The following is a 72089-nucleotide window of genomic DNA, read 5'->3' as shown; positions in this document are numbered from 1 at the left end:
GCTATACATACTGGCACAAACGATCTGTCCCAAAAAGATGTACTTTCTGTGCAGAATGATTTCCAGAGTTTTGGGTACGAACTTAGTAGCATAAGTTGTAGGCTTATCTTTTCAGAGGTTTTACCATTTTCTAAGGAACAAAAAGAGAAAGAACAGCATGTAGTGGAGTTTAATGTGTGGCAAAAGGAGTGGTGTGAAAGGGAAGTCTTTGGTTTTATTAATGATGTCTGCAGCTGGTCCAGTGAAAAACTGTACAAAAAAGATGGTTTGTGTTGTGCTTGAGCCTGGGCCAGCCGTTGCTCCCACAGATGGGAGAGACGCAGCACAAAGTGAATGTAAAAGCCTGGCTGACAGCCAGGAAGATGTGGCAGACAGCCAGGAAGATGTGGCAGACAGCCAGGAAGATGTGGCAGACAGCCAGGAGGACAAGGCCACCGGGACACAGGATTCAGCAGACAGCCCAGTTCTTCTGCAGATCAATATATTGATCTATGTAGCCGAAGAGCTATGCAAAGAAGGGATCGCTTTAAGGAGTATTACAAATCATTATAGGAGCACCTGGGCTGGGTGTGGTTCCCTTAATGAGGGCTAAAGGGATAAAAGGGAACAAAGGCCAAGGCACACTGTGGCTGTTTATCTGTGTTGTATTGTGGTTCCTGCTTTGAAGTTTCTGTGCCGTTGGAGTTTTCAACCCAGCTTTTTCAGTCAAGTGGGAGGTGAAAACTCTGGGACTTGCTGTTTGCTTCAAAGATTCAAAAGGACTCCTGAAACGTCTTTGCTTATTCCAGGTTGTCTTTGTTTGTTTTTCCCTGTGTTTTTTATATGCGGCTGAAGTAAGCCTTGCATTGTTTTTGGACATTAAGAACTGTTTTTTTGAGTAAGCTATTTTTGTTTATCTAATACAAGTTTGCTGATTAGCAGAGCACATGTGTTTGATTTCTTTTCATTGGAATATTACGCATTGCTGAGCCAGTCAGGCAGAACAGTTTGTATCAGTGAAGGGGTGCTCATCTTCGACACTACCGGTGTGCTCTCTGAGGCCATTGTGTTTTCATGCACAGAAGCAAAAAAATCCAAAAAATCGCCAAAATCTCACTTGCGTGAGCATCCTCACACAAGATTTGCTTGCTGTGCATGCCAAATCTCATGTGGGGGCATGCATGTACAGGTGCACACACATACTGGAATTTTCTATGAGCACCTGACTGCACCGACTGCTGCCCATCACTGGTTTGCATCCATCAAAGAAGGGGACTGAGTTACTTGATATTAAATTCACAGATTTCCTGGATAAATATTTAAACTGAACAGTGGGGACAAAGAATTAATTGATACAGAACATTTATGTCTCCAGCAATCTAAAATTAATAGGGTTATCAGTGCACGCAGCATAGATATGTGTGCAGGTAAGATTATCAGCACTGCTGTCAAGCAAAACCAAGCATGTGGTTTTATGGCAATAATGAGTGCCAAAACACTAATCCAACAGGCAGCAGGAAAGTAGGGGCAATCAGCCACAACACAAGTTATGTAGACAGTAAACATAGGGACAATCAAGAGGAACTCAATCGTCCATATACCAATGCACAGAGTATGAGGAATAAACAGGGTGAATTAGAAATTCAAGTAAATGAGGGAAGATTTGATATTGTTGCCATTACAGAAACTTGGTGGGATGAAAGCGATACATGGAATATACAGCTAGAGGGATTTAAGTTACCCTATACAAGTTCAAATCACCAGGACTGCATGGATTACACTCCAAGGTTCTGAAGGAACTGGCAGATGAGATCTCAGAACCACTGAACTATATATTTCAAAGATCCTGGAGAACTGAGGAACTGCCAGAAGACTGGAAAAGAGCTGATGTAGTTCCCATCTTCAAAAAAGGAAAAACAAATAGATCCAGGAAACTACAGACCTATGAGCCTGACCTCAATACCAGGGAAGATTCTGGAAAGGGCAATCAAGCAACGAATCAGCAAACACCTAGAAGCAAAGTAATAACCAAAGTAATAATCAAAAGCCAACATGGGTTTGTCAAACACAGATTATGCCAGAGTAATCTTATTGCATTCTTTGACAAAGTAACAAAATTAGTAGACTAGAGGAACACTGTTGATATAATTTACTTGGACTTCAGTAAAATATTTGATAAAGTAGATCATAAACTACTACTAGATAAAGTAGAAAAATGTGGGTTAGACAGCACCGCCACCAGATGGATTCGTAACTGGCTGACCAACTGCAGTCAACTTGTAATCCTTAATGGAACTGCATATACATAGAGGGAAGTATGCAGTGGAGTACCCCAAGACTCTATTTTCGGCCCAGTACTCTTCAACATCTTCATCAATGACCTGGACCAGGGGATAGATGGGAAACTTATCAAATTTGCAGATGACACCAAACTGGCAGGAATAGCAAATACTCCAGAAGATAGGCTCAAGATAAAGAAAGATCTTGACAGACTTAAACATTGGGTGCTATGTAACAAAATGAAATTTAATGGTGAAAAAGTAAGGTTCTACATTTAGGCAAGAAAAACAAAATGCACAGGCACAGTATATAGAACATAATCAATAAAACCAAAATATAAAATATAATCAAATCCAATTGGTTCTCTTACATGGTGTATAGTTTATTCCATCTCAGTCTCAAATACCACCCATTCTATGCAGCTACCAACTATATCTTCAATTTTGAGCAGCATTTGTGCAATAGTTATCTTCTCCTCCTTTTGTTTGGTAGTGATCTCTCCAGAACCTACCCAACGTTCTACCCCCTTCCTTCATTTACAAGCTGTAAAACAAAACCCAATTGATCTCCCCTTCAGTGTAAATGAACAATATTGAAGGGTGGTTGCAAAGTGTGATGGTTGCTGTCTATCTGGCAAGAATTGGGAAATCAAAAGAGACAAGATAAAGCAAGTCCTTGTCTTTAAAACTATTGCATAGAAGAGAAATTATTTCCAACACATGAAGTATGTGTGCAAAATGAAGGCTCTTTTTGGGGGTGGGAAACAAATCACCCAGAACTTCTGGGGCTAGGATAAATACCCCTGTAGATATGTAGGCACGGGAGAAGAGGAAAAACAAGGACTGAGAGATCTTCTTTTGTAAGTACTGTATAGCCAGCAGTTGACATCTTAAAATACGGTACTCTCATGGAATACAGATAGATAGAAAACAGTGAGTCAGTCACTGGTAGAAGAGGGACACCTTGTGGTTACCAAGAAAAAAAATGAATTCAAGCAGATATATTCACTCCTAAAGTGAACAATATCTTTAGAGTAGAAGCAGCAGCCTCTTATTAACATGATGGTAATGCTAAATGTAGTTAACAGTATGGGTATGTTTTTTATTCATTTCTAAGAATCATTAATGATGCCTGGGATTAAGACAATTCTAAGAAGAGAGCCATAGAAACAGAACTAAGAAATGTTCGACAGGTTTCACTTTTGAGCTGGTTACATTTGAGAAATTTTAAAAAATGCCCTAGGTTGAAATAATTAAACAACTGCAATATCAATATAATGTATAACCTGAATATGTAATTTCATTTATATTAAAATGAGGGACAAATATATGAAAATTAAACATAACTTTCTGTATTCTAACTATCATTAACACTTTGCAATTCAGATCTTTTGGGCATAAATATAAATTATATTTACCGTATTTAGGGCAATCTAAATGAAGAGCTTGGGTGGCGCAGCAGGTAGAGTGCTGTACTGTAGGCCACTGAAGCTGAGTGTAGATCTGTAGGTCAGCAGTTCAAATCTCATCACCGGCTCAAGGTTGACTCAGCCTTCCATCCTTCCGAGGTGGGTAAAATGAGGACCCGGATTGTGGGGGCATGATGCTGGCTCTGTTTAAAAGTGCTATTGCTAACATGTTGTAAGCCGCCCTGAGTCTAAGGAGAAGGGCAGCATACAAATCAAATGAATAAATAAATAAATAAAATCTATACAGTATTGGGAAAAGAAAAACAGGAAAAATCACAGTGATAAAACAGTCTACCTTTTTTGTACTTCTTCCATAATAAAATCATCAAAATTCTTTCTTTTAATAGCATCAATATGGTATTAAATATGTAATATCCCATTGGGATTGGGTGGCATAGAAGTCAATTAAATTAAATTAAATTGTAATATAGTGGTATTATATGCATCATGTCATTACACAAATAACACAACTTTATGTGATTTATGACATCAATCATGGTACTGTGTCATGACACATGATACATGGTACAGAATCCACATCATTTGCATATCCATTACTGTATATCAATTACCCCACTTGTTCTCTGCAGATGTCACAATAGTTTTCTAGACTTTCCAAAGGAAAGGCTAGTTCTAATATTTCTACTTGGCATTTAATATAATTACACTCTGTGCTTCTTCAAACATGAGAGGCTTAGCATCTGTGAAAACAGTCACTGCTTTAGACCATAGTATAGCAAGCTGCCATATATGGTGGACTTTATAGTTAGAGGGATGGAAGTAACTGTTACACTTCTTCACTCAAAAAAGAAGTTAGTTTAACCTAAATACTCTTGAGTTCATTGTTATTTTCCTCTTAACAATCAGGCTATTATCCTGATAACATGAACAAACTAGTGTTCTCTTTTTAATACCTTGTAATCATCTGCAATTAATTTGTAAAATTATATACTTCTATTCTTTTCATTATATTCCATTATAGATGGAGTGCAAATTTTAATAGAGCAGCTCAGATCTGAACGAAAGAGATGTTTTGTATTGGCCCATTTTATGAATTGAGTTGCATAATGTAATTCATTTTCAGTCAGTGCTATTTCAGGGGTGTTTTTTTACCTCTTTCAGATGCATGAGTGAATACTACTCAGTGCCCTAGTTGCTTCTCTATCTCAGAAGTAAAAGCCAGGATCTGGTAGGGTAAGCCAGAAATATAAGTCACACAAATGTTGACCATGAAATCCTGGGCTGTCTCCAGTCCTAGAGAATGGAAGATCAACTCACCAGTACCAACAGTCTGGGCGAATTCATCCCTAATAAAAAGTTCAAGTAGGAAATCATAAACAGTCACAAATTTCCAAAAAATAGATTCACTCCTTCTCCGCTACCCAGATCACAATGTCATCTGGCAAATCTGCCCTCCAACTTGGTTGTTCAGTTTATTTCCAGGAAGAAAGAAATCAGCTATAGTGATTTCTTATTGTGTACATACCATTTCCTGGTTTGGGATCAAATTCGTTGGCGAATGAATATGTTCACTGGACCATTACAGTACTCCATGTGTGATGGATTATGATACAGCATTTTTATTGTTAATATAAATGCCTAGGGCAATGCTTTACTCACAATCCCTGATGCACTATGACTATTTAAGAATGTTGGCTGCTGAAATTTCTGTACACAATTATCTCTATTTTTCAGGATGAACTGCCAAAGATTTTAATGGGATATTGTTTTAAATGCACCAGTTACCATTCAATGTGGGATGTTAAGATTTAAACAGGCACTCTGACGAAACCATTACAGAAAGTACTAAATCAGTAATTCATCCTTCACAATTGGGTTTCATGAAAGTGTTTCAAGCCTCAGGCACCATTAAACTTTTAATGGAGATATTAGCTTTATATGCTGACACACATAACACAGCTGTTTTGGCATCATTAGATGCAGAAAAATCATTAGAAACAGATGGTACGAATCAAGTTTCTGGTGAAAATGATAAAGAACCTATAGAATTTTATTTCTTGGATTGAAATTTATTATTACAATCTCTCTGTTTGTATAATTTGGAAAGGGAGTATTTCTCCTGGAATTAAAATGCAGCATGGAACACATCAAGCATGTATTTGATTTTATTATTTTATTTCTTTTATTCTTTTATTTCTTTTATTATTTCATTTCATTATGGAACTCTGATAATATCCTAGGAATTCATGGTCATTGTTACTATGTATTGGTGATGTTAAAATAATTAAATCATTTAAATAATTCTCATTAAAGATTCTCTAAATTCATTGACACTACATAGCTTCAAAGAATATTTACCCGGTATAGCGTTTCCTGAAATAGGTTTAATATTATGTCCATTGGAAAAAACTTATCTAAGAATGCAGATAATTATCAGGATATTTAGTGTCCAAAAGACATGATTACAATTCCTAGAAAATATTCTGCTCATTAGGCTGTATTAATCAAAATTAAAGGAACATTAAAAGATGGATGAAAATAACCCTAAATTTATGGTGAAAAATTAACAGTCTGTGATGTAAATGAATATCATACCAAAATTAATACATATTTTCACCCCAAAATTAATGATGGTGCCATTTAATTTTTTTTAAATACATTGATAGGCTGTCTTTTTTAAAATGGAAATTATACATGATTTCTCTTTCAAACCTATGACTTTCAGAAAACAAAGTTAGGTTTAATCTTCTTGATTGTAAAGAATATCATATGTGTTAATTTCAGTAATGTATTAAAATGAAAAAGACATAATTTACCATTATAAATTCAACTGAAGAGTTATTACTTTGTATTCTTAAAAAGGGTTTTGCTCCAAATACAGTATGAATTTATCACTATAATTTACAATAGCAGCCTTTATTTTTCTGGCACTGACACATCTAAAGCACATTAAAAGGAAAATTAATATTTGAATTTAACACACTAACAATTGATACTAAGAAATAATCTTGATTTTTTTAAAAAAAGTTGGAAAATTTGGGGGGAGGAATGAAAATAGGACTAGTAATCTCGATCGTTTTAAAAAATGATACCTTTAAAATATTTGAACCATTATTAATAGTTATAACTCAATAAATGTAAATTTAAATTAGAATTTGTGTTAGTATTAATAGCACTTGTTACTGACCTCTGAGGTACTGACAGACTTGGGCATATTTGTAAAGGCTTTAATAAGACCAAATTGTCAGTTTGTTACTATCAAAGCATTTAAAACTCCTTTTCTAATTATTTGCTTTATTTTTCATTTTCCTCTTTAGTTTCTTAGGTTTGTCCTTATGTGCTTTGAATTGTAATATCTTTATAAAACTGAACAAAACCTAAAAAGACCAGAGAACAAGAATGAAGATTGTATTGCAAAACAAATACATAAAATAATAATGAAAGATCAAGCATGTTGTGAGTGGTCCACAACTGGGTCAGTTAGTGACAGATTCTGAGGAGGACGATTTGTGCCCGTCTTGGTACTCTAGCCAGGATTCTTGGCAGCTGAATCAGAGAGTGAGAGTGAGAGAGAGTTGGAACTGGAGGGACCTGAGAAACCTCCAGAGACTGTGGAAACACCAATGGTGGTACTGTCGGAGTCAGAGGAGGAGTGGGACATGGGAGACCAGGAGTCCCTATTAGATGCCTGAGTCAGAAGGTCAAGAAGCAGACAGGAATATCTTTATGGGGAAAAAGTTCCTAGAGTGAGTCTATGAAAGAAAGTCTAGTCAGTATAGCTCTAGGAAACAGTTGACCACACCCAGTCTGTATATCAGGGAGGGTTTCTGGGTAAAGAGGTGTGGAGTTTCAATGTTCATCATGGTGGACAACTCAGATCCGGAATTCCAGAACTGCCGTACTGAGAAACTGCTGTGTCTTCAAGACTCATGCAGAGATGCCAATGAATGAGAAAGAAAAGAAATCTTGAGATCTGTAAGGGTGTGTGGGATTTACAGACCTTATCTTAAGGAGGAATGTGCTAATTAGCTCTGCCTCATGGCTGCTGGCTGTTTGTTATTTCTTAGCCAATTTGAGAGGGGCCTCTGCCAACACGAACTGATAAATCTGCTCTTATCTGTACAAAGCATCTTTAACTATATAAAAGTGTTTGAACTGAATCCTTTGTTTGTGGGGCTTCTTTGTTCCAATCCGGTAGGCCCAAAGCAGAACAAAGCAGAAGACAAATACTGAGAAACTTATGGTTGGTTTGAGCTGAAGATACCCTAAAATGAGAAAAAGGAAAAGGTGAAAGTTTAAATAACAAAAGACCATGCGTGAAGTGTTTGTTAAAAACAAAGATAATTTGTGAGCATAGACAGCTACAGAGGTATTATGAATATTTTGTTATTAGCTAGATTTAGTCATGTTTCTTTTTTCTTTTTTATCTCTTGGCTTTAATTTTTATGGCTTAAAATTTATTTCTGTTTTTCCTGTCTTTGTATAATATTGCTTACGCCAAAATAGAATTGTATGATTTCTGAATACATGCAAAACACTCTTCATTCAAGACAAATTCAGTAATTGTCAGGTCTTTTACAAAGTTTTGAAAGTCCTCCCCCCCACCCCAGGCAAATGCATTTTCATCTCAACTTGTTATCAATTTATGCATTGTGATCTTAGTATGGATCAGATGAAATAATGTTAATTTGGAACAAGAGAAAAAAACAAAAGTGCATTTCAGTCTGAGCAATTTGAAGGAGTATTATTTTCATTCTTGTACTAAATTTGTTTTAAAATCATTAAAATAGCAAGTTAATTAAAATGTCAAAGAATTCTTTTCATTTCCTTTTTTTTTTCTTACTGCTCAGTTATAACCTGAAGGTGTTGTTCTTATTTAAAACTCTTTTCTACTTATCAAAATGAATTGCTGTTTCTGGTCTCTGAAATAAAGTAAATGTAAGTTATTGCCACTGCAGAATAACCAATTTTTCTTACATGAGGGTCACCCTATTTTTTACATTAAATAGAATGACTCAAATCTATGGAAAGTAGATTTACGGATACAGTAAGGTGGGGATAACTTTTACTTCCAACCAATGGGTTGAAACGGCCTGCATTTGTTGATTTCTGTTTCCTCCCACAGGGATGCTTCCAATAAAAATTATTGTTATCACCAGTCCAATTATATTTTTCATAGAATATGATTGAACTCCTTTTAGCAAGATATATTTACTCATTTGTTGCTTTCATACCCTAAAACTAACTTCAGATTCTGTCATTCTCTTGTCTTAAAAGCAATGTTTAATAAATAAATGTAGTCCCTTTCAAAACAATAATAATTCCTTTCTGCTTAAAATTATTCATATGCTATTTAACGATCATCTGGGGACATTAAGACCACATCCACTTCGAAATTTTGGAAATAAGATTAAATAACTTTGATGAAAATAAATTGGAGAATCTGATGGCACGATGGAATAAGGTGAAAAATTATATCTTAAGTAGAATTTATGACGACAATGTGAAAATTAAATTCCAGTCGCTTTTTGTATGTAAAGAAATGTAAACCGGAGCTAAGGAAGAAATTGAAACTTATTGCAAATAATTTAACCCCCTAAATGGTGGTGGGGTTTATTGGTGTTGCACACTTTTTCTTTAAGTAATTTTGTTTTGTTTGTTGTAATAAAAATTTAATAAAAATATATTTAAAAAAAAAAAAGATGATCGCTCAGAACAAGACAGGGACAAGATAAAGCAGAAGCAACAAGCACATTAGTCCCATTTTTGGATTTGATTAATTATTGTGACTTAAGCATTTGCCTACATAGTCTTTGTCTGTAGCAGGGGTGAAATGCTACTAGTTGGGACTGGTTTGAGCAAACTGGTAGCAGCGGCTGCTGGTGGTTTGCAGAAGTGGTAGTGATAGCTGGCTGTCCATGCCTCCAAACCGGTCCCACAGTCACCGCTCACTCAGTTGCTCATCCTGCGTCACCCAGTCTGTTCTGCAGCTTGCCTTCTTGAAGCACTGCATCCCAATCTGGCTGCCAGTTAAGCCTGTGAAGTCGCAGCCTAACTAGCTGATCCCCAACATCCCAGCTTGTTTTCCCTACTCCATTCCCCATAGCCCGCAGTCCTGACATGCTTGCCTGCCTTCAACGAGGACTTCCCAGTGTCCCCATAGCCAGTTTGCAAAGGCAGGCAGGCAGGCAGAAGACCATGTGGAAGACAGACAAGCCAGGCCAGGCACGGGGAAGACAGCTAACATGCTTCCTGGTGGGCTACCATGCCTGTTTGCTTTTCGAAGTTGGCATTGAGCCCAGCCTAGGCAGTGGGTGGGCGGGCAGCCTTTGGTGGAGATGCTGCTGCTGCTGCTCTGAATCTGAAAGGGGAGGCGGCCAGGCTAGCCAGTTGCCACGCTCATTGCCTTCTTTTCAGGACAAAAAGCTGCCAGACACTTTGGGGACAGAGATCGCTGCCAAGCATACGTTCTCCTGGTGCAACTTACTGAGTGTATTCTTCCCTACCCCTTTCTGTGACTACCAAGGGCCACCCGCTGCTGCTCTGGGGTGGGGGCTGCAGCATTGAGCGCTCTCTCCTGTGCAACTTGCCAAGCAGACTCTTCCCCACTTCTTTCCGATTTATCCATGCCCCAAGCTGAACTTTAGCTGTCCGGGGGCTCCACGGAGGAAGCCACTCAAAGCTCGAAAGCTGCAAATGTGATTTGAAAGTTCAGGTGTGAAAATGGGGACAGTGTGACTTCTAAGATGGGTGGGTGACTTCAGAAGTGAGTGGCCATTGGTGGAGACGGAAAGGGGTGGGGAAGAATCCACTTGGCAAGTTGTACCAGGAAACAGCACAATCAGCGATTCATCTCCCCAAAGTGTCTGACAGTTTTTGGCCTGAAAAGATGACAAAGAGCATGGTGACTGGCTAGCCCAGGTGGTACCAATGTTGGGCAGTCAGTGGCACTGCCACCACTATCCCAGAGCAACAGCAGGAGGTCCTTGATTTAAAGAGAGTGTGGCTGCCAGTTTTGGAAGCAGAAAGCCACCAGGTAGCCTGCGAGGTCCCCAAAGCACTGGACCCACGTGCACCCTGATAGCTCTGCACAGGAACAAGGAAGAGCAAGCGGGTGGTGGGTAGGCATGTGTGGAGGCCCATGTCCTGGCAGCCATGGGGTAAGGTGGGCTGTTCCAACCTTGTCTTGTCCTATCCTGTCACTAGCAAATGGTGAAAGCTCAAGGATTCCAAGCTCCAATCTGCCCTTGTGGGGAGGGGTCCTGTTTTTCAGAAGGCAATTTTTTACTAGTTAAAAATGCTTTAAAGTTTTTTTTAAGTTGACCACGCCTACATGATACCCACCAAGCCACACCCTCAAAACCGGTAGCAAAAAAGAAATAGATCTCACCACTGGTTTGTAGCCATGCTTTAAGACAATGCTTGCTTTGCTCAGGTATATAATCACATTGTCTGGTGAAAACGGGTTGATTCAATGGTATGAGACTAAACATAGCCTTACAAACAAGGGAAGAAGATATGATGTAGTCATCAGCATGAAAAGCTGCAGAGGGGCTTGGCTTCAAATATTTCTGCAAGCTGTCCCACTGGAACAATAAGCCTGCTTGGGTTATTTTTCCCAGCCGTGACTCTTAACAAGCAAATTTTTTTGCACATGGCATATTTTTTCGAGTGGAAATAGCAAAAGTATTGGAAGCTTTTGTGTATACTCAGACTGTGTGCAAAAAAACTCACCATCGCTGATGCTATCAGGCTGTCAGATGATGTAAAACAATTCAACATGTTCACATTCATGCATTCCCTCTTTGCTTAGTAGTCACATTGCTTCAGTGGTGCAAGATGTTTTTTTTTTAAGTAACTACTGCCAACTTCACAAAATGCTTGGTGATTAGTGCATCAAGCTGTGAAGATTTCTCTGAGCTTCATTAGACATGTGCTTTTTATAGCTTACCTTTTTCAGTGGAACAGTGAAAAAAATGTGGAATAATTTTTCCCAACAACATGAATTCTTTTGAGAAAAGTAGGAAAGCAGCATGAGAAATAAATGAAATCTCCCTTTAATGGCGATTTTCTACTGTTAATGTGTGCCAGATTTTTCTCTATCCTTTTATGCAGTAGCATATATTTCTGATACATTAAAATAGATATACCGTAAGTATGCAAACTCTTTCGTTAGTTTTAAAATTTATATTGCTGTTTGCTGGCTTACCTCATTTTTTATTATTTATTAAATTGGTTTGCCGCTCACCTCGCTGTATAGCAATTCATGCTTTGCTTTGAATGCCCTGTGACTGGAATCGGATCAGGGAAGGTCATTTTATTGAGTCAAACTACTGCTCAGTACAGGATTCCAAATTACCATATTTTTCGCTCCTGACCATAAGATGCATCTAGGTTTAGAGGAGGAAAAAAAGAAAAAAAAATCTGTGTCTGCCCCCCCATCCTTGTAGCAAACAGCAAAAAGCCCGTCTCCTTCTTGTCTGCTGCCTGAACACTGGAGCCTTCCCCTGGAGCAGCTGATCAGCAGTTGGATCTATCTCATGGAATACCACTGATCAGCTGTTCCAGGCAGTGGGGATCAATGCTACCATTTGCCGCTTGTCGCCAATTGCCCCTATTTGCTCCAGAAGTCCCACAGACATTTCCAATCATTTTTGGGAGGAGAAAAAATGGCATCTTATGGAGAAAAACACACAGTATCCCTTCCTCAGTAAAGGAATCCCTGATCAATGGCTAGTTAAATAAAGGGAACTTAGTAAAGATCTAGTGAAGAGGAATTTATCATTTCTAAGAATTAGTATCGCTATTGTTAGGAAATTTTTCCTATGAATTAAAATGGAGTCTAGTAACCTACATAGAAATATTTGAAAAATATTATCCAGAAGAAAATCAAGTTATGTGTTCCATGTTCTCTTCATGTTCTACACCCTTGGATAGAGAACATTGCATTTTCTTTCCCCAAACTGCATTACTCTGTATATAATGTGGCAGATGAAACATTAATAGATGCTTCTTGAAGAACTATTTTCCTTACAATAGTCTCTTAAAATTTGAATCTTAAAATTCAAAAAACTCATATTAGCATTCCACAAGTCACCACATTAACAAACTTGAACTATTTAGAATTTGTGTTTTAATCAATTGATACACTTAAATGTTAACACAGTCCTCCACAGAAAAGTGTGCTTTAAAACATGCACAAATTGTACTAGTGACCCTTCCCCAATCTAGGACATATAAAATGTGATAACTTTCATCATTTCCAGTATACCCAAAAGAAATAGGTAATCTGAGTTCTCTCTCTGGAACTATTTCTGCAGATCCAAGATGCTCCTTGGTGCAGAGAATTGCATCTAGCCCCCAAAGTACCAAGTTTTACCCAGCTCCTTTCTCATGCTTGAAGAAAAGTATAGTCTACTTTAATGAAAGGGATTTGACTCCAGGTTATCACAAAAATATTGGACTAAACTTTTCAGTAAGGAGTCAACACCTGTAGCTCTTTGCAGACTAAAAAATAAAGCCCACAAAGAATCCATCCAAACATTCAAAAGATCCTTACATTTGTTGATATTGTTTACTGTTTATACACATTTAGAACCCAAATACATAGTCATTTGTTGTGTTATATTGCATGCTTTAGCAAAATGGACATTGTTATCTGTGTCCAAAAGAGTATCGGAATTTTTAATGTACCACCCCATGCCCAGTTGGCATTATTCAATTGCAGATTGCTCCATTTATTAGTTGGATCTGCTGAAAATAAATTGCTCAGAGTTAGTTGAGATGGCATGAGGCTATCAAAACATATTCTGCTGAGGCTAAGTGTCTTGCAATATAAACCCCTGAATGCAAAGGACTTAGTTCAGAGAAGACAGTCATAGGGATACAGCCCACATGCACTGGAAGGTATATGACCTGTGGTAGATGCTCCAGAAATGCAGTGTGTTGTTTGGCACTTTCTTTACTGAAGAATAAATATGCAGTGACTAGTTGCCTTTCTGAAGTGTGAGATGCAGCAAAGCCAGATGCTAAAATCTTTCAGGAATATTTATGAGAACTTTTTTTTTTTTTCAGGAAACCTAAACCTATGCAGGCACTAATTTTAGCAGATACGTGTACCTTTGATGCAATACCATTCGTCCTTAACATTTGAAAAAAATTGCCACCAAGCATCAAGTCACATTATGGCAGGTTTTCTTACTTTCATTGTTTATACAACCAGATTGATCAATCTGATCCAGAGATTAGTTTCACTGCCATGTGTGAACTACTAACCCATCCTATTGTTTTAAGACACAGGTTTCACAGCTCTGAATTTAATTTTGTTCATTATCAAAAAGAAAAAACAGAGAGAACATCACAGGGGAATAAATCTTTTCACTCTCTATCTTGCCCACTGTTCCTCTTCTATTTGTCTTGATTATTATTCTTTTTAAAAATTCATGCCTTCCCCCCAAATCATTATCGTAAAGCCAAAGCAGTCCCGAACTTGTATTTCTTTTTAAAAAAGGAATTACATTCAAAAATAGAAATACACTATTAGTGTGTTTGAGAGATCGGCTCTGTTTCTCTAATGAGCCACTGAAGGGCTTCATGCCTTCCTTGTTGTTCAAGTACTGGCCCGATCACTTCTCTGCATTTTCTGTGGTAGTCATTCAACCAGTCACACTAAAAGGAGAGAAAAAGAAAGAAATAGTCTAAAAGAAAGGTTTAAAAAATGGTAAGCATGGTGAAGGGAAGGGACTTCTCTTTCATCAAAGTTTTGGGTGAAAAACTGGCTCTTCACATCCCTTCTAGAGGTGGGGGCCATACATATCTAGGAGACAACCTTGTTTCAGAGGATAGGCACAACTATATAGGGAATTGTGGAATAGGATATACAGTGTTCCCTCAATTTTCGCGGGGATGCGTTCCGAGACCACTCGCGAAAGTCGAATTTCCACGAAGTAGAGATGCAGAAGTAAATACAACATTTTTGGCTATGGACAGTATCACAAGCCTTCCCTTAACACTTTAAAACCCTAAATTACCATTTCCCATTCCCTTAACAACCATTTACTCACCATTATTACTGGTACTCACCATTGAATAAGACACTTAGTGATCCTAATATTTATAAACATAATTATTTATTAACAATAATTATTTTTTTTGTTATTTATTTGCAAAAATTATTAGTTTGCCGATGACATATAACGACATCGGGCGGGAAAAACCGTGGTATAGAAAAAAACCCGCAAAGTATTTTTTTAATTAATATTTTTTGAAAAACCGTGGTATAGGCTATTCGCGAAGTTTGAACCCGCGAAAATCGAGGGAACACTGTAATGTTAAATCTAACCGAAATGTGAGACTTCATTGCATGACACGATTTTGCAATCTATTTGTCCAGAAATGTATGCATGCATTTGGTAGAGTTATGATAGTAATCTATGATAATAATAAAGTTTTTATCTGCTCCTGTGATGTCTCTTGGACGACTCTTCTAACTCATCCCCAGGCGCTGGCTTGAGGGAGAATGAGCTCATTCCTGGCAGATAAGGAACTGGGTTAATTAATGACTCTGTACTGCCAGCTGGGGACAATTTGCAGGTCAGTAAAGAGGAAAAGGAGCTTTCTTCTGTTGTCAATATGAGAGCACACAGGGTAGAGAAAAGACCAGACCAAAGGAGATCTGCCAGATTACTTGGAAGAAGGTCCTTCTAATCTTGGAATGAGCCTCCCCCCAGAGATTCGCACTAACCCCACCCTCCCAGCCTTTCGAAAGGTTTTAAAAACACATCTCTGTCGGCAGGCCTGGGGCCATTGAGCATTGGCATCTTGCTCTGGCTGATAATATGAGAGTATGATTATGATAGATGAATGTGGCTGACTGGTTTTTAATGCCAATGGGTTTTAGAATTTGATTTTATCTTTGGGTTTCTTATATGCTGTATTTTTGTATTAGCTTTTACTTTGTAAGCTGCCCTGAGTCCACAGAAGAAGGGCGGCCTGGAAATCCAAATAAATAAATAAAATAAAATAATATCACCCTGTAGAGATGATAAAGAAAAGAGGAGTACCCTGCAGATTGCGGAGAGCCACAATTCTCCTGTTTGACCCAGGGCTTCTTCCCTCTCACCCTTGATGAAAAGAGGAAACCATCATGGCTGCCAGGAAGCTGGGACAGCCAAGGCAACAAAGAAATGTGCAGGAGCAGTGTAGATGAACAGTGACTGGAGCAGGGTGAGAAATTTTATATATATATATATATAGACCCTAACTTTAAAAGAAAAGAAGGAAATTCAGGAAAAGAGACTCTTAAAACTACACTGGTCAAAATAATAAAGGAAACACTTAAACAACACAATATAAGTAAATCAAACTTTTGTGAAATCAAACTGTCCACTTAGGAAACAACACTGATTAACAATCAATTTCACATGCTGTTGTGCACATTCACCTTTGTACAGAACGAAGTATTCAATGAGAATATTTCATTAATTCAGGTCTAGGATGTATTATTTGAGTGTTCCCTTTATTTTTGTTGAGCAGTATATTTCTCAAAGCAATGAACAACCATAGAGAGAAAAATCCTAGACCTGAAAGAAAGGAACTAAGTGGAGAAAAGCTAAAGATCTTTTAAAGCATAAAAAATTAGATCTTTAAACTGGGTAGGCGTTGTTTTGGAAAGGCATTAAAAGATGCTGGAACTATCTACTTGAACAACTGACTTTGTTTCCATAAATTGAACTAAAATTGGATTAATGAATTTAAACAATGCTGAAACCTAAGTTGAGGTCGCCATTTACTGGTGAATGGAAAATATACCATACCCCTACAAGCCTGGGAATAAACAACATTCATCCAGAGGACTTTGGTGGTACTTGCTGTTCTATAACTCAGTAGTGAAATCTAAAAGAATTTCCCTACCGGTTCTGTGGGTGTGGCTTATTTTGGGAGCATGTCTTGGTGGTCAGATAGGTATGGCTTCAGGTGGACATGGTTTGGTGGTCAGATTATTCATTGGTCATGCTTGGTGGTCATGTGACTGGTGGGCATGTTTGGTGGTCAGGTGACTGGAATGGCATGGCCTACTTGTAAAATGTGGTGAAACTCACTAAACAACGCTCTTGCTTAGCAACCAAAATTGGGTACTGAGACTTTGAATAACCAAAGGATGAAGGACTATGTCTGGATATAAACATGTGGATTAACACCAGGATTAGTAATGATGGCCTTACTAGAAGCTAGAATAGAAATAAGTAAAATGGGAAATATTAGCATTCTATTCTATTTTATATAATAGAATATAAGTAATAATTAGATGGAAAGATTAGAGGTTTATAGATGGTATTACTATGTATGCTTAATAATATCATTGGCATTAAAATAGTACATTAAAATATTGAATAACTACTCTAAAACAAACATGTATACTAGGATTATATAAATTTGATTAATGTAACAAATATTGTTATTTTGAACCCGAACGCCAAACCCGAACTTCCGGGTTTGGCATTCGGGAGGCCACCGAGAATCCCCGCCGCCCGGCTGTCACCTTTTAAAACAGCCGGGGGGCTTCTCGGCAGCCTCCCAAACGCCGAACCCGGAAGTTCGGGTTTGGCGTTCGGGTTCAGGAAGACGCTGAGAAGCCCCCCTGCTGTTTCAAAAAGCGACAGCCGAGCAGCGGTGCTTCTCGGTGGGGGCGGCGGGTTTGTAAGAAGGAAAAAGTTCGTAAGAAGAGGCAAAAAATTTCTGAACTCCGGGTTCGTACCTCGGGTTGTTCGTAAGACTAGGGGTTCGTATCATGAGGTACCACTGTATCTAATAATTTTTTAAAAAAAATTATGTTCTTATCCATTAGAAGCATATGCACAATTTGCTGTTGTTTTGTTCACTGGGTGCCCAATGGTCTTATAGCAGTAGTAATAATAGGCTTTTAGGGAAAGGGACTAAGATATATTTCATTATTAAAGGTTTTTATACTTCTGGAAGAAGCTCATAATCACTCTCTTTAATGTATGTCCTGATTACATGCTTAGGAAATCCAGGTCATTATAGTAAGACATAAATGGAGCACATAATAATATTGTTAACTCTAACAAGGAATTACATTCTTTTTTATTACATTACAATTAATAGCTTTCACTTTGCTAAAGTTTCCGTGCTACTGGAAAACTTTCTGTGGCTGTTATTCATACATAAATCTACTCATATTGTATAAGCCCCTTCCCAAAGATGACTCTGCAGTTCCTTTTTAACATCTCCAACTTTTTCCTGGCCTTTAGCAGGTATACCGATTAACAACATCTTTGCAATTGTCTAGCTCCTCCTTGGTAGTTCAGCAAGTGTAAATATTGCATGAGAGCTAAATTATGTTTGGTAAATTTCATAACTTGAACCTCAGTTTGGATAAAGTCTCTGGAAACCACTACTATACAATAACAGTAGTAAAAGTACCTCATATAACTTGCATTAAAAAATAATAAATAATTTTAATCTTTATTTTAAATTTGTATATCTTGTGTTTGTTTTGGTTGCTTGCCAAAAATCAGAAAAAATACCAATGTATGCTGTGGTACCAGTAACATAAGATTTTAAGAGTTGTGTATATGTGTGCGCAATTCTATTGTTTAAAACCACCTTAAATTTACTGAGGACAGATAATGGAATATTTATCTAATCATCTTTGAGTTGGTCAGTTTCAGGTCAGGGCTGCCTTCCTGTACAGTAAATGTGATACATTATATTTTGAACTCCTGGTGAATTAGGAGATTCTCCTATCCAACCATCTCTGGTGTTATTTATTTTATCTTCATTTTATAACAGAAATGACTGAGATATGTTTGGCTGTAAATAAGAAATAAATATTGTCATTTTGATTTGATTTCAAAGTTCAGGTTAAAAGTTTCCAAATAAATCATAATGCAATTTATTACCCATCTTACCTCTTTTTGAGTCAGTAGGTGAACAAGTATCATTTTAGTTTGGATTGGGACCAGGGTCAATGGTGCAAATGTCAAACTGCCTCTATTGCTGAAGTTATACTGTGAAAAAGAAAAGGCTACTTAGTCATATTCTTTTTCACATCAAGAGGAACAGATATATATGTATGCATAATTGCCAGAGTTTTGCTCTGTTCTAAAGAAATATATCTTAAAACAAACTTTAACAAACTTCCCCATTTGTTAAAAAAAAATCCCAACCAAGGAATCTAGCATGAAAATATGTATGTATAGTGGAATGAATATTTCTGTTCTGATCAAATGTAAAATGTATGGGTTTTGTCGGCAATTAGGTAAGAGAAATGGTCAAATTCTGTGAATTGGTGAGCATATTGGGTCATGTTAAGGCTCTCACAAAATGGTTATCATGCCCATTTCAAAACCAGTTTTGATATTGATTTTTATGAATTGCTTCAGTTTCAGCTCGGTGTACTTTGCATGTTCTTAATGCATGGGGCTACCAGTTTTACCTCCTAAGCAAATCAATGTACTGTAATGGGTGCCAATTTTCCATTAATTTTCTTAAATAAAAAGAATTAAATTTAACATGCATCAAAGGAGATGTTCAAATGCAATTGGTGTCCAAAGCCCTCATGCTGAGCACCCCAGAGGGAAGAACACATGAAAAATAGGATACATTTCAAAATCATGTTGTTTTCTGAGCCATATGTTGGGAACTATATACCGTTATATTCAAGCAGCAGTTCCCTAACCTTTTGAGCACTAGGGACTGGTTCTGTGAGAGAGGTTTTTGGTCGTCTGATTTTGTGTGCTGCCTGCATCCCGTGAATGAGGCTTCACTTGTTTGTGCGGCCCGGTTTCTGGCATGCCACGGATGAGTGCTGGTCCAGAGACCAGGGACTGGAGATCCCTGCATTACAGGGCTTATTTATTTTGGATTAAAATTCTCAGGGAGACATTGCATGCCCTAGAGCAGTGATAGCAAACCTATGGCAGGGGTGCCACAGGTGGCACGTGGAACCATATCTGCTGGCACACGAGCTGTTGCCCTAGCTCAGCTCCAACGTGCATGTGTGTGTGAGCCAGCTGATTTTTGGCTCACACAGAGGCTCTGGGAGGGCATTTTTGGCTTCCAGAGAGCCTCCAGGGGGGTGGGGAGGGTGTTTTTACCCTCTCTCTGCTCAGGGAAAGCCTTTGGAGACTGGGGAGTGCGAAACACAAGTTTACTGGGTCTACCAGAAGTTGGAAAACAGGTTGTTTATGCCCTCCAGAGGGCCTCCGGGGGGGAAGGGGAAGCCATTTTTACCCTCCCAAGGCATTGAATTATGGGTGTGGGCACTCACGTGTTTGTGACAGCACATGCACATGCTTTTTTTGGCACCTGAGGGAAAAAAGGTTCGCCATCACTGCCCTAGAGATGCTGATGAATCACTCACCTTTGTTTTAGCTGGAACAACAATGACAACATTTTCAATTCGGATCCCAAAAGAACCATCTTCATAATAACCAGGTTCTGTAGAGATACAATTAAGGAGGAAAAAAACATTTAGAATAAAACTCTCACAAATAAAAGCAAACTCTCCCGAGTAAGAAATATTCAAGTATTTATTGGCCAACAGCTCCTCAAATTTCATATAGTTAATTACAAATAAGAGCCAAAACAGGAACATGTCAGGGCTCAGTGTATACAAGCTGGGTAAACAAATCAACAGTAAACATCTGTTACCTAATCTAAGAAAACATGTTTGAGATGACCCTAGACAGAAACTGAATAATTGACCTTACAGAACTATTTTACTGATTATTGCAATATAGCGTGTACAAAAAAGTCTGAATACTTGAAGACACTTTAAAAATACAAAATAGTCTGATAATTGCATTATTCATGTTCATTTTTTGAAGAAACACCACTGTATTCTATCCTTTCTTGTAAAATATGTAGAACCAAAGTATGTAAAGGTTAAACAGTCTTATACAAATATTTCAAAAGTTTAAAAAATACATTTGCCTAAAGAGATCTACAGTGGTACCTCTTCTTACAAACTTAATTCGTTCCGTGACCAGGTTCGTAGGTAGAAGCATTCGTAAGAAGAAGTAATTTTTCCCACAGGAGTCAATGTAAAAGCGAATAATGTGTGCAATCCCAAAACTCATCCCTTTTGCCTTATTACCGCCGGCATTCGGATCCTTGTTCGGGGCAGGTGGAGGAGGGAGGGAAGACAGCGGAGATTGCCCGGAGGGAGCCTCGTGGGTAGATTGACACAAATGGGAAGCTGCTTGGCGGCTTGTCAACCGGTGGGGTTTCCACCCTTTTTGACAGTTTTCACTGATGGCAGCAAAGGAGAATTCCAGCGCTTTGGCTTCAGACAAGGCTCCCTGGCTCCATGCCTGGCACCCGCTTCCTCCAGGGCAGTCCCTTCAGGGCTCCCTTGTGGTCGTAAAGAGGAGGAACGAAGGGGAACAAATTTGAAGCCCCCCCCTCCAAAAAATGGATCCCATGCGAAGCCGCATGGAAAATTTCCCACCCGGGCTAAGTTTACCCTTGCCTTTGAAAGATAATTTTTCTAACACCCCAAAAACATGCCCATGTTCCTTTTTCTGTGTTCAGTAAGCTTGTGGATTTTTTTTACAGCGGCTGGAAAGTGTTGGGGGGGATTTGAGGAGGGGGCTCGGGACACTAAGCGGGAAGGCAGACCCTCCTCCTCCTGGGTGGGAACGATGGGTGTCCGTATCCATCCATGCCAGCTCCTAAAAGTCCCTGAAACGTTTCTTTTAAACTTTTGGCATCATCCTGGCCAATTCCTCGCTGGGGAAGCCAAGGCAGCCCCTTCTGTTAAGCATGGGCAAAAGACGGCCAAGCTCCCTCCTCAAATACCGAGCTCCCTCCTCAAATACCCCCCACCATTTTCCAGCTGCTGGAAAGCAAAGGGAAAATCCCAGGCACTTCGGCCGGCACCAGTCGATGTTGGCAGTCCGGAGGCGGGGAATCCCGGTGCGGATGGCAAGCAAATGGGAAATCCCGGAGGTAGCAGTCACAAGGCAGAGGAATCCCTGCGGCAGTAAGAGAGCACACACGCAGCAAGAGTGCGCATGCACCCAGGTTAGGGTTCATAAGGTGAAAATGGTTCTTAAGAAGAGGCAAACAAATCTTAAACACCGGGTTCGTATCTCGAAAAATTCATATGTAGAGGTGTTCGTAAGTAGAGGTACCACTGTGTACATGCATTCATATAACAATCAACAGGGATAAGTTACCATCAGAAACAATCATTCCAGCTTCCAGAGGTTCATCTGCAAATGTTTTGTAGCTAATGCCGCATGGACCTTCATGGACATTGAGGAAAGCACCAACTCCATGACCTGTACCATGCAAGTAATCTAAGCCTTGATCCCACAATGCAGAGCGGGCAAAGGAATCCAGGAGGTGGCCTATATAGCAAAACAGAGGTTACCAAGATACAAATATAACAACTCCAAACTATCCTTTTTTGTACTAATATTTTAACTCTAAAATCAAGAAGATTGTAATAGCATGTGGTTTGGGGAATATTTTATTTCTCTCTGGAACCTGCTGATTTGGCCATTATGTCTACTGTTTTTTCCATAAATTAATTCTCTAAAGTAATGTGATGATCTAGTGATTTTCCCTATATTAATTAACTGAACAGAAAATAATTTGTGATACTCTAAATTTAGTATCAGAGATAAAAGATGGCCATACCATGTCACAAATTATTTCTACTTTAAATAATTGGATTTTGAAAACTTGCCAGAATAGCATGATCTAGAGAAGAAACTAAATATTGTGGAATTCTTGGAAGTTCCAATCCCACAATAGGGATTGCACCATAATACAAAATAATGAAGTTTTTTTTTTATTTCATTAAAATTTCAACTATAGCATACTGAAAGTACATCCCACAATGTACACATCAGTTTAAAAACTTCCATAATTATCTGGTGAGATGTTATTATTTGTAAACCTTAGTTCATATTTTAATGCAGTCAAACAATTCTGGCATAGAAAAAATATTTGGCATAGAAAAAATATTGTTAATGGCTAATACAATGAGTGAATGCACCACGCGACAGAACAGGAGATTCAATGTCACCAAATGAATCATTGAGAGCTGAGCCACTCAAAGCCACTCAGGATGTGAACTAAACGCTATTAACACAGTCTACACTTTCAATCTCTTGGACTCAATGCCCTAAATATATCCCATTAATGAAAATGACACCATCACAGCTGCTGTTGATCACTTTAATAGAACATGGGGGGAGGGAATTAAACCCCAACCTTTGGTTCCATTAGGAAATATGGCTGCACTGACTGCTATGTGGCCCTTCAGGACATAGGTAAAACATTCCTGCAAAGAAAGAAAACACAGTAAACAAAACAAATAAAAACTAGTCATTTATATACATTTCTGGATTGATATTTGTCAATATATTTGAAGTTGCAATTACTTTTGATGGATAATAAAGAGCAGCATAATCCACAAACCTCTTTAAAACTAATAGGGATGGAGGTTGTAGGTTAAAAGATCCAGCTTTCATACAATGTCTTTACATGGACTTGCCAAAAATGTTTTCCTTGCCTCTGCTATATATTTGTATTAAGAATTTCTGTCATTGACCAGAAGAAAATTATTAAGCTATGCTAATATACTGCACATACTTCTCAATTTTAGATATGTGAGGAATGATGCATTTATTTGTGAAGAGGTGATTAATGCCAAAGAACCTTGAAGTATTTTGAGGATGCAGAGAGAATGAATGAGAATACAAATTGCAAAGAATGAATGGGTTGAGAGGAAAGTGAAAACCAAGGCAGTCTTGATTAGTTGGAATTGATGAGTTCCTCAAAAAAGAGAATTGAGAAGTTTGCGGTGCTATATAGGTGAGGAGAAAGCAAGAGCTAAAAAGATACAGAGATATAATAAATTAAGTGTGTATAAACTACATTTAGACATATTTCTTGTTACCTTCCTTCAATTTTCCTTATTGACTACATACTCTTTTTTTAAATTTGTATACCGTTGGTTTCACCAAAAGAACAGCATTTTATGTATTAACTTAAAAATAAATTTTAAAATGGGATCGGGGTTTTTTAATTAAAAAAATGAAGCCCTAACTAACTTGCTGCAAGGTCGGTGCAAAAATAATTGACTTAATAACTTCTGGAAAGGACAAAAAAACTGCAAACAAATTGATGCATGCTAATTTCGTTTTTAGATCATTATTTTTCCCCAACACCAAAGTCTAGTTACATTGTTGAAAAATAGAATTTTCTCTTCATTTTCTTTTCCCCCCCTCTTCATCTTCAGTTATTTGTCCAAAGATTTCAGTTAACTTCAAAATAATTCATGGACCAATTGCACTGACAAGATCAATAAGGTGAAACTGATCGAAATTAAAAGGTAAATTGTAATGACCTATCGACAAAAACTATGTACAGCTTATATTCAGTAATGCTGCATAAGATAGGATAATAAACACACCAGCTGAGCATTACAATAGCTGGGGATCTGTGAATCTACCACCAACATAGTCAACCAATCAACTATATACTGTACACAGACAAAGCTGGGGTAATAAAGAAATGCACTTGTACATATGATTTGGAAAAAGGTACAGTACATTTAGTATAGATATATGGTATATGAACTAGCTAGCTATAGGAAAACTTGGGAGTGCACAAGACATGATCTTAACTCTCTGGAGTTACTTGTTTGATGTTTCCCTAGTTTAATGGTTCCCACTCTCAGATATCTTTCAAAGAATCACTCCTTCCTTATGGAAGCTGGCATCCATGAGGATGAATGGCTTTGGATCCTTAAGGTTGGATATATTACCTATAACATTTAAGGGACAATTCATATTATCAGATTTGTTTTTCAGATCGTTCCCTACATTAAATGAATACAATCTAGCAAATGATGTACCTAGAATATTTACTGATTAAAGGCTTCTGGTAAGAGACAATTGGAGTGAGGGAGTATTTTGTATACCTTTTCATACATCGATGGGGTACCAAAATGCATAGTCCTTGTCACATCTGTAGTTCCATCCCTTCAAAAAAAGAACAAAAAAAACTTTTAAAAAACCATGAAACCATGAAAAACCATGTTCAAACTCTAATAACTAATAACACCGAGTCTACGGAGAGGGGCGGCATACAAATCTAATAAATAAATAAATAAACACGGTGAGGGAAGAATGTATTTTGTGGACAATTTCAAACAATTATGTAGAATGAATAAGATTCCAGAAGAATAACCACTGCTTGCCCTGATCACTTATAAGAGGCCTTTCATTACTGAGAAGTCATTCTATACAATGAAATTATCTCACAAAGACACTGAAAGACCACTGGTTCTCCTTCAGCATTTTAGAATTTGAATAAGATAATTCATAAAGGAACTCTGTCACCAACCTTCCTCTGGAAACTATAATGTAGAAATTGTCTACCAAATAACAGAATGAACAAATAAGCAATAGATACTGTCATGCTAATATTATGTTTGTTTTTCTACTTTACATTGCTATTATTAACTTTATAATATTTTTATTTTTGCATATGGCTATGTTCCTACCTTTCACAAAGCTCAATTTGTTTAATTGGGCTTTGTTACCTGTCATGCAGCCTGGTTCAGATAACGTGCTAAACTTGATAACAGGCATTACAAATAACAATGGTTTTTTTTTAAACAAGCCAAAACAAACAAATTGCATTACGGCTTAGCATAATATGCAAATCTAGTCAATATCCTTGAATCATTTTGATTTATAACTTGGAATCTTCCTGGCAGCCCTTCAAGGCAGCATAAAATGTAAACACAGAAGGTGGAATAGCAAGATAATAAAAAACAACAACTGCAGTAGTATTGATTTTCAGTACATATTAACAGATGATCTTTAAACTCCTAAACTATAATGTTTCTTCACAATTCTGAGATGCTAAACTATAATGTTTCTTCACAATTCTGAGATGCCTTACGGGTTCATAAATATTTCAGCTACAAGATTATATAATTTAATTCTAAACAAATTTTAATAAATAATAATAAGAAGAAGAATAAGAATAAGAATAATTATTATTATTTATTCGATTTGTATGCTGCCCCTCTCCGAAGACTCGGGGCGGCTCACAACAATGATAAAAACAATATTATAGTAGCAGAAATCTAATATTAAAAGAAATAACTAAAACCCTATCATATTAAAACCAAACAATACATATATACCAAACATAAATTATAAGGATTATAATTTATTAAATTATATTATTAATTAAAAATTTAATGCTACAATTTCCAAAAAATTTGGTTTCCTCCCCACTATAAATTGCACCTTCTTCAAAAGCACCTTCAAAAGCAAATAGCCACAGGAAAAAATAAAGATATTATAAAGTTAATAAAAGTAGTATAAAGTAGAAGAATAAACATAATATTAGCATATTGCTTATTCATTGCCAGTATACTAAAGCAAAAAGAGAGAGAGAGAAAGAAATAAAGGAAATTATATTCTAACCAATCTTATTGCATAGCCCTCTGGCCTTTCTGGTATTGACATCTCCCCTGCTGTCTGCCTACGGAACATTTCTGTCTGGAAACATGCTGTCTGCATGTTATTGTTGTTAGCCCAAAGTTGTTCAGAATGTTTAGGAGCAAAAGCCTTGGCTTCAACAAGTACTGAATTATCTAAGTTCTTTCTAGTTCTGCAATGCACACAAGGATGTCTCTTTATGTAATCTATAGCAACATTTCAGAACAGTTACACGATTTGGCACTAACAAAATAAAGGATATACAGTAAATTACCTTATGTTGAACTAATCAACACTGAAGAAACTAATCATGTTATCATAGTGAAAAAAACTTAGGGGTGTGTGCTTTCATAGGACTGTAGAACCATAGATCTCAACCTAAATGTGTAGGACATATCTCCGATTGATTTGATTAAATTTACTGATTCTACTTGATTTCAAAAATTGACTACTCAAATTCAAAAGCTTGAAGGTATTGCACCAAAATCAGTTTGGAAATTTAATCCAATTTATCAGTCGAGGTTTGAAAATTATGAGCAATTTAATAAGATTCCAAAGCCAGAAGAATCTAAATAGAATTCTGTTCATCTATAGAGATAGGAGATGTGTATAACAATCACCAATATCCAACAAAGTAGAAAGCAAATATTAAATTTCTTCAGAATGTATTGGGGTTTGACAAACTGTAAAATAGAAATGGATGCAAAAACATGAAAAGGAGGCTGTTGGGGTCTGGATGGGTGTCAACAGACTCAAACTCAACCCGGATAAGACGGAGTGGCTGTGGGTTTTGCCTCCCAAGGACAATTCCATCTGTCCGTCCATCACCCTGGGGGGGGGGATCACTAACCCCCTCAGAGAGGGTTCGCAACTTGGGCGTCCTCCTCGATCCACAGCTCACATTAGAGAAATATCTTTCAGCTGTGGCAAGGGGGGCGTTTGCCCAGGTTCGCCTGGTGCACCAGTTGCGGCCCTATTTGGACCGGGAGTCACTGCTCACAGTCACTCATGCCCTCATCACCTCGAGGCTCGACTACTGTAATGCTCTCTACATGGGGCTACCTTTGAAAAGTGTTCGGAAACTGCAGATCGTGCAGAATGCAGCTGCAAGAGCTATCATGGGCTTTCCTAAATATGCCCATATCACACCAACATGCCACAGTCTGCATTGGTTGCCGATCAGTTTCCGGTCACAATTCAAAGTGTTGGTTATGACCTATAAAGCCCTTCATGGCACCGGACCAGAATATCTCCGGGACTGCCTTCTGCCGCACGAATCCCAGAGACCAGTTAGGTCCCACAGAATTGGCCTTCTCCGGGTCTCGTCAACTAAACAATGGGGAAGAGCCTTCTCTGTGGCGGCCCCGACCCTTTGGAACCAACTCCCCCCAGATATCAGAGTTGCCCCCACCCTCCTAGCCTTTCGTAAGCTCCTTAAAACCCACCTCTGTCGTCAGGCATGGGGGAATTGACATTTTTCCCCCCCCCCCGGCTTATAAAATTTATGCATGGTATGCTAGTATGTATGATTGGTTTCTAAATTGGGGTTTTTTAAATTAACTTAAATATTAGATTTGTTTACATTGTATTATTATTGCTGTGAGCCGCCCCGAGTCTGCGGAGAGGGGCGGCATACAAATCTGATAAATAAATAAATAAATAAATAAATAAACAAACAAACAAACAAACAAACAAACAAATAAATAAATAAATAAATAAATAAATAAATCTGGATCCAGTGGGAAAGTTCGTCTAGTACTATTGTTTTATCTACTTTCTGGATTATTCCTAGAAATAATAAAAATTTGCCTTAGTCTTTATTTAGAAGACTGGCCTTGTAAAAATAATCCATTCATCTTCATGATTCCTCAGAAGCCTTTACTAATCTGGTATGTTCTGTATGCCCTGAACAGCAGTTCTAAGATTGGCAGTCTGCAGACTCAATGAGGATTCTGAGGACAGTTTTCAACCTATTTGGGAAATAAGATGTTAGGGAGGCTGTAGGTTATACACACTTCAGCAGAAAATGAGTGTACTTAAATTATTTCAGTCCATTTACCACTTTATCAACATTAAACTGAAGTAAGGTTTTTTTCCCAAGTTGGTTATATTCAGAGTTGCAGGCACTCTGCCCTATTCAGGTCATGACTTGACCTGGAAAGTTAACTTTGCAACCTCAGCTAGTTCTGTTTGCTGTCCTTAAAGCATGGAAAATATTATGGATGGATAACTCATTATTCTCAAATGGCTGCTTCTCTTTGTAAATCTGAAGGAACCAATAATTAGACTGTCAGAGAAAAGAAAGATCCCATTGTATGTCTTATCAAAGAACATTCACACAGTTCCCATTCAAAAGACTGCTAAGAATGTTGGCGAGCAAAAATGCCAAAATTCTGAAGAAACAATTTTCTCCTGAAGAGCAAGTCAGGTTTGCAACATTCTTCAAACTTGACTAAAACAGTTTAAATCTTTATTAAATCTTTCCAAAATACTCAAAATCAGAATTGAGTTGGAAGGGACTTTGGATATGATGATGATGACAATAACAACAACAACAGAGTTGAAAGGGTCCTTGGAGGTCTTCTAGTCCAACCTCCTGCTTATGCAGGAAATTCTACACTACTTCAGGCAAATTCAACATCTTCTTAAAAACTTCTAGTGTTGGAGCATTCACAACTTCTGGAGGCAAGCTGTTCCACTGGTTAATTGTTCAGGAAATTTCTCCTTAGTTCTAAGGAGAATTTTAGTTCTTAGTTCTCCTTCTCTCCTTGTTTGTTTCCACCCATTGCTTCTTGTTCTACCCTGGAGAATAGGTTGACTACCTCTTCTTTGTGGGAACCCCTGAGATATTGGAACACTGCTATTATGTCTCCCCTGGTCCTTCTTTTCATCAAAGATCTTCTACCCCAGTCTCCTGCTCAAGCAGGAGATCCTATACAATTTCAGAAAAGTGACTATCTTCTTAAAAACCTCCAGTAATGAAGCACCCACAACATCTGAAGGCAAACTAAGAGAATACACCACAATTTACCCACTAGATGCCTGGATACCAGTAGGGGAGGCTCCTTCTTTGTCCCTATGCAGTTTATTCACTCATTGAGCTGCCAACCTCAGCAGCGTGCAGGCCCAGCATCTTACATGAACCACCGTGGCTCCCAGAGAGGGTTGTGAAAACACTGTGAAGCAGTGTATAAGTAAGTGCTATTGCTAGTGCTATTCTAGCCTTTAATAAATCTTTTTTTAAATTATATTTCTACATCAAACTAATGTCATTAAAACTGCTATATGTTATCCTATCATGGATGCATGAGTGCCCACACCCATAACTCACTGCCTGTGGGGGGCAAAAACAGCTCCCCCTGCTCCCCCAGACGCCCTCTGGAGGATGGAAAAGGCATGTTTCCAAACTTCTGGTGGGCTCAGTAGCTTCATGTTTCGCCCTCCCCAGGCTCCAAAGGCTCCAAAAATCAGCTGGCTGGCACACACATGCACATTGGAGCTGAGATTGACAAAGGCTCATGTGCCAGAAGATATGACTCCGTGTGCTACCAATGGGACCCATGCCATAGGTTCACCATCACTGTCCTAGGTACTAGGGTCCTCTCAATGGCAACATCTAGGCAGGAAGCAAATCCTATTTCAAACTTAATCCATCATAAGGAAAACAAAAGGAAAATAAAAACCAAATTTAAATTAATAGGGCTGCCATAGACTTCAATAAAAATTTATCTTCTCTGCAAAGTTTGATTATGTCTTTTATTAAAATATGTCAGCTGTTTCTCTACCGTTTATCACCTCATTCTACCTCTTAAGCATCCCTTAAGCTAAACTTAAGCAAATAATGTTATCCTGATATTTTGCCCACTGCAATGTTTTATTATTCTTTATTTGCAGGAAACATATGTTCAGAAAAAAATAGTCTCTGATATTGCATCAATTTAGCAATATTCTAGTATAGCAAACATTAACATTTGCATTGTGACAAACTATACCAAACTATTAATCACCCAGCCATTGGAGTTCAGCATCTATATAAAGAAGAAGTCATAATGGAATAGAAGATAAAATAAATGAATTGCTAGTTTCAAAAAAAAAAACCAGCCCCAACTCTTGTCAGAACAACAATTGTACTTATTATTTTTCCATTATGTTTCTTTAGAACAAATCTGAGAAGATTTTAAGAGTTTATCCCTACTTAATATAGATCAGAAAAGGGACTTCATGTTATAATAGGTTTATTGATTTAAAATAGAAATAGAAGCATAAGCTGCAGGAATAATAACCCACTTACTTGTATTGAGCACCAGAATCCAAGAGATAGATCTCATTCAAGGATAAAGTTCTATTTGTTTCAGGAGAAGGCCTATTCAATATTAATAATACAAATTTAATGTTTCAACATCCTGTTTCAGGAATAGTTTGTAAAAGTTATTGGTTAAATTATACAGTTGGATTATTAACTTTGCCATGCATGTATACTGTTTAACAATAATACATCTTCTTGGTCTGTTACATATAATAATCTAGGCATCTATAAAGTTCATGTTTAACCAAGATCTGGATGGCTTGGAGGAGATGTTCCCTCTGAAACCAAGCATTAACCAAAGTTCAGGGCAGAGGTGGTATATTAGTATATCAACCTATTTCATTGAGAAGGAACCTGTCCTGCTGATGTTAATTAAGATAATAGTTAACATCATCCTCAGGAAGCCATCACTGAACTCAACCATGTTGGAAACTTCCATCCTGTCTACAACTTTTTCTTTTGGGGAAAGATAGTTGATAAAATCTTTACCCTGTAACATCAGAGGACCCTGTAGGAAATAAATTATTTGAACCCCTCTTAGTCAGGTTTCAGATCTTGCTTATTAAAAAAACATTGATTGCTTTTGCGGATAACATCTGGCAGGGGAAGGATGAATCTGGTACCATCTATCCTGTTCTTTTTGATCTCTCCCCTCTGTATGAAATACCTTAGAGTTCAGTTGTCTATCTATTTCACTTTAAAAATTTATGAAGCTGCAGGAAGCTTATCTAATGTCCTTAGTAAAATATGATCAGTATGATGATATCCAGCAGTATATTTCTACCATATCAAGTGAGGTTATGGATGCATTGTCTTGGTGTCTGAAAGCTAAGGGGGCCAAATGTGGAACTGCAGGCTTTAGGTAAACCCTTAATAAGACTAAGTGGCATTGAATTTGAGAGTCCTTAGATCTGGTGATTTTTCATTTGCTCCACCTCAAATGGAAAAATGTTAGACGTTGGGATTGCTCCTTGACCTGTTCTTAGAGGAACACATGGAAACTGTGGCTAGGAAAGTTTTAGGACTTCTTCATCAGCACTAATTATATCATTTTCTGAACTAAGAGGCACTAGTGACCTAGTGCCTCTTCATTGATCACCTTGGTTGCCTCCTGAACAAATATTCCGATCTCTCAGGTAAACCAAACAAGAAATACAATCAGGTGACCTAATTCAATTTTATTCTCAGGCTATATTAACAGAATCTTGCAAGTCTTGAAATTCAATCTCCTGTCATCACTTTTAACAGTCTAATATATTAGGGCAGATCATTTTAAAAGGGGGTTTTTTGCCCATTAATCATTGAGACCTCTTCCCCCTTTTATCTGATCAGTTCCTAAGCAGAGTCTTGTCCCTCAAAGACATTCGCACATATCATTACAGAATTATTGCAAGGCTGCCCACATGTGACTGCTCTTGAACATCTGGAAGTTTCAGCTGGTCCAGAATGCAACGCTGTGGGCAGCTACAGGCTCACTTTGACATATTCATATTATAACTTCTACACTGCACTGACCCCCAATATGCTTCTGGGTCAACTCAAAGTGGTATTATCATCTATAAAGTCTTTTTCAGCATGGAACCAGATTATTAGTGCAATGTTAAGAACATAAGAAGAGCCATGCTGAATCAGGCCAAAGCCCATCAAGTCCAGCATTCTGTGTCACACAATGGCCCATCAATTGTCCATGGGGATCTTGAGCAGAAAGAGAAGGCAAAACCCACACTTTCCCTTGACCCCCAACAAATGGTACCCAAGAGAATCCTGCCTGCCTCAACCAACATAGAGGCGGCACTTGGACATCCGTTTCAATAACCACCGATACACTTGGCCTCCATGAATCTGTCGAATCCTACCTTGAAGCTATCCAGGCTGCCAGTTGTCATGACCTCTTCTGGAAGCAAATTCCATAAAACAACAACCTTCTGGGTGAAGAAATATTTCCCTTTATTTGTCCTCACATTCTTACTTATGAGCTTTAGGGAATGCCCCCTCTTCCTAGTATTGTGTGATAGAGAAAAGAACTTTTCTCTATCCACCTTTTCTATTTCATGCATGATTTCATACACTTCGATCAAGTCACTCTTAAACGCCATCTTTCAAGGCTGAAGAGACCAAGGCGTTGCAACCTGGTTTTATAAGGGAGGTGCTCCATTTCCTTGATCATTCTTATTGCCCTTTTTTTGCACTTTTCCAGTTCCACTATATCCTTCTTGAGGTGTGGTGACCAGAACTGTACACAGTACTCCAAGTGTGGTCTCACCATTGATTTATACAGAGGCAATACAACACTTGCCGACCTATTTTTGATTCCCTTCCTAATCATGCCAAGCATGGAATTTGCTTTTTTTTACTGCTGCTGCACACTGGGTTGACATCTTCATTGAGCTGTCCACCAAAACCCCAAGATCCCTTTCTTGGGGTGTCTCAGAAAGCTCGGTCCCCATCAGTTGGTAGGTATAATTGGGGTTCTTTGCCTCAATATGCATAACTTTGCACTTGTTTGTTTGGTTTGCTTGCTTGCTTGCTTGTTTGTTTGTTTGTTTGTTTGTTTGTAAAATTAGTACATGGTAACTTTCCCTGATCATCTCTACCAATCCCCTTCAATCAGGAAGGAAAGACAGGTTTCATCTAATGGAAGAATATCATCTGGTGGGACTCAGAAAGTGAGATTCTTCTGTGAAGGCACTTGCCCTTCAGAACATCTTATCTTCCAATATTAGATTAGCCCTGACTCTGACAGCCTTCCAAAAAGCTTTAAAGATTTGGATTTGTTCCCAGGCACTAGAATTTGGGTTAGCTCGACCCTGTGAGATGTTCACAGTTTATCAGATGTGGGGATTTTTTAATCTCAGCACTTATTATAGATTTTCTACATTTTTTATTTAGTTGTTATTTAGTTGTATAGAATAGCTATGATGAGATGGGAGATAGGAGGCTGTAAACATAAAAATAAATACTGACAACTTAATCCGTTGGATTGAACTATCATGTAATGTATTGCATACTTTCACAAGATAGGTAAATATGGAAGAATCTGCCTAAATGTGGCAATTCCTTTTCCTTCCTCTTTAACCATCGTTTAAATCTGTTTTTTAGTTTTTATTCTAAAGCAAGCACTGTGACCAAGACTCAGTTGGTCACTAAAGCTATTTTTAAGTCTTCTCTTAAAAAGGGCAGTTTTTTCAAATTCTAACTCATGCAGTCCTTGGCAACAGGGATAAGCCTCTCCTCCCATTTTAGACTTCTATGGCAACAATCACAAGGATTCCATTTTGACAGTTTCTCAGTAATAATTTTGAACACACAAATAGCCAGGAGAAAGTAACAAAATCTTAAAAGCCAGCTTCTACGTCTGGCTGATTGTTGCACAAGTCAGAATTTTCTTTGTTGCTTCTCTCACAAACAGGTATAAAGAGAGCCCTAGACAGTATGATGATTCTAATTCTCTAATCCTCACATAAATTAAATAGCAGGAAGTCTAGAATAATGCTACCACAAATGGAAATTATAATTTCAAGTCTAAGAAGCCTCAAATGACATAAGGACTATATTTGATGAGTTGGAATGAAAAGAATAGGTCTGCTCATCACAATCCAGTTATAGTAATCAATTTATCCCTTAATTTGAAATAAGCTGCTAGATACTATCATTCTATATGACTTTTTGGTTATGCAATCAGCAGTTAAGTGCAAGGACTTTTATTGCTCTTACTTGTAGTGAATGATAGCACCATTTGGGCCTGTACTTGAAATGGTAGCAAAGCTCAAGTCAACAAAATTCTCTTGCTGCCTGAAAGAGACACACATTTCGTTAAAAAAAACAAGCCCAAATCACGGGAAAAAGCCTCAAATTCTTCCTAGCAATATTTCCTTCAGCTGCCTCTTCCGTACCCTATTTGCCTCTTCTCTTTTGCTCTTTTGTCATTCCCCCTTAGCTGGATGGGATTTGAAATACAGTGATACCTCGTCTTATAAACCCCTCGTCATACAAACTTTTCGAGATACAAACCCGGGATTTAAGATTTTTTTGCCTCTTCTTACAAACTATTTTCACCTTACAAACCCACCGCCGCCGCTGGGATGCCCCGCCTCCAGACTTACGTTGCCAGCGAAGCACCCGTTTTTGCGCTGCTGGGATTCCCCTGAGGCTCCCCTCCATGGGAAACCCCACCTCCGGACTTCCATGTTTTTGTGATGCTGTAGGGGAATCCCAGCAGTGCAAAAACGGGCGCTTCGCTGGCAACGGAAGTCCGGAGGTGGGGTTTCCCAGTGAGGGGAGCCTCAGTGAAATTGCAGCATCGCAAAAACACAGAGGTCCGGAGGTGGGGTTTCGAGGACTTCAGTGTTTTTGCGATGCTGCGATTTCACTGATGCTCCCTTCGTTGGGAAACCCCACCTCCGGACTTCCGTTGCCAGCGAAGCGCTCGTTTTTGCGATGCTAGGATTCCCCTGCAGCATCGCAAAAACAAAGAAGTCCAGATATGGGGTTTCCCATGAAGGGGAGCTTCAGGGGAATCCCAACAGCGCAAAAACGGGCGCTGCAGCTGGCAAAAGGGGTGAATTTTGGGCTTGTATGCATTAATTGCTTTTCCATTGATTCCTATGGGAAACATTGTTTCGTCTTACAAACTTTTCACCTTAAGAACCTCATCCCGGAACCAATTAAGTTTGTAAGACAAGGTATCACTGTACTAAGAACTATTATAGGGAAAAGGTACACAATTCTGAATACTAAGAAACAAAGGCCAATCAAAGTCTTCATCTTTCACAACTCCACTTCCTGGAGATGTGAAAACACTTGCAAGCCAGGACTTGTTCAGCTTATTCTAGAACAGTATTTCTCAAACTGTGGTCCACAGACTCCTGGGAGGGGCCATGATGTCTTTACAGAGGATCTGTGAAGGATTGAAGAAGTGTTATGATTTAAATCTTAAGTCTTGGGGATCCGTGGCTATGATCTGTGGCCACAAAACGTATTTAAAGGATCCATGGTGAAGAAAACATTGAGAACCACTGTTCTAAATTAATAATAGGTAGGAAATTAACCTAAGTTTGGAAAGTTGAAAGGGGTAAAAATTAGGTGCCAGACTAATGGTCCCATTAATGTTTCCATCCACTAACAGTAAAATGTTAGCTGGGGTGCTTCAGAATAGGTTATGTATTCAAGTTTATTAATTTTGTCTTAAAGGTATAGTAGAGTTGAGTTTACAGTCCTCAAAACATTGTAATTTCTAAAATTAAAAATGGCTAAAATTTTGAAAGACCACCAAATGGTACAATAAATCTGCTCTCACATGAAAGCTCACGCAAATGTTTTCATTTTTTAGCATGTGAAATCATCTAACAGACCCTACCATCTCTACAGTTTGCTGAACCTGGGCTGTAGTAACGCAGGACATCCCACATTAGTCTTTTTTTTCTTACCTACGAAATTCCTCTGCTTTATCAGCTGCTACGATTTCTGTAATGTTGCCTTTGGGAACCTGGCAAGCACCAGACAAAGTTGTATTAAATGAATAAAATAGCATATCCTCTGTCAGACTTTAATTTTCTGCATACCTACATTTTTTTCTGATATGCAATTGTTAGCTTCCCTTAGCATTCAATAGGTAGAATGATAATTACAAAATGTGTATGCATCAGTTATGAAGAATATATCTCAATGAACTTTCTGTATTGGACATAGAATGGAAATTTCATTGGTTGCTCTCATTGACGACTTGCAGTAGGGCTTGGAGGGAGGAATGTAACTATTTTCATCTACTGGATTTTCACTACCACTACTACTGGTAGAGCAACTTTCAACATACAGTAGTACCTCTAGATACGAGCTGCTCCACATGCAAGTATTCCAAGTTACGAGCCACGAGGGGAGAGAAATTTCTGTTCCAGACCCGAGCTCAAATTCGGGATACGAGCCGAGCGTCCACTAGGTGGCGCAAGAATCCTTGCTTCTGGTTATCTCGGAGGGGAAAAACAAAGTCTAAAGCCATTTGTTCCAGATACGAGTTGTTCGACATACAAGCTTTCTTCTGGAACGAATTAAACTCGTATCTAGAGGTACTACTGTACTATTGACCACGCTATATTTTGGCACTACCTATGAGAATTGGAAGTACATTTGCCAATCCTTCTACTCTTTCCTAAATTGCAAATTCTGTTGGTGATGAAAGGAGGGGAGAGGACAGTTACTTGTTCATTTCCTTGTGTTCAGTATTTGGTACTTTCTCAACTCTTAACATCTACATAGCTGAATATAAAGACTGGAAGTGTCACCCAGCAGTTCAGAATGAGATTAATCTGCAGGTGATGCCCAGTACCTTCACTCTGGGCCAAATAGAAGATGACAAAACACACAATGCCTGGAGTTCTTCAGGATATGAATGGGAAGAAACAGGCACAGCCTCAACCCAAACAAGACAGAATGGCTACTTATTAAGAAAATTACTGATTGCAAAACAAGTTATGCTCCCCCAGAGAATGTAGGACCACAATTTGATGGCCCTTCTGGACTCACATTACACCTCCGTTCAGGACCCACATTAGTCATTACCCATAAAAACCCACCTCTGCCGCCAGGCATGGGGGAATCCTCTTTCCCCCTAGGCCTTTACAATTCTATGCATGGTATGTATGTATGTATGTCTGGTTTTTATATTAATGGATTTTTAATCATTTCTAATACCAAATTACTATTGTACACTGTTTTATTGTCGCTGTTAGCAGACCCGAGTCTCCAGAGAGGGGCGGCATACAAATCCAATAAATAAATAACATCTTGCTTAGTCATTACCCATAAAAACCCACCTCTGCCGCCAGGCATGGGGGAATCCTCTTTCCCCCTAGGCCTTTACAATTCTATGCATGGTATGTATGTATGTATGTATGTATGTATGTATGTATGTATGTCTGGTTTTTATATTAATGGATTTTTAATCATTTCTAATACCAAGTTACTATTGTACACTGTTTTATTGTCGCTGTTAGCAGACCCGAGTCTCCAGAGAGGGGCGGCATACAAATCCAATAAATAAATAACATCTTGCTTGGCTCAACGTTGTCTATATCTGTCCTAGATCCATGATGCTGTTATGCTATTCATGTAGGTGTTCACTCCAAGTAATACCCTCTCATAACAAAAAACCGTAAAATCGTACCTCCTTCTCCAGCCAATTAAATAGCTCACACAATGCAACAGCATCTTTAATCTGTCATTAAAAGAAAAAATAAAACAGTTAAAAGTGTATAAGAATTTGCAATAATCCACCTAGCGGTTATCATATATGTTTCAACAGTCAATTGCAATGAAAGCAATCCTTCCCATAATATCTCATCCTTTCAGCTTTTTGTACAGAAGGCTGTTGCTTTAGGAAACTAGGCAGATCACTTACATGAGCCTTCCTCATGCCTTCAGCTTCTGCCACATTCTTTACAGCTTTTGCTATGCAGATTGGAGTGTAGGGGGTGAGGTAGCGGTGATCCTGAAAATGGACAAAACAAAAAAGCAGAGTTTGGTCAGGCCTCTAAGTACCTGATGGTCCAGGTGTGGTATGGCATGGTCACTATAGTAAGCTATATTTTCTTCAACATCATATCTGTGCTTGGATCATAATCTGGTAATTTATTCATTCCCAGACTCTTTTACATTTATATGTAAATGTATTTACATATATTCTTCTTGACCAGAACTCAGAGCATTAAAATTTTAAAAGATAAGAAACAAAAGAGTACAGTGTTCCCTCGCTTTTCGCGGGGGATGCGTTCCGAGACCGCCCGCGAAAGTCGAATTTCTGCGAAGTAGAGATGCGGAGGTAAATATACTATTTTTGGCTATGAACAGTATCACAAACCTTCCCTTAACACTTTAAACCCCTAAATTGCAATTTTCCATTCCCTTAGCAACCATTTAGATTATTACTCACCATGTTTATTTATTAAAGTTTATTAAAAAAATATTTATTAAAAGCAGACAAAAGTTTGGCAATGACATATGGTGTCATTGGGTGGGAAAAATGTGGTATAGGGGGAAAACCCGCAAAGTATTTTAAAATTAATATTTTTGAAAAACCGTGGTATAGACTTTTCGCGAAGTTCGAACCCGCGAAAATCGAGGGAATATTGTAAAGCTATTTTGGCTCATTTTTCTCCCATGTGTGAAAGATAATTGTAAACAGCAGAATAAATAGTAATATTAAGGCTTAAAATGGAGAGACACGATCAGGGAATAAATTTTTAATCAAAAATTTAAATTTTCAAGGTCAGAATAATTGCATAATAGGCTGCTGAAAGAACTTCCTAATGGCCTTGTCAAACCTTTATGTATCATCTGCAAAAAATACTAGAGAACTGGCAGGCAACTACAGGATAACAAATTTTGTCGCTATGTTCTATGAGGGGGAAAAGGAAGTCCAAGGTGATTGCCAGACACCAGCATGGGTTAATCAAGGAAGACTGCCAGATCAATGTTATAATGTTTGTTTTTTCAAAAAGTATGGTAACTTTGATGAACATCTACAAATATAAATTATTTTCAGGAAGGCATTAAATAGTTTTCCATGTTGTTCTGATTAGCAAACCAGTTAAATGTAAGCATTACTCGATTGACTGTAAGCATTGAAATTAAGGATAAACAAGTTCACACCTGGATCACATACCATTTTTTTTGTATTAGTGATTTAACAAAAAAGTAGAGGGGGTGCTTCTTCTATCTGCAAATGATAACAGTTGGGTAAAAGTGGTAATGAGCAGAATCAAAATTATCCTCACAGATTAGAGAAAAGGACTGAAGATACGAAAAAGACATTTAAGGGAGACAAGGGCAAAAGTCCCAATTCAAGAAATCAAGTGCACCTAGAACATGGAACTGCATAAGAGTTTTTGTAAACTCCAGAAAGTTTCCAAGATCTTGACTTTGGACATAAATTGCCTATTAGTATGTACACACCTTGGGAATGGCCTGAGTTACAGCATAGCTGGCTTTATCACTGAGCCAAACTTTCTCATGTGGAGAAAGAGTTTCACAAATTGATTTCAGAACTGTTAAGATGGAGTCGTATGGCAGTACTTGCACATGCAATTCGGGGTCCTGAGCAGAATCCAGAAACAGATGCTCTCTCACATTTATATCCACTAAGCGATTGCCATCAATAAACAACCTAAAAGAGAAGAATGGAAGCAAAAGATGACATTTCTGGGACAACCTGCCCCTTTAATAAAGGGGAAACAACTACATCTTTATATTTATGTAGGGTCACCGGGAAAGTGTTAAAGAAATTGATGTCATTTATTGATAAATTACTACAATGTCTTTAAGATAATACTACTCAGAAAAGTAATTGAGATACTCTTTCCCCCTAGGCCTTTACAATTTTATGCATGGTATGTCTGTATGTATGTTTGGTTTTACAATAAGGGTTTTTAACTGTTTTAATATTGGATTGTCATATGCTGTTTACTACTGTTGTTAGCCGCCCCGAGTCTACGGAGAGGGGCGGCATACCAATCCAATCCAATCCAATCCAATCAAATCAAATTTAAGAAATATTACTTAGGGATTATATCCAAATCAGATTCTACTCATGGTACAGTTCAACTGTTATTCAAGCTCAAAAACAATACATAACATTCTGTTCAAATCTTCCTAAAATACTTTTAAAAGCAGGTAACAATATAATGTTAAGTGGTAATTTTAATGCAATGTTTCTACATAAAAAATGTTTGAGCAAAAAGTGATGAACTCTATCAGGTGCTAGATAATAGCAATAGCACTTATGTACCACTTTACAGTGCTTTACAACCTCTCTAAGTGGTTTACAGAGGCAGTATTCTGCCCCCAACAATCTGGGTCCTCATTTTATCGAGACCTCGTAAGGATGTGTCAACCTTGAGCCAGTCAGGATCGAACTCCTGGCTGTGGGCAAAGTTTGCCTGCAATACTGCATTCTAACCACAGGTCATAATGTTACTGTTAATGAAAACTAAACAAACATCAGGTAGAAATTATCACAGAAAATCAATCAAGAACTTCAAAAAATAAAATAAAATTGCTTAATGTGTGTTGAAGGCATCATATATTAGATCCATTAATGCTGATTGGGAAATACATACACTTGTTAGTACAAACACCTTGTTTTTAAAGATTTTATGTACATTTTTAAAAAATACAGCCAAGTATTACTAAAGCTACTAAGAAAGTTATAGTTTTTCTTACCTGATAGTGTCTATCCCTATGATAGCATAAGCAAAGAATACTGAATTGTATTCCACATCTGATCCTCTAAGATTAAAAAGCCCTGTATCACAATAAAAAGAGTGTGTTAAAGCCTTGATTAACATTCAACCAACCTTTTAACCAACATCCTGATCCAGATAAAATTTCTTGGTCCTTTCACATCTTCTGCCACAAGATGGCGCTATTAGGCTGCACTGGAAACTGTTTTCAAGTTGTGTTTGGTACAGAAAACAAAAAATGAGAATCAAATGACAACAAATTTAGTTCTGACCTGGCCTTCTTTCTGGATCCTGATTTATAGCAGCCCACCCAAAGCCTGACCACAGCTTTAGCGCTAGAAAAGGCACTGAAGATTTGCTTAATGTAGAAATACAGCTTTGCAATTAGTGCTATGCATGGGAGTCTTGAAAGAGTGGCAGCTCCAAGAAAGTACCCAACATCTTCAAGAGCTAGGGCTTCTTCACCCATCTAATGCTGAGATGCTTAACATTACTGGGAACCACCAGCCTCTGATTCTTTGTTGTTAATTGCATTGATCAGCTAACTCCTCTGATCTCTGCATTTCAAAAGGATTGCTACTGACCAGCTAGATCAGAGGTCTTCAAACTTGGCAACTTTAAGGCTTATGGACTTCAACTCCCAGAATTCTCAAGTTCACAAGTCTTAAAGTTGCCAAGTTTGGGGACTGCTGATCTATATTTTCATACTGCACTAAGTCTCAATGATGTTCATTAGATCTGGGATTGTGATGTTACGAAAAGTCAGCTATGTGATTTATAAATCTTGGCTAGAACTCACTATATTTTATAAGTCCAGCCTATTATATATTTGTTGGTTTGTTTTCAACAAGCTGTGTGTGAGCAAACCATGGTCTAAGAAAAAAAATGAAATAATAGTCCCGACATATTGCTGGACCTATTTTCACTGCCAATGCCCAGAAATCACTCAACGTAGCAATAAATAATGATGAATGGCCCACACTGATACTCACAAGCAACATCATCCAAAGCTGTCACAACAAACCAGAGAGCCTTCCTCTCAGTCATCTTGCCCCGCAGAGCTGTAATCTTTTCTCTCCAACTGATCCCTGCAACAAACAATTAAAATTAGAGATCAGCCAAACTGGATTTCAGAAATGTGCACAGACAAGAACTTCCTTGCTACAAGTGGACAGCACTACCTATGTATCTATGAGTTAGCAAAAGTTAAAGTCACAATAGCGATTTCAAAATATTATGCTGAACCACCCCATTTCCTGTGCCTCTGGTCAAGATAGAATTAAAAAAGGAGCCTGCTGACCTGCCTGCCAGATGTTGTCTTTTAAAAAACTGAAAATTTGGAAGGTATCATGTTAGAAAAACCATGTTCAGTGCTGTATTCAGAAACATATTTGGATTCCTCTTACCTGTGAAGCTAAAATCTAGTGTCATCAGAGGCTTACAAGGTCGTGGTGGCCGATCTGCCCATATGGCATCAATCAAATTATCTTTGACTGGCACAAGAACATGGCCAGCACATTTCAGAACTTTGTTCATTCTCTTCCACTGGTCTGAAAGAGGCAGAAAGAAACAATCTGTTACATAATGCATTCCTGAGATGCTGCATTCCTGAGATGCATATACATAATCTCCATGTAATACTGCTGTTGTGCAAGCTGCGATGGTTGCCAGATTTCTTTTGGGTCCAATTCAAGATATCAACTATCACCTGTAGAGCCTTCCATGGCATGAGACCATCTCAAACCAATGGGACTGGGTCACCTACTCGCTACAGCAGATTGGGCATGTTGCAGACCCCATCCTATCAAGTAACTGTACCCTGCCATCCATCAACCTAAAAGAAAGTTAATAATATTTTATATAGGACCTGGATTGTTGGTGGCAATAGGCTGACTCTGTAAACCACTTACAGAGTGCTGTAAAGCACTATGAAGCGATATATAAGTCTATGGTCTATTTCTATTGCTATATACCACTAACTGCACATCGAACAAAGTTGATTGGTGAATAGTACATCGGGGCGAGGTGGGAAAATTTAACCCTTTACACTAAGATGAAAACACTAGATCAAACTCACCAGCCGGAATAATAGAAGGATCCACTCCAACTTTGGAACCTTGAGGAAGTACACTTACAAGCCAGTCCTCCTGAGTAGGAGTGTCTTTCAGTCCTAAGGAAAGGAAATCCCAAAACACAAGATCGCGAACATTAAAGCAAGGCCAACTCAAACCAACATGAAGTGGAAAGGATAATCACCTTGTTCCCTACATGGAAATTACTGTTTCTCTTGGATGGACAAAAGCAACCTGAGAAAGTAAAACACAAGCCCTATTTCTGTAACATTCACATGAACTAGCAGTGTCAACATTCTGTATAAAATAATATGATGATGAATATTAATTTTACTTGCTTTACTTTATTCTGATTTCTGCTAAGTGGACTCACTTAGCATGCCAAAACCAGGAATTACAGTGTCAACTAATAACAAATGCAACTCCTTAACTGAAGAACTTATGTTTACATAATGTAAAGTACTGTGTCAAACAAAGCAGGTATTCCTGAGATTTAATAAGCTTAAGGTCTTCACTGGTCTGTAACATGTAGCAGTCTGTAGTACTGATTGTAGCATGTCAGAGAATAACTTTAGAAAAAGCAAGTAGAACTAAGTTAAAAGTCTAATTTAACTTACATGAATTTTACAACTTAAATAGAATGTATACAATACTTAATAATTATCCCTTCTTCTCATATTATAGATTACAGTTTGATATATTACAGTTTCATAGTGTGCCAATAGGCGTTTCTCAATAAAACCCTGTAGGATACTTCTCAACTAAAATAATTTTCTGGGTAAGATGAAAAAAAATCCTTGTTTGGGTTCACACATACCCATCTTCATGAGTGTCCAATTGGAATCCATTTGTTGGGATGCCTGAAGGAAATAGCGTCCATCTGTCCACATGGCTGCATATTGCTCTGTTATAATGGCAGTTCCTGTCATAAAGAAGAGAAGATAGCAGAATTGAAACTACAGGCATTACGCTGGCAGGCATTGCTCTAATTTAATAAATAAATAAAAAACCCAAAACTAATATTAATTAGATGTTAACATTAAAATATCTGAAGCTCAGGTGGAATTTTGGAGTTATTTTTTGCTTAAAAGGCTTAAGAAGGAAGATACTTCTCTCTGCTTGTTAAGCCAAACCACTGATGACACCAACCAAGAATGTGCCATTAAAAAAGGAAATAGTTGAAATCATTTTTTTCTAAATCAATGGAATATTGGGTACATGAAAAAAGAAATGCTGATCCTATAAAACAAAGTTCTTTGTGCCAAGGCAGAAGAAAAGGCTGGAAATAAAAGATAATTAAAAGTAACTGAATGGTCACTGGAAAGCAAACCATTAAAATATGTCACTTTGACCAAAATAAAATGGCAATTGGAGCATTGTGAGAGGCAATTTGCTCTATGATTAAAGGATGGGAATTTATTGGATGATTTGATTTCTTATAATTAGAGGCCCACCAGAGCTATATATACCTGACTTGTTAATTTGTTAATCTTATTTTGCTTAGTAGTCAAAAGAAAGCCACAGAAAAGGTGACTTGGCAATGTTAGCACTGCATGTTAATCAGCGGCACAGCTTGAAACTAAACCCAGATTTTAAGACTACAGTGCAATGCTCGAAGCCATAGGAAATGTTGCCAAAGAGAACATGCTGTTCTGATGCAACTCTCTCTCTCCCCTCTCTCTCTCTCTCTCTCTCCCTGCCTCCCTCCCTCCCTATTTCTCTCTCTACCTCCCTCCCTCACACACACACACAAATAGAAAGGGGGGAGAGGAAGGGAGGCAGGGAAAGAGAGAAAATTGGTGTTCAATGCTCAGTGATTTCAGATGCAGAAAATGTTCTTTAGGGAAACTAAACTTGGCTAACTGATATTGTTTACTGAAAATCCCTGAATACAAGTATCCTATTTTCATAGGACTTGGATAGAGAGAAAAGGAAAGCTGCAAGGACTCTATGAAATAGCTAACAGGATTCTTATTTTATTGGAGAGTCATCTAAGGGTCAGCAAAAGCTCATTACTACTCTGGTATTACATCACCAGTCCAGCTGGTGTGTACGCTGAAAGGGGAAGCAACAATTCAAACCTTTCAAATCTTTTTCTGCCCAGCATGTAAACTGCAAAACCAAACAGTTCTTCAGAAATAAGCTAGTCATTTCTCTTGCATGCATACATATAAATGATTATTAATAGTGTTGTGATTTCATCTCTCCAATATACACAGGGGGAAAGGAGGAAAGAGGGAAGGAAAGGGCTCTAACTGTATCTAAGCCTGATGCAGTTTTGACTTTCCCCATTCTGGATAGTCATGGATGGAATTGCACAATCTCATTCACACTTATTGGAAGCAATCCCAGTTAGGGATTACTTTAAATAAACACAGAATATTACTGGAACGCAACAAAAAAGAAAGTAGGATTGTTGAGAATGCATATGAATGTGGTCTGGAAGATTTGACTGTAATATATCCAGATATGCAATGGGAGAACAATCTCAAGTCCAGAAGTGATATTCCTTAGGTTATCTGGCCTACTTGGTCCAACATGCGGAAAACAACAGTGATCAAGAAAGATTTAGAAAGTGTGATCTGTTTCTTTCGCGATTACCTGTTTTCTATCAAGAATTAAAAATAAATGAGTCTGTATCTGGGTAGAAACAAAGAGCATAGAGGGTCCTATATAGACAAGGATGTCCATCATGAAGAATCAAAAGTGAATAAACTCATCTTTCACCTTGTTCTTGTCTACAGCTGTTCATCATTGGCCCATGGCCTTAACAGGTTGCCTATTAAATGTGGTCCACAAAAACGTTGAAAGGTTGCAATATGTCCTCATATTCTTCAAGTAGGAAGCTCACATGGGGACTTCAGGATTCTCTACTTAATTTAATAACTGAGTACAGAATTAATACAGTAAACTATGCAAGTCTCATTTATACCGCCAGGCATGGGGGAGTTGAGATAGCTCTTCCCCCTAGGCCATTACAAGTTATGCATGGTATGTTTGTGTGTATGTTTGGTTTTATAATAGGGGTTTTTAGTTGTTTTTTATTACTGGTTGGTACATGTTGTGTTTATTATTGTTGTTAGCCGCCCCGCGTCTGTGGAGAGGAGCGGCATACAAATCCAATAAATTATTATTATTATTATTATTTTATTATTAATATCAAAGAACTTTTAATAGTCAACTTGTATGGGTAGTTCTCTATAACCAGCTGACATTTTATTGTATTAAAATAAAATAAAAATAACAAAACAAATCTATTAGATTTGATGTACAACTTAACATTTTTTCCCAGTGAGAACATGGAATTGCCCAATGTTAAAAACAGATGACTAGAATGTTCACTTAATGCATCTGATGTATCTATATCTCTCCACACATAACTAAATACACACCAATGTCTCAGTGCATACCGATGGCAGCATAAATAACATTTATGTATTTTATTCTATTCCGTTGAGTATAGAACAGTTTATGCAGAGAGCATGTAAACTTTTGATATTCTCCCTTTAGTCAAAATTGAAACTAAGCCAAAAAGAAATATGAAACATCTGGGATGCATGTTCATTTTTTTAAAATGCCAAGTGATATTTTGGGGACCATCTTTTACAGGTGTCTGTCTGAACGTCTACATGTAAAAACAGACGAAGAAAAGGATATTTGGAAGAAAAGAAAAATACAGTCTTTTAACGTATCTCTATAATTTAGTGAGAAAAACAAAGGTTCCCACTAAGGGCCCCATTAGTTAGAAGAGATAGTTGGCATTGGATGTTAAGAGTTACCAATTTTAATAGATTGGACACCATTCTAGAAACTTACCTGCAGAACCATTAAATCCACAAATAAACTCCCTATGGCAGTCACAGGGTGCAATGTATTCACTCTGAGAAAGATTAAAAATAAAAAGCAAAACTAATGATGATCAAAGGGACGCAAAATAGTAGAAAATACACATAAATTAACCTCACTTTCCAGTTGTTATTCTTGAAATACGCACAGGAAGATCTTATCATATTTCTCATCAGATGTCTTTGTGTCATTAAGAATATGGTTCAACAACACCAAAAAGAATATACAGTGGTACCTCTATTTAAGAACACCTCTACTTAAGAATTTTTCTAGATAAGAACCGGGTGTTCAATATTTTTTGCCTCTTTTTAAGAACCATTTTCTACTTAAGAACCTATGCCCGGAAAAATTTCCCAGGAAATTTGAGAGCGGCACAAAGGCCTGACCAGTTTCCTTCCATTCCCCCTTTAATTCCAGCCATCTCAGGCTTTTCTGGGCTGCCAGAGGAGCCTTTTGGTGGCGCTTAAGGAGGCTTTGCAGCCCAGAGCAAACGGAGCGTTTTTCTTTCTCTGGGCGCTTGGAGAGGGAATAAACCACTTCGCTGTAGTGACTCCCTCGCGCTGCCTCCCATGCACCCAGCACGAGGTTGCCTCCCGGATCGTCTGGGCGCAGAAAGGCAAAAGGGGGTGCTTCACCCCAGCCGAATCAACTCGGCTTCAGCCAAACCAAAGAGTCACCACAGTGAAGGAAAGGCGCCAGCTACAAAGCAAGCAATCGAGAGAAGAGGGGAGCCTTTCAGCATGGGAAGGAAGAGGAAGTAGGTAGCAACAGTAGCAGCTGCCGCCTTTTTGTCAAAGGAATGGGAGGTTCCCTCCTCTCACCCGCCTGGATTTCTCTCTCTGGCGCAATGTATGGAAGGCAGCCTCCTCACCGCCTCAGAGTCCCTCTTTTTTTTTAAGTTTTGGACTGCCTTCCTCTTCTTCTTCCTCCTCCTCCTACCACCCAAATTCCAAGCTTTTATTCTTTCCTAATGGATTTGCATGCATTATTTGCTTTTACATTGATTCCTATGGGAAAAATTGCTTCTACTTACAAACTTTTCTACTTAAGAACCTGGTCACGGAACGAATTACGTTCTTAAGTAGAGATACCACTGTAGTACAGTCATACCTCGTCTTACGAACCTAATTGGTTCCAGGGGGAGGTTCGTAAGACGAAAGGTTCGTAAGACGAAACATTGTTTCCCATAGGAAACAATGTAAAGTCAATTAATCCATGCAACCCCCCAAAAAAACCCTGCAAAAACCGCTGCCGCCTGGCTGTCACCTTTTAAAACAGCCTGGGGGCTTCTCAGTGACCTCCCGAACGCCGAACGCCAAACCCGAACTTCCGGGTTCGGCGTTCGGGAGGCCGCCGAGAAGCCCCCAGGCTGTTTTAAAAGGTGACAGCCGGGCTGGGGGGCTTCCCTGCAGCCTCCGAACGCCGAACGCGGAAGTTTGGGTTTGGCGTTCGGCTTCGGGAGGCTCCTGGGAAGCCGCCCGGCTGTTTTAAAAGGTGACAGCCGGGCTGGGGGGTTTCCCAGCAGCCTCCCGAAGCCGAACGCCAAACCCGAACTTCCGCGTTCGGCGTTCGGAGGCTGCTGGGAAGCCGCCCGGCTGTTTTAAAAGGTGACAACCGGGCTGGGGGGCTTCCCAGCAGCCCCCCGAACCCGGAAGTTCGGCAAAAGTTCGGGGTTCGGGAGGCTGCTGGGAAGCCCCCCAGCCCGGCTGCGACCTTTTAAAACAGCCGAGCAGCTTCCCAGCAGCCTCCCGAAGCCGAACGCCAAACCCGAACTTCCGGGTTCGGCGTTCGGAGGCTACTGGGAAGCCCCCCCGGCTGTTTTAAAAGGTGACAGCTGGGCTGGGGGGCTTCCCAGCAGCCTCCCGAACCCCGAACCCGGAAGTTCAGCAAACGTTCGGGGTTTGGGAGGCTGCTGGGAAGCCCCCCAGCCCGGCTGTCACCTTTTAAAACAGCCGGGCAGCTTCCCAGCAGCCTCCCGAAGCCGAACGCCAAACCCGAACTTCCGGGTTCAGCATTCAGCTTCGGGAGGCTGCTGGGAAGCCCCGCCGCCCGTCTGTCACCTTTTAAAACAGCCAGGGGGCTTCCCAGCAGCCTCCCGAACGCCGAACCCGGAAGTTCGGGTTTGGCGTTCGTAACTCAAAAAAAATTCGTAAGAAGAGGCAATTTTTTTCTGAACCCCGGGTTCGTATCTCGAGTTGTTCATAAGACGAGGGGTTCGTATCTTGAGGTACCACTGTACTTCCATTGGGTAATCCTAGATATGTTTCCAATTTTCCTTTTCTCATTCAATGTCAATTAAGTAGCATAACATTTGATACCTATGTAGTAATTAATTTTAACTATGATCTCAAACATACTTGTATCATTTTAAAAAAACTTATGTCTACTAACAGTAATTAAAATTGCCTGGATTGCTAATCCTGGGAAACCTTAACTTGCTTTCCTTTACAATGGATCTGGAGTGGCCACAGAGTTCATCGTTGCCACGATAACCATAAACCTGATCCAACCTATTACATTCAGCTTTCCATTGAATTATTATTATTATTATTATTATTATTATTATTATTATTATTATTATTATCATTATCATTATTTATTTGTAATGCACAGCATGTTAGCAATAGCACTTTTTAATAGAGCCAACATATTGCCCCCACAATCCGGGTCCTCATTTTACCCACCTCGGAAGGATGGAAGGCTGAGTCAACCTTGAGCCGGTGATGAGATTTGAACCGCTGATCTGCAGATCAAGCAGTCAGCTTTAGTAGAGTACTGCACTCTACCCACTGCGCCACCTCAGCTCTAGAACTGGTTCTATGAGAACTATCTAACTATGCAGAGAAGAAGTCTATGCAAGATTGAATAATAATCACATGATATTTAATACTGCATGGGAGCTTCAGATTTAAATATTTATATCCAAAGACTGCCTCACTGAAATTATATCTTGTTAGTAATCACTGATATCACAGCACAAATTGCAGTCTGTTTGGTGAGAGTCACAGTTTTTTTCTATTGTCTGAATCACTTTAGTATTTTTTTTTCTGAATGGCATCTTTCAAGCAGAAAACAATCCAATACCTGATGAGCATCTCCTGAGGGCACAATGTAGGCTTGAATGGGTTCAGAAACATATTTGGAATTTTTCATCGCTTGCCGAAACTGCTTCAGCAGTTCTGTAGTTATTTTCAGAACCATGGTCCTATTAGAAAAACAACAAGTTAACAACCCTGTTGACTTGGTACTGAAGATTTAAAATTCCAGAAAATTATGAAGTAGAATTTTTTTAATTGAAATTGCTGGAATCTAAATTTATTGTCTTTCCCAATCGTGCACGGTACAGTTCTGCTGAAATAGCAGCCTTTGCAATTACCGCTCAAGTGGTCTTGACCTGCCTTTCAAAAGACTGTGCGTGCACGCATGCCTTTGAGTCAATCTTGACTCCAGGTGTCAGCAGTTTTGAAAAGTCCCTGCAGTTTCCCTGGCAAGATTTCAGAAGCAGTTTGGCACTGTCTCCTTCTTAAAGCGGAGGGAGAGTGACTGGCTCAAAGTTACCCATCTGGCTTTGTGTCTAAGACAAGATTAAAACTCAGTGTCTCCTAGTTCAGTGTTTTTCAACCAGTGTGCCGCGGCACACTAGTGTGCCGTGAGACATGGTTAGGTGTGCCGCGAAGCTCAGAGAGAGAAAACAAGAGAGAGAGAAAGAAAGAGAAAGAAAGAGAGAGAGAAAGAGCAAGAGAGAGTGAAAGCAAGCAAGAGACAGAGAGAAAGAAAACAGAGAGAGAAAGAAAGAGAGAGAGAGAAATAAAGCAAGAGAGAGAAGGCAAGAGGGAAAAAGAAAGAACGAGAAAGAAAGAAAGGAAGAGAGAGAGAAAGAGAACAAGAGAGAAAGAGAAAGAAAGAGAGAGAGAGGGAGGGAAGGTGGGAGAGAGAAAGACATAGAGGGAGGTAGGGAGGGAGAGAGAAAGAGCAAAAAAGAGGAAGAAAGGAAGTGAGAAAGAAAGGGAAGGAGGGAGAGAGGAGAAAGAGAAAGAGAAAGTAGGAGGTAGGGAGAGAGAAATAGAGCGAAAGGGAGGAAGAGAGAGAGAATTTTTTGTCCAAACTTTTTTTAGCCGCCCCCCCCCCCCCCATCCCCACTCAATGTGCCCCATGGTTTTATAAATGTAAAAAGTGTGCCGCGGCTCAAAAAAGGTTGAAAATCACTGTCCTAATTTATAGAGTGGTGTCTTAACCACTAAACCAAACTGTCTCTCTATGAAAAGACTAGCAGACAAGAGAGAAAGAGAACTCTTAGAAACACGTTCTAGATATCTGGAGCACAACAGAAAGGTCATCAACTTTCTCCAATCAGTAGAATTCTTTGAGTTTTAATCTTTCACTGAATGCCCAGTCAGAGAAACACTGGAGTGGTTGATCATGGACCAAAGCTTACAATTACTTCCTTGATAAACTCTCACGGATCTTACGTTAATCATCTTGAATTATTTGGCAGGGAATAGCTGAAAGAGGGCAGCCTGGGAGAAGCTGTATGTAAGGAAACATTTGGAATTAAAAAGCAGCAGATGCTTTGAGACATGAGAGAAGGGCAAGGACACAGAACAGGAAGGAAATAATTCACAAGCTGCTGCTGTTTTCGGTCATAGGGAAAATTCTGAGACCTACCACCTCTTCCATGTTACTACATGTCCTTGCCAAGAATAACTACAGTAGGTTCTGCAATTGTTTAAGGATTATTTTCCACAGTACGGGTAAATACCTGTTTGTTCTGAAAGTTTGCACCTGACAATGTTAGCTATATAACATTACACAATCTCCTCTAAATTCAAGAAATCATAGCTTAGTACGTTAATCTGCTGAACTAAGGCCAAGGAGGTTCAAGTTTAAATGTGCATTCAGGCACAAAATAACCTGGGTATAGGTTCTTAGTCTGATTTCTTAGACCAGTGTTTCCCAACCTTGGCAACTTGAAGATATCTGGACTTCAACTCCCAGGATTCCCCAGCCAGCATTCGCTGGCTGGGGAATTCTGGGAGTTGAAGTCCAGATATCTTCAAGTTGCCAAGGTTGGGAAACACTGTCTTAGACTAATGTACCTCACAAATGTATTGAACCTGTGGCATACACTAGTCCTGGAGCTGTTCAACAGTTCCAATACAGACATGCAAATGATAAGTAGATGGACAGACAGACAGAAGGGTGTCAGACAGATAGAATGATAAGAAGATAAATAGATAGCCCGATACATAGGCAGGCAGGAATGGCTGACCAGCTGACTATTATTTTGGAACAGAACTCCACATACCCAGTAGTACGAGTATGTCATTCCTATGCAGCACTGAAATGATACACTCCTAATGCATCTAATATTATACCATACAATACTACTTAACACTTTATATTACAAAGTGTTGCAATAAAATATTTCTAATAACGTCATCTAGACATTTGATATCTAATCCCAGAGGGGAAAAAACTAGAAAATACAATTTGTATTATTACTTGCTATCTTTGTTTTCTCCCAGACAGAACAGAGTTAAGATCTAGCTCTTTGGAAGGATTTTTTTCAGACTATTCAGGAATCAGATACATCTTTTATTCAAACAAGCCTGTTATGTTATATTCATCACTCTTTTCACCATATGGCTATATTACATACAAGAGTATGATAGTATGTTTGTGTGGATGTATTGTTTTAAATAAGGGTTTCTTAGATATTTTAATTATTAGATTTGCTATTGTATATTGTTTTTTATTCATGCTGTGAGCCGCCCCGAGTCTACGGAGAGGAGCGGCATACAAATCTAATAAATGATTATTATTATTATTATGATGATGCAATGTATTTTCAACCTTCAACTGACAAGCAAGTCAAATATTTATTTATTTATTATTTGTTTGTTTGTTTGTTTATCTGTCTATCTATTTATCTATCTATTTATCTATCTATCTATCTATCTATCTATCTATCTATCTATCTATTTATTTATTCCGCCCTTCTCCTTAGAGTCAGGGTGGCTTACAACATGTTAGCAATAGCACTTTTTAACAGAGCCAGCATATTGCCCCCACAATCTGGGTCCTTATTTTACCAACCTCGGAAGGATGGAAGGCTGAATCGACCTTGAGCCGGTGATGAGATTTGAACTGCTGACCTTCAGATCTACAGTCAGCTTCAGTGGCCTGCAGTACAGCACTCTACCTGCTGCGCCACCCCGGCTCTTTGCTACATATAAATATAACTGACATATTTTAAGATTAATGGGAGTTTGTATCTGAACAATCAGGAAAGTGAACACAAGAACAAGGGGACACAATCTGAAGTTAGTTGGGGGAAAGATCAAAGGCAACATGAGAAAGTATTATTTTACTGAAAGAGTAGTAGATCCTTGGAACAAACTTCCAGCAGACGTGGTTGGTAAATCCACAGTAACCGAATTTAAACATGCCTGGGATAAACATATATCCATTGTAAGATAAAATACAGGAAATAGTAAAAGGGCAGACTAGATGGACCATGGGGTCTTTTTCTGCCGTCAATCTTCTATGTTTCTATGTTTCTAATTTAGCAGATGTAGATACTCCTTCAAAAAGCAGAAGACAGGGAAATCTGACATATACAACAAAGTACTCACACACTAATTGCCCCTGAATAAACTTTTGCAAAGTCAATAGTGTGCATTAACTAGAAAGCGTTTTTTCCTAATTCAATAATTTTTTTTATCATGTCCAGATAATTCTAAGACAATATTTCTGTCCCTTGGAAAACTATGATGTTATAAAGTAGATTTGGAAATGGTGGGAGAGTGTTACATTAATAATGCAAAAAAAGAAACTGCCAGACCAAATTAATTCTTCTTCAGACCATTTTAAAAAGATTGTGATATTCTGGAAAACTATCTTCTAACAATATTTTTCATTAGCTGCTTCTCTCCAAATGTAGAAGCTTCCAGAATTCCAGATCTCATGGGCATGTCATCTCAACAGATTTGAGAAAGGAAGGGATAAAAGTCTGTGTTAGCACCTTGTGTTTTCATCAAGGGTTTTTCAAATATACTAGCAGTCACCATTAAATCCACTTATTCCTGCATTCCTTTCAGGATTCTATTTGTTATCCCTACACAAGTTATGGTGTCTCACATTAGATTAACTGAAGCAATCACTGTTTGACAGAAATTCCTCTGCTGATAAATCTGATTGCATATTCCCATTCCAATATGTACCATGGCCACTGATCAACTAATGAAGCAGAAACTGCCTCTAACAGGCAAGAATCAATTTGAAACATGGCATCTACTATACTGTGACCAAGTGTTTTCTCGCACACTGCCAATAAAGACTGAAATACAATTTAAAAATTGAGGTATTAGCTTTTGCTGATATGGAGAATCTAATCCTCCCTATCTTCAGAATAATACTTTAATTTAGCAATGTTGTGAAAAATACTATAGCAAATAGGCCAGGCATAAGACTAATGTTTCAGTATCCTTCAGATACTTAGTATAGCCAGTTTGTCCATTAATTATATATTCTTTTTCCTCAAATTATTCTACTTTAGAACCACACTTTATTCTACTCCTAGATTCCTATTTATACAAAGTACTGTAGGTGCATGATTAAAAGAAAGCAAACTAGAGGGTCCGTCTGTCCTTCCTTCCTTCCTTCCTCTTTACTTACTTTCTTACTTACCTACTTAACATTATTTTAAATCTTTGAAAATTCTACCCTTAGACTTTTTTCTTGTGTTCCTGTTCATGTTCCTTGGGTTCGTAAGACATTCTTTCTTTCTTTTCTGCCAAATGAAACATTTCTCACAGATATTGGTTGGTTGGTTGGTTGGTTGGTTGGTTGGTTGGTTGGTTGGTTGGTTGGTTGGTTGGTTGGTTGGACTTACATGCTGCCCTTCTCCAAAGACCCAGGGCAGCGTACAGCATATACAAGTACAAAAACAGATTCAAAAGTCTAATATTAAAATCTAAAAGACCCAATTAAAACCCATACACAGTTAGCTCCATTTAGGGAGGGAGGGAGGGAGGGAGGGAGGGAGGGAGGGAGGAAGGAAGGAAGGAAGGAAGGAAGGAAGGAAGGAAGGAAGGAAGGAAGGAAGGAAGGAAGGAAGGAAGGACCTACTGGTTGCCTTTCTTTTATCTTATATGCTTACTACCTAATCTGCATCTTGAAAGGATCGCACATTGACTTCAAATGATGTATCTCCAAGGCCTCTGCCATAACACTATTCAATTTCTAGCAGAATGCCTGTCATTTTTACTCCTTTTCCATTTCTTTGGGATGGATCACTAAACCAAACTTCTATATTCTGAAGCATACAAATGATCTCATTTCATTCTATACACATTACAACCAGGCAGTACATTTGATAGTTGAGTAACAAGCAGTAACACAAAAAATAAAGTCAAGCAAAAATGACATTACAGTAAGTATTTGTGTCTCTATAAAATAAAGCTTGGCAAGCATTATCCAACATCATCTATATGGCCCATATTTTACCTGTCCCAGGTAGTTATCCTTCCGAAACCCAAATTTCCCAGCCTTGGAGAGTGAAATCACTTCTGTGTTCTGTTCTTGCTCTTCATTAACTCAGCAGTGCCTGACAAAGCAAAGGGCCAAACTTCAAAGGTAAGCAGACTTTGGCCACAATAACCTCTTTCTTCTCATAATGGATAATTGCAGATAATGACTGTTGCAAAAAAAATAGACTGTACCACTTCACAATAGCAGAACAGAAGGCAGTGTGACATTGGGTGGGGGGAGGGGGAGTAGGCTGGACTTCAGTCTAGATTATTCAGCCAGAAAGCCCAAGCCCATGTCAAACTCTTAACATATTTCACAGGATTAGATTGTTCAGAACATAATAACCATGAACTCCACTCAGTTGCCTGAAGCTATAGGCATATACATCATCCTTGGATCAATTTGGATCAACTGTCATAATTCCGACCAACAAATCAGAAGGGTAGCATGCCAAAAGCCTCAAAGTCATACCAGGAAAAAAAATTGAAAGAACAATGTGTATTCTATAGAAAGACACTGTGAGCTATTCAGAAGAGAAAGGAAAGATACAGACACATACTTATTCATTATCTTTTGTTCCAGGGACAAGTATTAGTTAATGTCTTTGGTAAACTACCAGTAGGAAGAATTCCATAAAAGGGGGATTTTTTTCAGGGTTCCCACTTGAACCCGTGCCTCTCATTGCTACTGCAAGTACATGAGCAGGAACAGATTCTTTTTTTAAATTTATTTATTTATTCAATTTATTTTTTAATGCCGCCCTTCTCCTTAGATTCAGGGTGGCTTACAACATGTTAGCAATAGTACTTTTTTAACAGAGCCAGGCTATTGCCCCCACAATCCGGGTCCTCATTTTACCCACCTCGGAAGGATAGAAGGCTGAGTCAACCTTGAGCCGGTGATGAGATTTGAACCGCTGACCTTCAGATCTAGTCAGCTTCAGTGGCCTGCAGTACAGCACTCTACCTGCTGCGCCACCCCAGCTCTTTTTCTTTTTCTTATAGTACAACCCCTAGTTTCTTTACTGCAGATCAATCTGTCAATCCCCAAGGAATTTGGCACAGCCTACCACCTAATACTTGCAGCCTCCAGGAAGTTTCCTTAATTTGGGCACTTCCTATACAATAGGTTCATACTTCTTTGTCAGTGTCCGATTTGGCTCTCCTTGAAATGGGGATAATAAGGAAGAAAAAGACAAAAAGGCCACCAGTAGGTCAAAGGGAAGAGAGGATACTGGAGGATACTTGGCATTCCAGCTACCGTCTTATTTCATCCCTATTTTTATTATTTCTTTGCTCTGCTCGTTTTTGTAGTGAAATTATTATTATTATTATTATTATTATTATTATTATTATTATTATTATTATTATTATTATTATTTATGAGATTTGTATGCCGCCCCTCTCCGAAGATTCGGGGCGGCTAACAACAATAATAAAAAAAAACAATATTATAGCGAAACAAATCTAATATTAAAAAAGAAGCATATAAAACCCTATCATATTTAAAAACCAAACAACACATACAAAGCAAACATAAAATATAAAGAGCCTGGGGGAAAGGTGTCTCAACTCCCCCATGCCTGGCGGTATAGGTGGGTCTTGAGTAGTTTATGAAATAACAAGTTTTCACAGTGAAGCGAAAGGAGGACGGGAACCTCCAATTGTTTGTGAAGAAAAAAAAATGATAGTGGCAAAGTGCAACAACACTTTGCTTTGAAGATAGAAGAGGGAAGAGGAAAATCTAAGCGAGGCAGAGCTTCATCAATGGAAAACCACTGGACTTGCAACCTCAGAGAAAATGGGTCAATGGACTTGCAGTGGTGCCTCTGAGGCCGGAATGGGACAATTTGCCGCAAACAACTCACCATGGCTAACTTGCTGAGGGATAGCTCACCATGGCTAACTCACCATGGGCCAACTTGCTGCCAGAAAATTTAATAATTTCAATACAATTCTTTAAAACATTAAAAAATATTTTAAATTTTGTGCTTTACATTTCATTCTGTCCCTCCTTTTGCAACCCTGCAATCCACCATTTCTTTGATATTTGCGTAACTCTTGTCTTGCAGTGAGCTGTCCTGCATCAAGTTGCCTGTGGCAAGTTGGCTGTGATGGGTTGGCCATGGTGAGTCGGTCATGCCCAGTTGGCCATGGTGAGTTGGCCGTGGCAAATTGTCATAGATCCCTCTGAGGCAGCACCTAAACAAAAGTCAAGCAGTTTTGTTACTGAAGATTTCATCAAGACTGCCAATATGATTGGAATAGAATAGGGAAAAACCTAGAATATGTGCACCAATTTTGCATGGAAGGTACTTTAGTCGAGCATTTGAACTACTATGCTGCATGGGTTTTAGTAAATTGAATATAATTCCAACACTGCTTTTCTATATCAAGCAGTATATGAAATATAATTAAGATAACAAAATAATACATTCAGTTAAATTGGAAGATATGTCAATACTATTAATTATACAAAATTTATTCTCTCTGATTTGCAAGTTCATTTCCCAAAACTAATGCTTAAAAGGTAAGAGGCAAAACAAGACAATTATTTAAGTCTTCATAAACTGTCCCTGAAACTTGCTTGTTTTTTTCTTTAAAATGTTCTTTAAAATGCCATTAGAAAGATGAATCTCTTGACGGATGTTCTGGCGGGCCTGGGATAGGGATTTATCTATCCTCTAGCTTCCTGACTCTCAGCAGCTTTCAGTACCATCGACCATGGTATCCTTCTGCACAGTTGGAGGGGTTGGGAGTGCAAGGCACCATTTTACAATAGTTCGCCTCCTACCTTTCCGGTTGGTTGCAGTTGGCGTTAGCAGGGGGGCAGAGGTCGATTCCAAGTCCCTCCCTTGTGGGGGTCCTCAGAGGGTCCTCTCCCCTCTGCTGTTTAATATCTACATGAAACCTCCGGGTGAGATCATCCGATAGCACGGGGTGAGTTACTATCAGTATGCTGATGATACTCAGCTATACATCTCCACTGCGTGTCCACTCAATGAAGCAGTGGAAGTAATGTGTCGGTGTCTGGAGGCTGTTAGGGTTTGGATGGGTGTTAACAGGCTCAGACTCAACCCCGACAAGACGGAGTGTCTGTGGGTTTTGCCTCCCAAGGACACATCCATATGTCTGTCCATCATTCGGGGGGGGGGGGATGACTTTTGACCCCCTCAGAGAGGGTCCGCAACTTGGACATCCTCCTCGATCCACAGCTGACATTGGAATATCATTTTTCGTCTGTGGCAAGGGGGGCATTTGCCCAGGTTCACCTCGTGCACCAGTTGCGGCCCTATTTGGACAAGGAGTCTCTACTCAGTCACTCAAGCCCTTATCACCTCGAGATTTGATGGGTTACCAAAATTTTTACTACCACACTGTGGGTGTGGCTTATGCATTTTGTTTCAACATCTTTCAATGCAAATTGGGTGTTCTGGGGTGGAGCTCCAAATTTTGCTACCGGGACTGCATTCCTGACCGTTCCCATAGGAGCCCATCACTGTGTAGGCCTGTGGTTTGAGTAGGAATGCTTGATTTTTAACATAATTGGGATTTTAGATTAGATTAATTAATTGAATTAATTGGATTAGGAAATTGTATTGTATTGTTTTATTTTTATATGCTTGAAGCCACCCCAAGTCCTCAGAGAAGGGCGGCATATAAATCCAATCAATCAATCAATAAACATTGAGAATAATGAAATGAGAAAAATACCGACTGTACTTTAGAAAGAACGGTAATTTAATCCGTTCACTAGCACAATTAAAACCAATGAAGAGCCACAAAGCTATGAATGTTTGCCCAGAAATATTGCATTTCAAATGTTTTTTTCTTGAGAGTACCCACCGTTTATGTTTTACATTGGAAACATAATTGTTTTCATTGACTAATTAATCATTTCTGATTTCTGTGTTATGAATACTATGTTAAGAGTTTAAATGTAAAAGTATGGATTTAAAGTAAATCAAACATGAGGGGATTGAGAAATTTTAATTAATGCAGATAATTTTTTAGTCGAGTTCAGCTTGTCCCCTAAGCTTGAAAGCTGGCTGGGTGACTTTAGGCTAGCCACACTTTGTCAGACCAGCCTATTTCACAGGGTTATAGTGTGATGTTTATTACTTGTTTAAGGTCCTGTTTTGTTTTGCTTATTTTGTTGTTTATTAGATCATTTTAGCTTGAGATGTCTGTCCAATTTAATAGTTTTTAGCTATTTTTCATATATTTTCTAGTTTTGTATACCACCCAGAGTCCACTGGAGCGGAAAAGTTAATAAATTTAATTATATTCATCATGCAGTCAGCCAGTTATTTACAGCAGATTTGTTATTTTTATCTACCTATCAAGTCCTTCCCAAATACCTGGAATAGACAAGTGTTGTTTGACTATGTCAAAGCATTGTCGCAGGATGCAAGTTGCTCCTAGATAGTGTGTATAACTGATTATTGTAATACCAGGGGAGAATAGAGTACAAAGACAAAGAACCCAAAATATCAAGGTCTGAAAAACAAATTGAAAAATATCACCCAGAAACTCTGGGCATTGACAACATTTTCATCTATAGATTACAAAAGGCTAGCTGCTTGGATTCACATATACATACTAAATCAATAGACAGTGGTACCTCTACTTAAGAACTTAATTTGTTCGGTGACCAGATTCTTAAGTAGAAAAGTTTGTAAGTAGAAGCAATTTTTCCCGTAGAAATCAATGTAAAAGCAAATAATGCATGCAAACCCAATTAGGAAAGAAATAAAAGCTCAGAATTTGGGTGGGAGAAGGAGGAGGAAGAAGAGGAGGAGGACAGTCGCTGCCCAGAGCTAAGGGAGTGTTTCTTTTCTCTGGGCACTGGCAGAGGTTTATTCCCTTTCCAAGCGCCCAGAGAAAGGAAAATGCTTTGTTCGCTCTGGACTACCAAAGCCTACTTAAGCACTACCAAAAGGCTCCTCTGGCAGCCCAGAAAAGCCCAGGATGGCCGGGATTAAAAGGGGAGTGGCAGGAAACTGGCCGGGCCTTTGTGCCGCTCTCAAATTTCCTGGGAAATTTTTCCAGGCTCAGGTTCTTAAATAGAAAATGGTTCTTAAGAAGAAGCAAAAAAATCTTGAACACCTGGTTCTTATCTAGAAAAGTTCTTAAGTAGAGGCATTCTTAAGTAGAGGTACCACTGTATTATGAAATACTACATTATTTGGGAGAACTAAATTCGTATGAAAGCAAACATCAGCTAAAAAACTGTCAGCTGTGACTTTACATTGTTGTATATATAATAAATCATATCCCAGGTCCTTGGGAGGGACTCGATAGGTAGCTAAAAATGCCAATCTAAACATCTGTCTATGTAACCATCCATAATAATAGGTGTTATATCCTCAAAAAACAAAAAGATAGGATATAATACAAGTATTTCTTGACTTATGACCACAATTGAGCCTGGAACTTTTTAAGTTAAGTGATGCAGTGATTAAGTGAGTCACATGCCCAATATTATTACCTTTTTTGTTGCATTCTTTAAGCAAATCAAGTAGTTATTAAGTTAATCCAGTTTCCCTTATTGACTTTGCTTGTGAGAAGCCCCCTGGAAAAGTTGTAAATGACGATCATGTGACCCTGTGCTGCAACCATCATCAATGCATGTCAATTTCCATTTTGATCATGTGAACACAGGGATGCTACAACAGTCATAAATGTGAGAACTGATCGTAAGTCACTTCTTTCAGTGTTATTGTAACTTTAAACATTAAATAATGGTTGCAACTCAAGGTTGCAACTCATGGTTGCAACTCAAGGACTACCTGTAATAAAAGTCTGGATAGGGTTATGGCAATACCAGGAGGCAGTAGAACAAAAGAGAATGAATTGAAGAAAATCAGAAACTATGAAGAGCTGCAAATAAAAGTAGAATGACTTTTACAAAAGAAAGCAAAGATCATACCAAAAGGAATAGGCACCTTGGGTGCAAGCTCAAAACATCTGCAACACCATTTGAACACCACTGACATTGAAAAATCACCACCAGTCAATTGCAAAATGCAGCATTATTTGGAACAGCTTACATCTTGTGGTAATAGCTTTAAATATCATCAAACATCTGCCTCTCCCAGGTCCGTGGGAAAGACTTGATAAAAATTCCAAATCCTAACATCTGACTGTATGAAGAACCATAACAACATATGCATGAGAAATATTTTACAAAAATCTTTCTGGGTTTTTTTTTTCAAAAATAGTGAAATAGTGGAATTCATCAGTGCTCCAACACTAGAGTTTTTAAGAAGAGATTGGGCAACCATTTGTCTGAAATGTTATAGGGTTTCCTGCTTCACCAGGGCATTGCACTAGAAGACCTCCAAGGTACCTTCTAACTCTGTAGTTTTATTATTCTGTTATTAGTTAATGTTGACAGCAACATATTTGGTGCTTTATCTGTTATTTATGTTTAACAGTGGGTTCACTTTTCTAACAAATCTGATATATTGTCTATGGATATTCTTAGTCATCCAGGTCATGGTTGTCCCAAAGGTGTTTTTCAAGATTGTTTTTTCTTCAGCTCTTGGATGAGAAGCGAAACGTCTCCAAAGAAAAACCAGAAAGTCCAGTTGCCTCTTGAAAAAGCACCTTTCTGACATAACCTGAGTCAAGGTTGATTCATCCTTCTGAGGTGGGTAAAATGAGGACCCAGATTGTTGGGGATGATATGCTGACTTCTAAACCGCTTAGAAGGCTGTGAAGCATTATGAAGCGGTGTATAAGTCTAAGTAGTATTGTCCTGGAACACAATTTGGAACTGTAAATTTACAGAAAGTACTATCTATCTATCTATCTATCTATCTATCTATCTATCTATCTTTGTCTGTTTATCTATCTTTGTCTATCTATCTATCTATCTATCTATCTATCGATTGATTGGACCTCTGCTGCCCCTCTCCAAGGACTATGGGTCCTCACCACAACCCAAGTTGTGCAAACAACAATGGCTAGGTTGATTTTTTTCAACTAAGCTAAAATCACATCTTTTAATATTTGGGAAGCCTTCTCTGGAAACTGAAGCTAGCCAGCAACGTGGGAAGTACTTGGAAAATTAATTTTTCCACGAGAAACATGCAACCAAAAATGTTATTTCAGCAGGCAAAGCCCCCCTTGAAGTTTCTGAAATTTATTTTTGAATGAATAGACACATAGAATTGGAGAAAGCTCTTCACATATGTGCATTTCTAGATGTCTTGGAGGAAATTTAGACACTGCACTGATTAAAAACTCTTCCGGCTTTCTGTGAATTCCTGATATCTTAGCTATTCTGCTCCAGTGGCTTCAAATTGGCTTAATTTATATAACCCCTGGACTCCCCTCTGGTTTATCATTGCTCGAGCCTCATTCCCAGGTTGCCAGGAACCCCATCGTGTGCTTCTTCGTCGGCTCCCGAACGATTCCCATCCCGTTTGGGCAAACAGCATCGCTCCCGCCTCAGTCTCTGAATTTCTCACCTGATACTTTGCAGGAAGGGGGCTCTCATGACAGCGGTACCGGAAACTGCCAATGCACAACTGACGTCTCGGACCTCGTGAACACCGGTGGGCGGAGCGACGATTCCCAGCGCTCGCCAACTCTCTTCCCTTCCTCGGCGGGAGGAGTTACCGTTGCTCCCATTCAGGTTTTCCCCCGGAGGACTGGCTCTTCCAGCGGAACGTTGGGATCCACAGGTTCCAGTCCGCTTCGTTCGCTCCTCCTACAGAACTGAGCCTCTTTCTTTCTTTCTTTCTTTCTTTCTTTCTTTCTTTCTTTCTTTCTTTCTTTCTTTCTTTCTTTCTTTCTTTCTTCCTTCCTTCCTTCCTTCCTTCCTTCCCTCCCTCCCTCCAACCTTCCTTTCTTTCTTTCGTGTTTTTTTTTTGTCGTTTAAGAAAGCTGCGGGATTATGTATCCACGTTTAAAACAAAGCGGGCGATCCCGAATGATCAGATGGGATCCGGAATCCCATCTGAATCAAAAGCCAGATACATTTAGACTACGTCCGCACAACACATGGATGTGTGTGTTTTGCGGACGTAGCCTTTGCATTTTTTTAAAGGAAAGCTTGTACTACTCACTACAGCTTGGTCAGCAAAGCAGGACCATTTAACATATTGTGTTAATCAGCCCACATTTCCGCCTAATGTGTTCTGTAGGCAGAGATTTAAATGGCGGTGCATTTCTTTTTGCTGTCTTCCATGCTGAACGTCTGCCTATCTGTTGTACTAAATTGGCAAGGTGGAGTAGCCCTGGAGGATACGCAACAGGGTGTCTTCCAAATGTATTGGATTAGAAATCCCATCATCCACACAAACTTATTTTTCCAACAAATTATCCCCAGCTAGCATAGTATTTTTTATTTATATTTTATTTTATATATTTATTTATTTACCGTATTTATTATTAGGGTTGGAAGGGATCTTGCAGGTCATCTAGTCCAACCCCCTGCTGGTGCAGGAGATCCTACATCACACTAGGCTAGTCCAGGGGTAGGCAAAATTGGCTCCTCTATGTCATGTGGACTTCAACTCCCAGAATTCCTGAGCTAGGATGCTTGGCTTAGGAATTCTGGGAGCTGAAGTCCACAAGCCATAGAAGAGCCAACTTTGCCTACCCCTGCACTAGTCCAATAGCAGTCCAGTCTATTTATTCTGTTGTCTTAAGAAATCTGGGAAATATCAGATTGCTCTTATATTTCTGAAGTTGTGCCTCTCTAGTCAGGTCTCATCTGGACTATTGCAATGCACTCTATGTGGGGCTACCCTTGAAATCCATTCAGAAGCTTCAGCTAGTGCAAAGTGTGGCAACCAGAACATTTTGGGACTAAAGATGGCAAGCTTCACTAGCTTCCAGTCTGTCTCCAGTGATTAGAATGCATTACTGCAGCTAATTCTGCTGACTACTGGCTGTCAGTAGTTTGGCAGTTTGAGTCTCACTGGCTCAAGGTTAACTCAGCCTTCCATCCTTACGAGGACTCACATTGTTGGGGACAATATGCTGATTCTATAAATCATTTAGAGAGGGCTATAAATCGGTATATAAGTCTAAGTGTTATTGCTATGGCTATGGCTAATCCCTCTAGGACAAGCTCATCCTTGTTCTCACAAGAGTGCCTTCTATGGCTGTCATCAGTCAAAACACTCCCAACTATCAGATTCCAGAAGAAAAGGTTTTTTGGTGGCAGCGTCCTTGGGTTAAGAACTGTCTCCACTCTCCTATCCTTCAAGAACCTAAAGCCCTGGCCAAATGGAGATGTTCCATGCTAGAGGTGGCTGCTGAATTCATGGCAGACTCCACTCCCTTCCCCTTGCTTTGGGCTTTCCACATATAAGGATACAAGCAACAAGTAACAGTTATGCAATTATAAGTGGGAGGAGATGGGTGATAGGAATGATAAGAAGATTAATAGTAATAATAATGCAGACTTAATGAATGGCTTGACAGTGTTGAGGGAATTATTTGTTTAGCAGAGTGATGGCATTCAGGGGAAAACTGTTCTTGTGTCTAGTTGTTCTGGTGTGCAGTGGTCTATAGCTGATTCAGTTCTGCAGAGGAATCATTGAGTCTGTCATCTGTACCTCTATAACTGTCTGGTTTGGTACTGCCGCACGAATCCCAGCGACCGGTTCGGTCCCACAGAGTTGGCCTTCTCCGGGTCCCGTCGACTAAACAATGTCGTCTGGCGGGACCCAGGGGAAGAGCCTTCTCTGTGGCGGCTCCGACCCTCTGGAACCAGCTCCCCCTTGAGATTAGGATTGCCCCCACCCTCCTTGCCTTTCACAAACTTCTTAAAACCCACCTCTGCCGTCAGGCATGGGGGAACTGAAACATCTCCCCCTTGCCCATGTTGTTTTGGTATTAGATTGATTGTATGCGTGTTTTGTTTATTTGTTTTAATACTCTGGGGTTGTTTTTATGAATTTTAGCTTAAAATTGTCATTGGATTGGTGGGTATTGGATTGTCATTATGTATTGTTTTTGTCTTGCTGTGAGCCGCCCCGAGTTTTCGGAGAGGGGCGGCATATAAATCCAATAAATCTAATCTAATCTAACAGGACCGACACAGAATTCAGAGGATAATCAGAATTGCAGAAAAAACAATTGCTGCCAATCTGCCTTCCATTGAGGACCTGTATACTGCAGGAGTCAAAAAGAGGGCAGGTAAAATATTTACTGACCCCTCACATCCTGGACACAAATTGTTTCAACTCCTACCCTCAAAACGTCGCTACAGAGCACTGCACACCAAGACAACTAGACACAAGAACAGTTTTTTCCCAAACGTCATCACTCTACTAAACAAATAATTCCCTCAACACTGTCAGACTTTCTACTAAATCTGCACTTCTATTCTACTAGTTTTTCTCATCATTCCTTTCACCATTTCCTCCCATGTTGACTGTATGACTGTAACTTGTTGCGTATATCCTAAGATTTTTATTAATATTGCTTCTTTATTGCTTATTTGACCCCTATGACAATCATTAAGTGTTGTACCACATGATTCTTGACAAATGTATATTTTATTTTATGTACGTTGAGAGCATATGCACCAAGACAAATTCCTTGTGTGTCCAATCACACTTGGCCAATAAAATTCTATTCTATTCTATTTTGAGGGTAGAGTTAAAACAATTTATGTCCAGGATGCGAAGGGGTCTGTAAATGTTTTCCAAGCCCTCTTTTTGACTCGTGCAGTATACAGATCTTCAATGGAAGGCAGGTTGTTAGGAATTGTTTATTTTTCCTGCAGTTCTAATTATCCTCTGAAGTCTGCCCCTGTCTTGTTGGATTGCAGAACCAAATCAGACAGTTACAGAGGTGCAGATGACAAACTCAATATCTTCATTATAATTGGCATGATTGCAAAGCATGCCTCGCCAAGCATGATCCTATCTACTGGTTTTTTGTTTTTGTTTTGTTTTTGTTTTGGCTTTTTCTTTGTACTGGAATGTTTCCAGCTTTGCTAGAAACCCGCTTAGTTCAGCAACCCATGGGAGAAATATATATTTCCATTAGAGAAGTTTCTTACCTCATCACATCTTTTTGCTTTGGGATTCAGTCCAAATTACAACAACTGTTTTCTTCCCCACTTTCCAATTGGATTGCAGAGACTTGAAATATGTACGTATATGAATGATTCAAAACTTATCTTTCTGCATCTTCCTCTCCCATTGGTTCTCATCTTACTAAACAGATACAGATCTATATCCAAAGAGCACAACATATCATACCTGTTTTTGTTTCTCGAATCACAACCTGCTCTGCAACTATACAAGCTATACAGTGAGAGATGGCCTGCTGGTCATAAATGTAAAATACCATTAGAAATGAGCAGTTATTAAGAATTTCTGATCTTGCAAAAGAAAGATGCATATCTCCAAATGTAATAGAAGCACATAATAGAAAGACAAATTTCATCTCAGTAGTTCAGTTTTACACAGTGTAAACTGCTATATTGTAGTTTGGTTAGGGTTTATTGGGATGCATGAACTAGTCTTTATGACTTGTAAACAATGTTTTATGGTGGGGCAATAGTCCAGACAACTGTGGGTTATTGTCAGACACGAAGAATCAGACTACACAATAAGTTCCAGTTTAGCTGATTTATTCCTCATGCCTATACACAGGAATCTAACCAATTAATGGTCCACCTAGAAAGGGAAGGTTGGAGATTGGACAATAATTATAGCCAGATCCAGGGAAGGCTGATCCAGGGAAGGCTTCTTGAGGAGAGGGCGCAAAACCACCTCTTTTAATGGAAGCGAGAAGGACCCCTCCCTCAAAGAAGCATTGGTCACCTCCTGTATCCAGCCTCGTGTCATTTCCCTACTGGCCGAGACCAGCCAAGAGGGACACTGGTCCAATAAATAGGTGAAGGAGTTCACAGCTCCCATGGCCTTGCCAATTTCATCAGGGGTCACCAGCAATGTTCCGTCTAATTTTTTTTCGGTGTGGGCGGAAAAGTATAAAAGTGAGCAGCACGTTTTCATGCCTGGGCATGGATCAGTTAGAAACCTGGTTGTTAAGCAAATCTGGCTTCTCCACCTCTTCCACCCCCCACCCCCCCCATTGTCTTTGGTTGTGAGACGGTCGCAAAAGTCACGTGACCTCAAGACACGTCAACAGTCATAAATATGAAACAGCGGCCAAGTTTTGATCACACGATCGTGGGGCTGCTGCAAAGGTCGTAAGTGTGAAAAAGGGACATACGTCACTTTTTTCAAGGCCGTTGCAACTTTGAACAGTCAGTAAATGAACCGTTTTAAGTTGAGGACAACCTGCCTTCCCTACTAGATGTTTTCTGTGGAGCTTCAAAATGGAATCCTGATCTGCTTCTAAAAGAGTGCACTAGTCAGACAGATAATCCTCGACTTCTGTTCTGACCCCAATGGAGGCCAGCGTTTCTATCTCCTGAATAAGACAGTTACTAAGTGAGTTCTGCCTCACTTTACCACCTTTCTTGCCACAGTCATTAAGTGAATCCCAGCAGTTGCTTGTCAGAAGATCCCAAAAGATGTTCACATAGCCCTGGAAAATTATTACCATCATCAATCACCATCCAGCAGGGAAAGCTGTGAGATCACCTTTCTTCCTCCTCCTCCCTTCTGCTGGATGGCGCTTGACTATCGGCGAGAGGAGGCTGGCAGAGAAGGCTGGCCCCTTCCTGGAGAAAACGGCTCTTTGCCTGCAAGAAGGCGGACTCTGCCACTGCCACTGCAGCCGCACCCCCTACCAAGTCTCGAAGAGAGCCTGCCTCTTCCTGCGCCTCCCTCCAGTGTGTGAGCGACTAGCTCAGACGCGGTGAGATCCCCGGGGAGACCAGGGGAGGGTCGCCTGCCCACCTATGCTTACATCTCACTCTTTCTTCCTTCTCCCTCCAGGTCTCTACTCTCATTTCTGTGTACCTATTGTGTACACTTGGAAAGCAATTAGCTTCTGCACCCCACCATGCACAGGGGGAGAAGCCAATGCTGTAGACCCCTGTTTAAACCTGAGGTCTGCCCGCAATGTCACTCCGTGCACATGCAGATTGAGCCGCTCCGCCTCGTCTTAACTGACCCAGCCGATCTTTGTCTATTTCACTGTGTTTTCTTCCCCATGCCATCCCCGCCTGGGAAGGAGTGATGCCCAGGGGGAGGGTTGGCTTTATCCATGGGGAACCCCTCCCTTTTAGGCAGCTGCTTGAGGTGGATGGTGATTCAAACGGTGCAGCAAACTTCCACATGCCCGACAGCTTGGGAGGGGCAGATCAACTGTTCGGCGGAGAGAAACGGCGCCCCACTGCACGACGTTTGAAAACCCTGTGACACGATTAGGTTTTGGGTGCTCATCGCGAAGGTGCATATCTTAGAGGGAACAGTGGTCACCAGTTTAAACTCGTCCACACAGCCCGACTAAGATTTGTCCCAATCATCTCTGCCAATACTGCCCAGACAATCCAGGTCTGTCCAAATCTGAGCTATTTTATCTGCAAAAAAACTGATTAAACTCCTCAGCTCTACCCTGTAAGGGGTCATCCAATCCCCCCATATCAAGGAGGGAAAGGGTGGCCCTAAACAGGGTGGCTGGGTGAGATTATGCAGATGCAATCAGTGTAGAAAGATGTTAATATTTTGCTGCTTTGATCTCCACTAAGTAAGTCTTAATAAAGGATCATAACAGTGTCCAGTCACATTTAGATTTACAGGATCCCCCAACTGCCCCAGATGTCTCTTCTGGCATTTCATCTCCTGGGCCCCGTAGTAAACCCAGGAGCCTTCCTGGATCTACTACCACAAAGAGGTTGCAAAGGTGCAATCCGATCTAGAGCCCCCATTGAAACTCTATTCTAGGCTGTTACCAGGAACTCTGCCGGATTGTTATAAGCGACTCTGATATTTCCCCAAGCACTCTCTAAAAACCTTCTGGGTCCATTAGGCATCTGGGGCGGAACCACCTAATTGGTTTTGCCTCCCTGTGGTGGAGGTTTGGAGCTGTGAAGTCAAGCTATAGCTGGAAATGATCTGACCATGACAAGGGCAAGATGTCTAAGCTCCTTAACTTCAGATCATTACTCTACTGCCCTAAGAGAAACACCAAGTTGAGTGTGCGTCTCCCCTCATGAGTTGAATCCTATACTACCTGGGTCAAGTCCATGGTTGTCATGGAAGTCATGAACTCCTGCGCCAACTCCGAGGATTCACCGAGTGACAGTACGTTAAAGTCCCCCAAGACCACGAGTCTGGGGAACTCAACCGCCAGCCTGCTACTGCCTCAAGTAGCGCAGGCAGAGCTGTTGCCATGCAGCTGGGAGGCAGGTACATAAGCAACAAGCCCACCTGAACCGCTAGATCCAACCTCAAAAGGAGAGACTCACATCCAACTATCTTAGGTGCAGGGAGCCTTCATGGGCTAAGGGTCTTCAGGACTATGACTGCCACTCCTCCACCCCTTCCCTGGGGTCACAGCTAGTCAACACCTGAAACCCATCTGGGTACATCTCCAAGTGGGGAAGACCCCTCTCATGGCCCAGACATGTCTCAGTCACACATGCCAGGTTATAATGTTATAACATAATGTTCACTGAAATGTTTGTTCTGGGTTTTAGTCCTGAATTTAAATCTGTATCGACCACACCAAATTATCTCCTTTTGTTATTTTCTGGCAATATTCTCCCATATAAACTCTAAACACCATGATATTTTATCGAGTTGACTCAACACCCACTTGTTTCCAGCCGGATCGCTAATTAATCAGCATAGATTCTACTTCATTTTCCCTTTAAAATTATTCACCATCTCTCTCTTCTCACACACCCACTGTCAGTCTCTCATTCTGTTCAAGTCTTGTTCTCAACATTTTTTTTAACAAATTTCAGTTCTGTCCGGAGCTTCCTTCTTTGCCATAAAGGTTTAAGGGGACACAATCTGAAGTTAGTTGGGGGTAAGATCAAAAGCAACATGAGAAAATATTATTTTACTGAAAGAGTAGTAGATCCTTGGAACAAACTTCCAGCAGACGTGGTAGATAAATCCACAGTAACTGAATTTAAACATGCCTGGGTAAACATATATCCATCCTAAGATAAAATACAGAAAATAGTATAAGGGCAGACTAGATGGACCATGGGGTCTTTTTCTGCCGTCAGACTTCTATGTTTCTATGTTTAGACCACTCACTTGACTATTCTCTCGTGGCAAATATGGGATTCCATACTCTAAAATCAGGCATAGACTGTTTGAATAATTCTGCTTCCAACTCTCTTGTGGCTAATTATGGCTTTGGATCCACTATGTTAGAATAACATGATGGACACTTTCATGATGGATTAAAGAGAGTGCCCTTCATTTTAACAGGCAGATGCACTACCCTGTTATTCAGGATGCTCCTCTGCTTCACCAAGTCTTCCAAAGTCCCTGTGCCTCAAAGGGTCTCCAAACACGAAGTAAAGCAGATTCAAAGGACACAGGACATCCTTCTCCTTCTGCACCGCCCAATGTCACCACCGGAAGTCTTCTAAACTCAACAACTTTTAAGATATGTGCGCTCTAGTTTAACTCCCTGAGTTCGACAGGTACCACAAAAAACTGATGGAAAGCCATGAGCAGCATCACAGAATAACACCCAGAGCTACTTAATAAATTTCCAGTGCCTCCATTGTGCTAGATTCTGTGCTTCCATATTGAAACTGCAGAACAATTCTGCATTTACAGCTGAACTATACAAAAGTACATCATCTTTGAATCTTAAGAATTACCTATTATTATTTCCCAGGCTTTCTTCCCCATGCCACTTTTCTACTCAGGGGGAAAATACGGTTATGGAAATAATTCAGTCCACAGGATAAATTAAATTCCCCTAAACTATAAACAGAAGCAAGTTGAGTTTTGTCTTTTACATTTCTTATTAAATGTAGCAGAATGTGTCCATTTGTTAATTATTACAATAGCATTACAACAGTGAACGCACTGCAGCATTTACAATAATTTCTGAATAGGAGTAAATGTGTGTTCACGTTTGAAGCTCATATTAGTTTGAATGGTAGCATCCTATCCCAGCAAATATTTAAAGGTGTTTCAGAGAGTCTTTCATTATTTGCTGAGAAGCTTAAAAGATTAAAGGTGGGGTAAAGATTTACAGTCCATAGTGAGGATACAGGCAAGATAAAAATAGAACGATACAGCCCTTAAGCATAAGTAAGGAAATAATACTTAATCACAAGCAACTGTGAAAGATGGACGTGCATTGTGTGCTTTGAATAATATGGCTTTCTTTCAGCAAAATATAAGAACTGGAAGGAAAAGTAATTTCCCAATCGAAGAGACACAGATTGAAACTAAGGAAAGTGTTACAGTGCTGTAGTTGTTGACTAGGGAATAAATCTCACTAAAATCCGAAGTCTGTAAATATTCACACTTAGTCAATAGCAAATTGTTCAAGGCAACCAACAATGAAAAGAAAATGTATCAGAATACTGGCACATTAAATGGATTGTTTCCAAATCATAAAAATGACACTGCAAAAAAAAAAAAGTTCTAAAAAGCAAACACTGAATTATCCCTGCCAGCAAACCGACCAAAACTCTTTTTTCTAGAGAAAAACAATGGGTGGGTAGAAATCTTATGGAATGAGTCAGAGAAAAGGAAAAACTTCTCCTCCTGCTGCCTTCTTGTCTCTGAATCCTCTTCCAAAGCTATCCCCCCCTCCCGCGCATAGGGAAAAAGAACCATCTGGTTTTTGTCACATGCATATGTGAATGATGTGCAGTTCCGCCTAGTATATCAACATTGCATTAAGATTGTCACTTGAAATAAATTTAGCCTAACCTTCTCCTCCTACAGTGTTTCACTTGATAGCTCCTCATTATTTCCATCTTTTTAGACATTTTGTTCATGATCTGTAGTCCTTAAAAAATATGAGATTTCCACATTTC

At 39.2% G+C, this 72089-nt stretch overlaps 1 protein-coding gene across 3 annotated transcripts; it reads right to left on the bottom strand.

Annotated features, from left to right (window-relative positions):
- Positions 1-12804: 12804 nt before the first annotated feature.
- XPNPEP1 (X-prolyl aminopeptidase 1) lies at positions 12805-63139 on the bottom strand. 3 transcript variants are annotated; one of them, XM_070752734.1, is made up of 21 exons: positions 62653-63139; positions 55152-55251; positions 49728-49848; positions 46614-46677; positions 43615-43719; positions 42803-42895; positions 42132-42275; positions 41718-41813; positions 40706-40787; positions 39440-39650; positions 37887-37976; positions 37653-37703; positions 35920-35978; positions 34208-34285; positions 30479-30550; positions 24651-24711; positions 22937-23006; positions 21892-22065; positions 20073-20149; positions 18619-18717; positions 12805-14356 (listed from the first exon to the last, which is right to left on the bottom strand). In XM_070752734.1, the coding sequence occupies exons 3-21, from the start codon at positions 49842-49844 to the stop codon at positions 14228-14230; spliced, it is 1872 nt and encodes a 623-aa protein (XP_070608835.1). In that variant the 5' UTR covers positions 49845-49848; positions 55152-55251; positions 62653-63139; the 3' UTR covers positions 12805-14227. The 3 variants fall into 3 exon arrangements, with proteins under 3 accessions (XP_070608835.1, XP_070608834.1, XP_070608836.1); XM_070752733.1 differs by lacking the exon at positions 55152-55251 and having other exon boundaries at positions 62653-62732; XM_070752735.1 differs by lacking the exons at positions 30479-30550; positions 55152-55251 and having other exon boundaries at positions 62653-62733.
- Positions 63140-72089: the final 8950 nt, after the last annotated feature.

The sequence above is a fragment of the Erythrolamprus reginae genome, chromosome 5 (assembly GCF_031021105.1).
Source record: "Erythrolamprus reginae isolate rEryReg1 chromosome 5, rEryReg1.hap1, whole genome shotgun sequence".
Classification (NCBI taxonomy): domain Eukaryota; kingdom Metazoa; phylum Chordata; class Lepidosauria; order Squamata; family Dipsadidae; genus Erythrolamprus; species Erythrolamprus reginae.
This window is presented reverse-complemented; position numbering and strand designations above follow the sequence as displayed.

Coding starts and splice junctions, on each gene's coding strand:
- XPNPEP1 (XM_070752733.1), bottom strand. CDS start 62,681: ATGAGAGCCCCCTTCCTGCAAAGTATCAG. Junction 42,896..43,614: donor TTGGACACTCATGAAGATGG/GTATGTGTGAAC, acceptor TCCTTTCCTTAG/GACTGAAAGACACTCCTACT. Junction 39,651..40,705: donor ATAGGGATAGACACTATCAG/GTAAGAAAAACT, acceptor CTTCTCTTTTAG/GTTGTTTATTGATGGCAATC.